This window comes from Cyprinus carpio, chromosome B15 (genome assembly GCF_018340385.1).
Source record: "Cyprinus carpio isolate SPL01 chromosome B15, ASM1834038v1, whole genome shotgun sequence".
Taxonomy (NCBI): Eukaryota; Metazoa; Chordata; class Actinopteri; order Cypriniformes; family Cyprinidae; genus Cyprinus; species Cyprinus carpio.
This window is the reverse complement of record NC_056611.1, coordinates 7,291,121-7,363,209: the sequence shown is the minus strand read 5'-3', so window position 1 is coordinate 7,363,209 and position 72,089 is coordinate 7,291,121. Positions and strand designations below refer to the sequence as shown.

At 36.3% G+C, this 72,089-nt stretch overlaps 2 protein-coding genes, 1 long non-coding RNA gene and 1 pseudogene across 3 annotated transcripts; 2 read left to right on the top strand and 2 right to left on the bottom strand.

Annotated features, from left to right (window-relative positions):
- Positions 1 to 30,775: 30,775 nt before the first annotated feature.
- Positions 30,776 to 33,533, bottom strand: LOC109078475. Its single transcript, XM_042739038.1, has 9 exons — positions 33,491 to 33,533; positions 32,762 to 32,822; positions 32,606 to 32,656; positions 32,354 to 32,398; positions 32,214 to 32,275; positions 31,792 to 31,865; positions 31,637 to 31,677; positions 31,375 to 31,528; positions 30,776 to 31,249 (listed from the first exon to the last, which is right to left on the bottom strand). The coding sequence occupies exons 3-9, from the start codon at positions 32,606 to 32,608 to the stop codon at positions 31,008 to 31,010; spliced, it is 621 nt and encodes a 206-aa protein (XP_042594972.1). The 5' UTR covers positions 32,609 to 32,656; positions 32,762 to 32,822; positions 33,491 to 33,533; the 3' UTR covers positions 30,776 to 31,007.
- A 1,159-nt stretch (positions 33,534 to 34,692) lies between these two features.
- On the bottom strand, positions 34,693 to 36,126 carry LOC122139858 (annotated as a pseudogene).
- Positions 36,127 to 38,630: 2,504 nt separating this feature from the next.
- LOC109071645 (P2Y purinoceptor 14-like) lies at positions 38,631 to 43,261 on the top strand. The gene is made up of 3 exons (XM_019088078.2): positions 38,631 to 40,453; positions 41,330 to 41,736; positions 42,203 to 43,261. The coding sequence occupies exons 2-3, from the start codon at positions 41,330 to 41,332 to the stop codon at positions 42,783 to 42,785; spliced, it is 990 nt and encodes a 329-aa protein (XP_018943623.1). The 5' UTR covers positions 38,631 to 40,453; the 3' UTR covers positions 42,786 to 43,261.
- A 10,030-nt stretch (positions 43,262 to 53,291) lies between these two features.
- Positions 53,292 to 56,119, top strand: LOC122139719. Its single transcript, XR_006156493.1, has 4 exons — positions 53,292 to 54,076; positions 54,176 to 54,240; positions 55,361 to 55,428; positions 55,858 to 56,119. It is a non-coding gene; the product is annotated as an uncharacterized LOC122139719 (long non-coding RNA).
- Positions 56,120 to 72,089: the final 15,970 nt, after the last annotated feature.

Below are 72,089 nucleotides of genomic sequence, written 5' to 3'. Positions count from 1 at the left end.
ACGAAAATATCAGTTTTGTTATTAATTTAATTTTTTCCTAAACAACTTTCACATTCACAAATGCAAATTCTCCAACTGTAAACCTGTCTTCTCTGTTTTCCTAAAAGAAATGGAAAACTATTTGAATGTAATCTCAGTATCTACTAATAAGAAAGATATAAGGACTGTTAGAATTTGCTCTGCCTTTGATCTCCTTGTGTAATTTTGTTCAGATTTTGGCCCTGTTTTTCTTTAGTTCTATTTTATTCTTTATTGGTTTTTTTTTTTTTTTTTGTTTTTTTTTGGTTGATATTATGTGATGTATGTTTATACTTTTGTATGTTTTTGTTCTCTGCATTAATAAAAAAAGAAAAAAAAAAGCTCTCGCGGTGATTTGTATGCAATACGTCGTGCCTTGTATTACTAAATATGTAAATAATATTTGACCTTTGATCATCTCAGCCTGTAAAGATGAGCTCTCAGGAGAGACACGGAGCGGCATCATCTTCCTCCTCCACTTGTCCTTCAAGGCAGCTTGAAGTAAGCTTGTGTTACTGAAGTAACCAATAACATTGATACAAGTTTTTCATGTTACAGTGTGCAGCAGTTCGTTGCGGGTTATTATTGTCATTCAGTAACACAAGCTTACTTTAAGGTGCCTTGAAGGACAAGAGCTCATCTTTACAGACTGAGACGATCGAAGGCCAAATATTATTTAAATATTTAGTAATACAAATCACCTCGAGAGCTTTCCAATATGCGCGCCACTGAGTGGCATCTGTTCTTCCCGGTCAGAGAGCACCTGTCCATCAAAAGCTCACTATCCAATCAGAGTAGATCACTGTTAAGCCCGCCCCCACGAGAAGTTTGTGTCAAAACACCAAACGAAAAGCTGCGAAACGTAAGCAAAATCTTTGGCAATGCATTCAGAATCCACGGTTACCGAAAACGAATCTTTGAAAAACATTAACAAAGAATGAAGCATATTTGAAGAGCCTGTTAAATTTGTGCGACTGAGTTCATTTTTTTTTATTTTCATTGTGTTTTTCTTCTTTTGTAATGGCATATTTTTGATAGTTTCTGAAAAAGTTACGTTCAGTTTTATAAAGTTTCGTTCATTTTTATAGAAACAAATGTAATTCCACATGCCTCTGGCTTGCTTAGTTGGGGACACTTCATTTACAGGGATATCGTTGACTTGATTGCAAATTATTGCACAGATACTACTTAAACTGAACTGAGCTGCATGATGACATCACTGAATTCAATGATGAACTGCCTTTAACTGTCATTTTGAATTATTGACACACTGTTTTCCTAATTAATGTTGTTCAGTTGCTTTGACGCAATCTTTTTTTGTTTAAAGGGCTATATAAATAAAGGTGACTTGACTTGACTGCATCATCAAAAAATTACCCATATAATTTGATCACATTTTTTCAACATAACAAATGTGTTTCACAAACACAATTACAGTGAAAAACTAATGTTAAAAAGTCAGGGGTCAAGAAGTAAACTGAAATAAAGCTTATCGCCACAATGGTGACTTTAAATTTTATTCTTTTAAAGAAACATTAACATTTAAATTTCAGTTAATTCTTCATAAGAATTTTTTAGATGCATGACAAAAAAGTCAAACTGGTTAGTAATGAGTGAAGCTGGTGATGCTGCTTGATCTTCTGCTGAGATCTTGAGAGATTTAATTTCTTTTATTTCAGTTGATTTTAATTTAAGGCTGTGGCTGAAGTCAGTTGTAGTTCTTGCGTTTCTCATTTCTTCAGTGATTTCTGCTTGTTAACAACAGGTGTTCATCACTAATGCTCAATAAGCACTTAATTAATCACTTAATTATCTCATTAACTTTAACACTGTTTCAGTATTACTTTAACTCTCTTTTAGAATGGGACCATATATAGTCCAAGCAGTGTTAATTTAACACTCAGGATTTTACTGTGTGGAAGAATTATTGAAAAATGTTCCGAATGACATGATCAAATTACTATCAATCAGATAGCATCAGTTTTATGATATTGGAGCGAGGGGATAGTTCCATTACCTTGGACTTTTAAGAGAAGTAAACTGACTAATAAATATGAAATGAGTTATGGAGCCAGAGGAGTGATAAGAATTATAGATAGAAATCTTAAAATGGAAAATGTTTCATGGACCGGTTTATATTGCAATGAATAGTTTATTAAGGTACAGGGTTCCAAAAGGAGGAAAAAATGGACCATTAACGAGATTAGGTGCTATAGTGATTGATGATTTATCACTAACGACTGAAAGAAAGAATTGGAAAGAAAACTGGTGTAAAGCAAATGATAAGAATTATTATTTTGGTTTAAACTGGTTGAAAAATGATATTTGCAATACCAGTACAGAAATTAAAGGTCAAAAAATAAAAGGAGGACCACGATGGTTCAAAGCTCCTGAGGAATTTGTGAAACAAGGAGTAGAAGGTATGCGGAAAGCAGCTAAAGCTGTGTTTAACTTTGTTACAAGAGACATATGGCTTGGATTAATTATCTCATTAGGATTGGTTGGTATATTTTATATGGAGGATTAATTCTATTAGGATTGACAATTATAATGATTATTATAAAATGTTGTTGTATGTCTTTAGGTCAACTAATTTTTTCAAAAAAGCCAAAGAATGGAAATGAATTAACTGTACTAGAAAAATAAAATAGATCTTCAAGCTAAAGGATACAAACATATTGAAAAGAAAAATAGAAATGCCTTAGAAAAACCGTTATTGTATAATGACTAGAATAAAAGGAACAGTAAAGATAAAGGTTAAGATATGTTAAAAAGGGAAGTAGGAGGACTAAGGAACGTATATATGGTATAGAAATTGAATATGACAGTTAAACTGTTGACAGTTTTACTTGTAACTGAACAAGACTAAATGGGTATCTGGGAAATATCTATTGAAAATAGAATATTCACTGAAGCCTACTGAAACCAATTACTCTATGTAAGTCCAACAGAAGATACAAATTGATAACGATAAAAATGGCATCCAACGGGACAAACAATGGAACTGCAAAAAAAAAAAACCAACGCAGAAGCTGGAGGATTTCTAAATGGTGAAATCTCCAGTACGGTAATCCAGGTTGGTGAAATAATAATCTATTTACAATGGATGCTTTTACAAGGAATTAACAAAAACCTCTGGTGACTTTTTATCCATTTTACAAATTGGAAGAATAATATTAATAGGAAAACTTAAGTAAGATGGTATTTGTCTGTGCCCTGGAACCCATTCTAACTCCCAAGGCGTCAAAAACTGAAGCATGGTCAACCGCCTCTACCGTCACTATGAAGACGCCAAAGGTGCCCCTCGGCGTCGCTATATCGATGCACTACGACCTTCATTACTTTCAGTGGGAAACTTCTGGCGTCAGTGCTCAGACGCAAAAGACATGAGATGTTTCTCGCTATGAAATCACGCTCAAGAAGTCTCATTCAGCACACATCGCGATACTTGCCATCAGTTTACAAGTGCCACAGGTTGGGTGAGTAGTCGCAAATACGCTCTTTTAATGCTTGTTATAAAATGTATTCTGTCATCTTTATTAATCAGATTAGCGCCGTATGTTTACTCGCTGTATTATATCGGTCATCCGAGGCTGTCTTTGAGTTTCATTGCGTTTAACTAAATGAACACACCTGCTAACTGGGGTGATTAATAGCTATCGGTCACGTGACATGCCATAGACCTTGGATCAGTTTTATATTCATATCAGGTTCAAAGATGTAAGCTGTATTTGTAGTAAAATCATGGTAACCACAACACTTAAGTCAAGTCAAGTGAAGTCATCTTTATTTATATAGCGCTTTAAACAAAAAAAGATTGCGCCAAAGCAACTGAACAACATTAATTAGGAAAACAGTGTGTCAATAATGCAAAATGACAGTTAAAGGCAGTTCATCATTGAATTCAGTGATGTCATCATGCAGCTCAGTTCAGTTTAAATAGTATCTGTGCAATAATTTGCAATCAAGTCAACGATATCGCTATAAATGAAGTGTCCCCAACTAAGCAAGCCAGAGGCGACAGCGGCAAGGAACCAAAACTCCATCAGTGACAGAATGGAGAAAAAAACCTTGGTAGAAACCAGGCTCAGTCATGGGGGGCCAGTTCTCCTCTGACCAGACGAAACCAGCAGTTCAATTCCAGGCTGCAGCAAAGTCAGACTGTGCAGAAGAATCATCTGTTTTCTGTGGTCTTGTCCCGGTGGTTGTCTGAGACAAGGTCTTTACAGGGGATCTGTCTCTGAAAGGTATCCTGTCCTGGTCTCCGCTGTCTTTCAGGGCTGTAGAGGTCCTCTCTAGGGGCTGATCCACCATGTGGGCTGGATACATACTGGATCCGGGTGACTGCAGTGTCCCTCTGACTTGGGTACAGACTGGATCTGGTGGCTACGGTGACCTCGGAATAAGAGAGAAACAGACTAATATGAGCGTAGATGCCATTCTTCTAACGATGTAGCAAGTACATCGGGTGTTATGGGAAGTGTTCCCGGTTCCGGTTTACCTAATTAATGCAGCCTAAAAATCCTTTAACGGGTTTGGATATTAGAAGTGTATTAGTATGTTATGTGTAAGCCAGGTTAAAAAATTGGGTCTTTAATCTAGATTTAAACTGCAAGAGTGTGTCTGCCTCCCAAACAACGTTAGGTAGGTTATTCCAGAGTTTGGCCGATAAATAGTAGAAGGATCTGCCACTGGCAGTTGACTTTGATATTCTAGGCATTATCAAATTGCCAGAGTTTTGAGAACGCAGCGGACGTGGAGGACTATAATGTAACAAGAGCTTGTTCAAATACTGAGGTGCTAAACCATTCAGGGCTTTATAAGTAATAAGCAAGATCTATACAATGTTTGATAGGGAGCCAGTGCAGTGTTGACAGGACCGGGCTAATATGATCATACTTCCTGGTTCTAGTAAGAACTCTAGCTGCTGCATTTAACTGGAGTTTGTTTACTAAGCATGCAGAACAACCTCCCAATAGAGCATTACACTCTAAAAAATGCTGGGTTAAATATAACCCAGTGCTGGGTTAAAAAGGGACCAACCCAGCGGTTGGGTTGTTTTGACCCAGCGGTTGGGTTATTTTGACCAGAGGTGGGTAGTCCAGGGGTCAGAAAGTAAAAGTCCTGCCATATTTTTGCTCCATCCATGAACTCAGCAGCTGATTTCACCAGAGGAGGAACCAAGTCATTCCTTTCAAGTCACAAACAAGTCTCAAGTCAAATCCCAAGTCCTCAAAGAGTTAAAGTTAATGAGATAAATAAGAGATTCATTAAATGATGACTGTGCATTAATGATGAACACATGCTGTTATTGGAAATTACAGAGGATCAGATGTTGATGTTTTATTGGTTAAAATGATGCCACCATCATGGAGATCAGTGTTTGATTTAGTTGTGCTCTTGACCCTTGACTTGTTGCGTTAGACCTCTCTCTCTGTAGAAATGCATGTGGTGTTTTACAATGATGAGATATCTGCTGTTTATATGTGATGAAACAAGCCTCATGAAATGGCCTGGTTTCATTTAAAATAACTTGCTTCCATTTACATGTTCAGGTTTTGCATTAAGAACTATGTGAAACTACAGAACACTGTTGTTCTAAAATATATAGTGAATTAATAAAAATAAAAAAGCATGTGTATATATATATAATACACCAAAAAAAAAACTACTATACTATTTAGACACAGAGAGACATCAAGAACCAGTATACCAATCTCAACAATGGTGACAATCAACAAAATGCTTCATGATGCAATGAATGCTGGGTAACACCATAGTAAAAACTCCCATCATGCACTGCAGTATGAAAAATTATTGTCACCACTGTTGAGGATAGTATGATAAATGTTCATGGCTAAATTCCTGAGCTGATATAGCTTTTTTTTTTATTCAATATTGACATATTAAGGTGGCATTTGTTTAATAGTTTTTTTTTTTTTTTTTTTTTGTAGCTATACAGTACCTGAACAATAAACCAAAGAGAGAGACCGCTTTACGATGTTTATTTACCATGAGTTATTAGCAGAAATCATAAGTTACTCTGCTACTTCAAGCTTTTGATTCAGCAATGCACAAATGTTTGCTGTGAAACAATATTGCAATTGCTTAGAAACCAACTACTTTGAGTTATTAAAAGGGTCAAGAGACTAATTAAAGCAAACCTTGACCACAGTTATGGTGGCATCTTGTGTGCTTTAAAAAAAAAGAAATAAATCAGTATATTTCATCCAAGGCTGTGCCTGGAGTCAGTTGTAGTTCTTGTGTTTCTCTTTTCTTCTGTTAAGTTGATTGTTAACAGCAGGTGTTCATCACTAATGGACAATCTTCATTTAATTAGTCACTTAATTATCTCATTAACTTTAACTCTTTGAGGACTTGGGATCTGACTCGAGACTCGTTTGTGATGTGAAAGGAATGACTTGGTTCTCCTCTGGTTAAAACAGCTTGCTGAGTTCATGGGTGGAATAAACATATGGCAGGACTTTTACTTTCTGACCCCTGGACTTTATACCTCTGCCAACTGCTGGGTCAAAACAACCCAACTGTTGGATTGGTCCCTTTTTAACCCAGCGTTGGGTTATATTTAACCCAGCATTTTTTAGAGTGTACCATAGTCTAACCTTGAGGTCATAAACGCATGGATTAACATTTCTGCATTTGACATTGAGAGCATAGGCCGTCATTTAGATATATTTTTGAGATGGAAAAATGCAGTTTTACAAATGCTAGAAACGTGGCTTTCTAAGGAAAGGTTGCTATCAAATGGCACACCTAGGTTCCTAACTGATGACGAAGAATTGACAGAGCAGCCATCAAGTCTTAGACAGCGTTCTAGGTTATTACATGCAGAGCTTTTAGGCCCTCTAATTAACACCTCTGTTTTTTCAGAATTTAACAGTAAGAAATTATCATGTCATCCAGTTTTTTATATCGACTATGCATTCCGTTAGTTTTTCAAATTGGTATGTTTCGCCGAGGCACGAAGAAATATAGAGCTGAGTATCATCAGCATAACAGTGAAAGCTAACACCGTGTTTCCTGATGATATTTCCCAAGGGTAACATGTAAAGCATGAAGAGTAATGGCCCTAGTACTGAGCCTTGCGGTACTCCATACTGCACTTGTGAACGATATGATACCTCTACATTCACTGTTACGAATTGATGGCGATCATATAAGTACGATTTAAACGATGCTAATGCACTTCCATTAATGCCAACAAAGTGTTCTAGTCTATGCAAAAGAATTGTTGAACGCAGCACTAAGATCCAATAGCACTAATAGAGAGATACAACCACGATCAGATGATAAGACCAGGTCATTTGTAACTCTAAGGAGAGCAGTCTCAGTACTATGATACTGTCTAAATCCTGACTGGAAATCCTCACAGATGCCATTTTTCTCTAAGAAGGAATATAATTGTGAGGATACTACCTTTTCTAGTATCTTGGACATAAGAGGGAGATTCGAGATCGGTCTATAATTAACTAGTTCTTTGGGGTCAAGTTGTGTTTTTTTGATGAGAGGCTTAATAACAGCCAGTTTGAAGGTTTTGGGGACATACCCTAATAACAATGAGGATTTAATAATAGTCAGAAGAGGATCTATGACTTCTGGAAGCACCTCTTTCAGGAGCTTAGATGGAATAGGGTCTAACATACATGTTGCTTTAGATGATTTAACAAGTTTATACAATTCTTCCTCTCCTATAGTAGAGAATGAGTGGAACTGTTTCTCAGGGGATCTATAGTGCACTGTCTGATGTGATACTGTAGCTGATGGCTGCATGGTTGCAATTTTATCTCTAACAGTATTGACTTTAGAAGTAAAGTAGTTCATAAAGTCATTACTGCTGTGATGTTGAGAAATGTCAACATTTGTTGATGCTTTATTTTTCATTAATTTAGCCACTGTATTGAATAAATACTGGGGTTTGTTTTTGTTTTCTTCTAAAAGAGATGAAAAGTAATCAGATTTAGCAGTTTTTAATGCTTTTCTGTAAGATAGGTTACTTTCCCTCCAAGCAATACGAAATACCTATAGTTTTGTTTTCCTCCAGCTGCGCTCCATTTTCCGGGCTGCTCTCTTTAGGGTGCGAGTGTGCTCATTAAACCACGGTGTCAGACTGTTTTCCTTAACCTTCCTTTAGCGTAAAGGAGCAAGTGTATTTAAAATGCTAGAAAAGAGAGAGTCCATAGCTTCTGTTACATCATCAAGTTGTTCTGAGGTTTTGGATATGCTAATGAATTGGGATACATCAGGAAGATTACTTACAAAGCAGTCTTTTGTGGTAGAAGTGATGGTTCTACCATACTTGTAACAAGAAGTAGAATTTACAGTTTTAGCTATATGAAGTTGGCACAAAACTAAATGATCTGAGATATCATCGCTTGGCTGCATAATTTCAACACCATCAACATCTATCCATGTGACAGTATTAAATCTAGAGTATGATTTCGACAATGAGTAGGTCCTGAGACGTGTTGTCTAACCCCAATAGAGTTCAGAATGTCTATAAATGCTGATCCCAATGCATCTTTTTCATTATCAACATGGTGTTACGGTTCCTCGGCAAGGAACACAACAAAATCAGGGAGACGCCACACAACCGCTTAATTTGCAAAAAAAAAAAACATTTATTAAACTATAGAAAATAAACATGAAATGTTTATTAGTCAGTATAAGTGTATAGTCAGTGTGTCAGCATGCATGTAAGTGATACAAATGTAACAAATTCAAACTAACAAAACCAACAAAAGATAATGTTTGTTCTTTTGGTAAGTATTAAACTTACGAGAAAAGAAACTTACTGGATGATCAAGTCCAGTCTCACCTGTTTGCAACAATACAGCCCCAGCACCAATCTGGCTTGCATCTACTTGTATTGTAAATGGCCTATCCAGCCTAGGGGCAGCTAGAACAGGAGCTGTGGTTAACAACAACTTAACATTGTCAAAAGCTTTCTGACAATTTACACTCCAAACAAACTTGACGGAATTCTTGAGCAAATCAGTGAGAGGGGCAACAACAGTTGAAAAGTTTTGGCAAAACCTTGATAATACCCCACCATACCCAGAAAACGCATCAGCTCTTTCTTGGTTAATGGGGGAGGGAAATGTTGAATAGCCACAATTTTGGCTTGAATAGGACGCACCTCACCTTGGCCAACTTCTTTGCCCAAATATCTTACCATCCCCTTGGCAAACTCACACACTGTAAAAAGTGATACTCTATATTTACTCAATAAAATTGTGGCAACAGATTACAAGCAATATTATTAATTAAATTTAACACATTAGAATTAATAAGAATTAACCAAATGAGATGCTTACAAGCAATCATTCAAAATGAGTAAAATAACATGAAAAAATAAGTAAAATGTATACAAAAATATTGGTTTTGTTGGACAAAAAACGAGAAGCACCTGGCTGCAGCCTGCATATAGAGGCGGGGTTGCACATGTTAACCCGCCCTATACCTACTCTGATTGGTTCGATCGTCTTTCATAGGCATACATGATAGGAAATGTGTGCGTAGTTGGTGTACACTGTTAAAAATAATACACTATATTTACTTAATAAAATTGTGGCAACAGATTACAAGCAATATTATTAATTAAATTTAACACATAAGAATTCATTAGAATTAATCAAATGTGATGCTTAGAAATTAACCATTCAAAATGGAAGACAGAAGATTTTATTAATATAATGTATAGCATGGGTTTGTATCCAACAATCAGTAGACCCAGTAGAATCACATCTCATAGTGCCACATTAATTGATAATATATTTACAAATAGTATGGATGACAATATAGAGAGTGGACTATTATATAATGACATTAGTGATCATTTACCTGTTTTTATTGTTTATCATTGTAAGTATAGAAAACCTAATGATATTAGTTATATCACATCATACAAAAGAGCAAGAACGGTAGAAAACATAAATGCGTTCAAGAGTGAATTAATGGAACACAATTGGAATATAGTATATGAAGAGGATGACATTGATAAAGCGTATAATGAATTTCTAAATATTTTTACATCATTGTATGATAAAAACTGTCCTGTAAAACAATATAGAAACAAGCATAGTAGTCAAACAAATAGTCCATGGATCACAAAAGGTTTATTAAATGCCTGTAAGAAGAAAAACACACTTTATAGACATTTTATTAAATATCGTACCCAAGAAGCTGAAAATAAATATAAAAAGTATAAGAATAAATTAATTAGTATTATGAGGAGGTATAAAAAAGAATATTTTAAAAAAATATTAGAGATTAATTAAAATAATATGAAAGGTTTATGGAACATTCTAAATGGTATAATTAGAAATGATACAAAAAATATAAATATAAGTTATCCGGATTATTTTGTTGATAATGATAAGATAATAATAAACAAAGAAGATGTGGTTAATGGTTTCAATAATTTTTTTGTAAATGTGGGACCAAATTTTGCAAAAATAATAAATGATTCAGAAACTACAGCAGGGGTGGTGGAGGATCTTTGGGATAGAAACCCAAGCTCTATTTTTCTAAGAGAAGTGGAAAGGAACGAGATAGTAGACATTGTAAGAAAGTGCAAAAATAAATCTTCTGTGGACTGGAATAATATTGATATGAGTTTAGTAAAAAAAAGTGATTGAAGAAATTTCAGAACCATTAACTCATATTGCTAATTTGTCTTTTCAACTTGGTAAATTTCCAGCCAAAATGAAAGTAGCGAAAGTAATACCATTATATAAATCAGGAGATAAACACCTTTTTCACAAATTACAGGCCCGTTTCTATACTTCCACAGTTTCTCCAAAATCCTAGAAAAACTGTTTACAGAAAGATTAGATAATTTTATTGAAACACACAAATTGCTTGACGAGAGTCAATACGGATTCCGGACAAACAGATCAACATCTTTAGCTTTGATACCATAAATCATGATATTTTAATACATAAATTAGAGAGGTATGGAATCAGAGAAGTTGGATTGAACTGGGTGAGTAGCTATTTGAGAAGCAGGAAACAATTTGTGGAAATCGGTGATCAAAAATCTGTATGTATGAATATAATTTGTGGATTACCTCAGGGATCGGTCCTTGGCCCAAAACTCTTCATAATGTATATTAATGATATTTGTCTCTTCATAATGTATATTTTACAAATTTATCTTGTTTGCTGATGATACAAATATTTTTTGTTCAGGGGATAACTTACAGCAGCTTTCAAAATGCAATAGCAAATGAAATGATTAAATTAAAACGCTGGTTTGATGTGGAAATAAATTATCACTAAAATATATAGCTAAAACCAAAGATTATGTTTATTTGGAATTTATATTAAACCTGAAATAGAATTGAAAATTAATAATATTAGTATAGACAGAGTTTACGAAAATAAATTTCTTGGTGTTATTTTAGACCACAAAATTAGCTGGAAACCACATATAAAACACATTGAAGCAAAACTGGCAAATTGCTGCAGATCACAAGCTTTGAACGGTTGCAGTAGTGAACTTGTGACTATACCAATATGTTTAATAAAACAAGATATATTTTGAATAATAAATCACTCTATATTCTGTATTAATAGCATACTCATAGTGATTGGGCCTACTACTTAAAAGTTATTGTCACCATTGTGAGATTGGTATTAATCTAAATAGTATAGTGGGGATAATACCACATATACTTTTTTTTTTATTGAATTCACTATATGTTTTTTAGAAAACACCAGTGTTCTGTTGTTTCACATATAGTTCTGAAGGCAAAACCTACAGTTGTTATGCACACATTACAAAAGAGAGCAATCAGAATTATAAATAATGTAGGCATAATCTTGAACATCACAAATTCACTATTCTTGAAATCATATATACTTAAGTTTATTGATTTGGTTACTTGAATTTAAGACGGTACAAGTCATGTTTAAAGCAAGAAATAATTTACTCCGGGAAATATACAAAAAAATGTTTATGGAGAGGCAGGGTGGGTATAATTTTTTTGAGAGATGAATTAAACTTACAAAAAAGCTCAATATAAGAACTACTCTGAAAAGTATGTGCATCACTATATGTGGGGTGAGGTTGTGGAATAAGTTGGAACCGGTGTTAAAATACTGTACAAACTTTAAACAGTTTAAAAAGTTGTATAAAATTGAGTACAAGTGTAATATACAGATTATGAGGTGGAACAAGAATAATGAGGGTGGGTTAAAAGATTGATTATAAGATATTTTTTGTATTTTTTTATTTATTTAATGTATTTGTTTAATGGTTGTTGTGCAATAAGGATATGTTGTATGTGGTGGGATAATTCATAGATGATGGAATTTTGTATGGTTATATAAGGGGTGGGAATATAACAAGCTTTTTGCTTCAGCCCGCTCCTTTTCGAACACATGTAATTTTATTTTTGATATTGCATTTATGTGGTAACACAATGGTTGTATGTTCATATTTTACTTTATTTTATTTTATTTTTTTATTTTATTGGTTGTTGTTCGAAATAAAAAAATAAAGAAAGAAAGAAAGAAAGAAAGAAAGAAAGAAAATGAGTCAAATAGCACAAAAAATAAGTAAAGTTTAAACAAAACAAAACAAAAAACATTTCTTTGTTTATTTGAGAAAAAAACTATGCTAATGAATACTATGTTATGCATACCAGGCCAGTAGTTGGCGATTAAGAAACACAGCGCAAAAATGTAATTTCACAAATTCATGTTTTTGTTGCTTACATGGAGATGATACAGGCATAGTGTTCAAAAGCTTGTGTTTTCAAGCCCCCAAAACAGAGTTATTGAAGACACCTGATGTTAACAAACAGAATCACTGAAGGAGCATAATCTACATTTTGGTTACCATTACAGTGGTCAGTGTTTGCTTTAGTTGGGCTCTTGACCCTTAAACTTTTAAAAAATTTTTTTGATTGCTGTAATTGTGATACAGCGGTTAGACAAGCCAATAAACAATAAGATCATCTGGTGTTGTTTGTTTTGACATCATTTGATCTGGATTTCTGAGTTGGTTGTGTCTTATCAACAACAGGCATCCTTTGTCTGTACAGTATAAGGTCTGGTATTTACAGCATAATCAGAGAGATTCTAAGAAGCATTTCTGATCAAAAAATAAAAATTATTTCATTTAGGCAACAGACATCAAGAATCAGGCTGAGAACCTCAACAATGGTGACCATCAAAAAGCATGTTGCACTGCATTCTGGGTGCCACCAATCAAAACTCATTTATGGCTCCCATCATGCTTTGTGGCATGAATAAATTATGAGATTAATTGTTTTAAGATTTATTCTTAATATTTTCTTTTATTTTTACTTTTTTATGCAATTTTTAGTAGCTTGTTTTGTGATGCTTACAGATCATCTGTTAATCTGAATATGCTGTTCGTCACCATTCTTGAGATTCATACGCTGGTTCTTGATGTCACTGTGTGTCTAAAAAAAGGTTTCCCTTCCCCACTACAATTTTTTTTCTTAATCAGAATTCTTAAACTCTGGATTTTACAGGAAATTTCAGGTCTTCTATTGTTGAATTACAGGGGCTGCTATATTGAATGTTAATTTAACTCAGAGAACAGGCTCTATTTATAACACTCAGGCCAAACAATGATTATGTAAAATCATACCCAACACCACCTGAACAGCTTTACTCTTGGCATACCTAGCTGTTATAATTCAGTTACAACAACCATACAAAATGTAATATTAAAAAGTCAAGGGTCAAGAGCGCAACTAAAGCAAACACTGACCACTATAATGGTAACCCTATAAATTTACCCTTTTCTCCTTCAGTGATTCTGTTTGTGAACTTTAGGTGTCTTCAATAACTCTGTTTTGGGGGACTGAAGACTATGTAAGCAACAAAAATGTGAATTTGTAAAAAATTTGACGTCATGTGCATGCATATAATGTTTTCACAGGGTGTTTCATGATCGCCAACTACTGGCCTGGCATGTATAACATAGTATTCTTTTGTGTAAATTTTACTTAATTTTTTCATGTTCTTCTAATCATTTTAAATGGTTGCTTGTAAGCATCTAATTTGATTATTTCTAATTAATTCTAATGTGTTAAATTTAATTAATAATATTGGATGTAAAAAATTTTAAACAATTTTATTGAGTAAATAAAGTGAATCATTTTTTACCGTGCACTTCGCCAAGTTAACTGTAAGACATGCCTCTGCCAAACAGGTCAAAAGAGCACGAAGATGTACCAAATGTTGTTCCCATGTGTCACTGAAAACAATAACATCATCCAAATACACCGCACAACCTTCCAGGCCAAATACCACTTTATTCATCAATCTCTGGAAGGTTGCGGGTGCATTTCGCAGGCCGAAACTCATAACAGAGTACGAATATAATCCAGATGGTGTAATGAATGAAGTTATGTCTTGAGCTCTAGAAGTTAAAGGCACTTGCCAATATCCTTTTAAAAGATCCAGTTTGCTTACAAAACTTGCAGTACCCACCTGATCCACACAATCCTCCATTCGAGGAAGTGGAAACGCGTCAGGTTTAGTAATAGCGTTCAACTTACGGTAATCAGTACAAAATCTGTAAGTAAGATCTGGCTTCTTCACCAACAAACATGGTGAAGCCCAACTGGAGCAAGAAGGAAAAGCGATCTCATTCTCCAGCATATACTGAACTTCAGATTCCAACACTTTCCGCTTGCTGATACGAACCCTGTAAAAACGCTGACGAATAGGACGCGCATCTCCCACATCCACATCATGCTGGATCAGATGCGTACGGGTTGGCACATCTGCAAACAAACTAGGAAAATCAAGCACCAACTTTGTCATTTCTGACCTCTGCACATCAGATAGATGCAAAAACAAAGCATCCAGATTTTTTAAGGGTCTCTGAACTCTTTAATCGGGGAAGCAAAACACAGTCTTCAGGGACAATCACATCCTCCCCTCCCTCTACAGAAAAAGGCTGATCATCATCAAGAGAGGCACTAGAAACTGTGACAACTGGACTAACTGGTTGAATTTCAGAATTACAAGAATAAGGCTTAAGTAAATTCACATGAAAACACTGCTTTGCTTTTCGTCGATCTGGAGTTGCAATTTGATAGTTTTGGTCAGTCATTTTACGAAGAACTGTGTACGGACCAGTAAATCGTGCGCAAAAAGGAGATCCAGATGAAGGCAACAAAACTAACACCTGATCACCTGGTGAAAACACGACATTCTGCACGTTTGTCAAAGTGCTTTTTCATCTTACTCTGCGCTCCGACAAGATTTTTCTGAGCACTTAAACCTGCCAAAAATAAACGTCTACGAAAACCATTCACATATTCTAACAAGTTTTGTGGAGGATCATCTTCACCCAGTCCTTCCCTCAAAACAGACAGATGACCACGTACACTGTGACCAAAAACCAGATCATTTGGGCTAAAACCCAAGCTCTCTTGTTGTACTTCTCTAGCTGAAAGTAATAACCAGGGTAACCCTTCCTCCCAATCACGGTTCAACTCCACACAGTAAGCACGCAACAATGCTTTCAATGTTTGGAGAAACCGTTCAAGCGCACCTTGGCTTTGAGCGTGATATGCACTTGATTGATTATGTTTCACATTGAGCACTCTCAAAATCTCAGCAAACATACGTGAAGTGAAATTGGTCCCTTTATCGCTTTGAATAATCTTGGGTATCCCAAAAATCGAGATGAATTGGGTTAGAGCTTTCACAACTGCTTTAGTAGTAATTCTCCTGATAGGGTAAGCTGCCGGATACCGAGTTGCCTGACACATCACAGTCAGCAAATATATGTTACCTGATTTAGAAGTAGGTAACGGACCCACGCAGTCAATTATTAAATGTTCGAAAGGCTTACTTGTGACAGCTATAGACATAGAGGCACTGGTTTCAAAGTTTGATTCGGTTTGCCTGTTAACTGACACGTATGGCATGTTTTAATGAAGGCAGAGATATCCTTCTTCAAGCATGGCCAGTAGAATTGTCGCAAAACTTGGTCATAAGTTTTTTATTTACTCCTAAATGACCTGCTAATCCCCCATGAGCAACCTTAAGTCATTAACTTTTGTAGTCTCCGTCATTAACACAGGACTAACATTAGCATTTGACTTCTTTTGACTAGACTTCAATTTTGTGGCCAACACCGGACACTTATTTTTCCAATGTCCAATGTTGAAACAGTAATTGCATACTAAATCTCGGTCAGGTTTCCCACGACCATTTTTCTCAAATTGAAAAAGTTGGTTCAAATTTCCTTGATGCAACTCTATTTTCAGCGAAGTTACCATAGTGACGCCCTGATCGGTCCTCTCTATATGCAGGTTTATGAGTCAAAATGTAATCATCTGCTAAGACTGCAGCTTCAACCGCATCATGTGGCTTCTTTTCAATTATATATATATATAGCAATATAGTCAGGCACAATGTTCTTGAACTGTTCTAATAAGGTCACGTAACCTCTCAAAGTTATCAACGTTGGAAGCAATGCACCAACGATCAAAATGAGAAACAAGTTCTCATACCACCTCAGAATGCGTTTGGCGGTCACCTTTCCTCCAGTTCCTAAAACGCTGGCGATATGCCTCAGGAACTAACTCATAATCTTTTAGGATTGTCACCTTTACCTTATCATAATCCTTTCGGTCTTCCATTGGAAGTGCTGCATATGCTTCCTGTGCTTTGCCTGTAATCACAGTTTGGAGCATAACAATTCGGACAGCATTTGGCCAATTGCCTTCTTCAGCAATAGTCTCAAACAAAGAGAAAACACATCAGTATCATGTTCGTTAAATTTAGGTAGCAATCTTAAATTTACTGGCCAAGTCGAAACCACCATAATCATTTCTCTCACCACGCTCTAAGGATAGTTTACCTTCCTTTACTAATTTTAAACGCTCCGCTTGCAACTCAAACTCAGGTGTTGATTTTTCAGCCTCTAATTGTTTCTGTGCAAATTCAATTTCACGTTGTTTAAGTTATCTGTTCTTAATTTTTCAATCTCAAACTCAAATCGCTTAGTTTCCTTGACCAATTCTTTAACATGATTCTGTTGTATTTGCAAAATTTATTTTCTTTGTTCAAAAGATAACCCTGAAAAAATATCCATCGGATTTCTCTCAACATTGTGTTTTTTCTGTGCGGAAATTATTAAAAAATTGTTTTCAATCAACCAATTTCTTACAATAGAACGAAGTTCATTTTTCTTTATTCGTTTATCTACATCACCAATTTTAAAATGCTCTACAAGTTCCCACAACTGTTGTTTCACAAACAAATTCAACACGTCTTCTGATGGAGCTTTAACAAATTCTTCAACGGATGCCATATTTAAATCTTAAAATTGTTGGCTATTTTATCAAATGAAAAAGCCAGTGCATTTAAAACAACAGCTACAGATAAAACATCTATCCACTCTCCCCTTCTATACTGCCTATCCACACACTAAACTATTACTATGCCTAAGCTTCGTGCAGCTTTCGACAGTAAAGTGACATTAAACACCATATACCGATAGTTTCAAAACTGAGCAAAACAGCCCAATTTGTTACCACGGCGGTGTGCTTCACCCAAAAGCCTACACAAAAATAAAAAAGGCAAAATAACAAACCAACGCAAAGCGTTGCTAATACCTACTGGGGAAAATGAACAATGTTCAATCTATAACCATAATAAAAATGCACTTACCTTACATGAGGACTACGAACTCGCGGGACATTTTACATATAAACTCAAGTGTTTAAATTATGTGCATCTCCAAAATAATGTGAGTAGACAATGATTTGCTTGCCAATTTCACATTTTACCTCAAACGGAGCACAAACCAAATGAGCGAAACTATATCTACATTTAAATCAAACGAACACGCATTTATTTTCATCCAATTAACATACTCTTTAGGACAAGCCCCCATTTGTTAAAATATATTAAAATCACCAACAATTAAAACTTTATCTGCAGCCAGCACTAACTCGGATGTAAAATCAGCAAACTCTTTAATAAAGTCTGTATGGTGGCCTGTATACAGTAGCCAGTACCAACATCACAGGGGATTTATCATTAACATTTGTTTCTCTGGATAATGTTATATTAAGCACCAATACTTCAAACGAGTTATACTTGAAGCCTGCCCTCTGAGAAATCCTGAAAACATTATTATAAATTGAAGCAACACCTCCCCCTTTACCTTTTGGACATGGCTCATGTTTATAACAGTAATCTTGGGGTGTAGACTCATTTAAAATAATGTAATCATCAGGTTTTAGCCAGGTTTCTGTCAAACAGAGTGCATCAAGATTATGATCAGTGATCATATTATTTACAAAAAGTGCTTTCGTAGAAAGTGACCTGATATTTAATAAGCCAAGCTTTATCATATTTACAAAAAGTGCTTTCGTAGAAAGTGACCTGATAACCTCAATTAAATTGTTGCTCTTAAATTGGTTTGGACGTTTTTTTGTATTTTCTAGCCCGGGGAACAGACACAGTCTCTATAGTGTGATATCTAGGTGAAAGAGTCTCTATGTGCTGAGAATTAATTGACTTCTGTGACGTGAGGCAGCTAGCAGACGGTCGGTTTAGCCAGTCTGTCTGTTTCCTGACCTGGGCCCCAGTTAGTCAGGTACAAACTCTAAGACTATGTGCCATATTTCAAGAGAGAAGAGCGGCACCACCCCAGGAGGGATGAAGACCATCTCTTTTCAACAGGTCAGGTCTGCCCCAAAATCTCGTCCAATTGTCTATGAAACATATGTTATTCTGCGGGCACCACTTAGACATCCAGCCATTGAGTGATGACAATCAGCTATGTATCTCATCACCACGGTAAGCCGGGAGGGGACCAGAGCATATTACACTGTCTGACATCATGCTTGCAAGTTCACACACCTCTTTAATGTTATTTTTAGTGATCTCCAACTGGCGAAGTCGAACATCATTAGCACCGGCGTGAATAACAATCTTACTGTATTTACGTTTAACATTAGCCAGCACTTTTAAATTTGCTAAGATGTCAGGCGCTCTGGCTCCCGGTAAACATTGGACTATGGTGGCTGGTGTTTCTATTTTCACATTCCGTACAATAGAATCGCCAATAACTAGAGCACTTTCATCAGGTTTCTCAGTGGGTGCATCACTGAGTGGGGAGAACCTGTTTAATATTTTGATCGGAATAGAAGAGTGGTGTTTTGACCCGCGACTATGCTGCCTCACAGTCACCCAGTTGCCCTGCTGCAAAGGCCCTGTTACCGGAACCGAACAATGTACAGGACTCCCTGAGCTAGATGCATCCAAAGCTGTATCTAGAGCCCTCACATTCTTACTGTCCTCAATTAAAGTTTGGATGCGTGTCTCTAAGTCTGAAATCTTTTCTGTCAACCTAACTCAGGGGTAGGCAGGTTCAGTCCTAGAGAGCCACAGTCCTGCTGAGTTTAGCTTCAACCCTAATCAAACACACCTGAACAAGCTCATCAATGTCTTCAGGATTACTAAGGCTACAGGCAAGTGAGGGTTTTTTTCAGGGTTAGAGCTGCAGGACTGTGGCTCTCCAGGACCAAACTTGCCTACCCCTGGCCTAACTATTTCCCTGCATTTATCACATGTGAATCCCTCGTCACCAACAGAGATAGATAAACTATACATGTGGCAAGCAGTGCAAATAACAATAGCAGGAGAAGCCATTACTCACCGTGGTCGATGAAAGATTCTTACCACAGTTGTTTGAGGAACTTGTGAAAAACCGGAGAGAGAGAGTAGTGAGAGAGAGGAGAGGAGAAAAGAAAACAGCGATAGGCATGAATGGAAACGATAATGACAAGCTAACGAGTGCTAACGCGATGCAGGTGCACTGCACTCGCGGATTTATAATAAAAGTGAACGATCAAATTAATCAGATTAGATTGATAGATAATATCAGAAATATGGTGGGAATTAAGTTATATTTTATCACTTTAAACAACAGAGAGTGATAGTAATATAAAGATTCTACAGAAAAACAAAGCTACACGGAGCTATCACAAAACACCCTTTCATCTGAGACTGCATCTGGATGCTCATTCATATACAATAGTAGCAAATAAAATGTAAAGTTAAAGCACAGTAAACAGGACATTTACCATGTTTTTACCACAGTAACTGTAGTTTTTCTATGGTATATTAATGGTACAATAATCACCAAACTAACTATGTTTGTATCACTGTAATGGTAGTGTTTTTATGTGCTTTTATATGACAGATATCACAGTAATCATATGTACTCTACCATGCTTTTAATACCTTTTAATGTAAATCCAAAAAATTAAAACAAATTAAAAATAAATAAATATTTTTTCCATTCATATCAGTTTATATCTTAAATATTTTGCTCACAGATCCTTATTAACATTCTGTATATAATTCTATTTTATTTTCTCTCCCCTTTTTTATTATTTTTATTTTTAGCTGAAAAGACTTAAAGGAAGCAGTCAGCCCAGTTGTGTTTGTGGAGAGGTATTCCTTCAGAAATGGAGAAGACAGAAACCTGCGGAGGCACACATTTGCAGCGGTAGTTCTGTGTTAGTTTTACCCTTTTATCAAACATTCCTGCTGTTATAATTTGTACAGCATTTGTTGTTTCTTAAACTTTTGCACTGTCTAAATACCCACACTTGACATCTTTGCACTTGACCACTTGATTACTTGACATATTTCCTGTATTTGGCCAAGTGTTCGAGCGAGCATGAAGACCACAGGTGTGTGTTGAACTTTTCATTACCTGATGGTAGTGGTTCCCAATCCTGGTCCTGGAGAGCCCCCAACACTGCACGGTTTTGGTGTCTCTCTTATCTGACACACTTATGAAGTCTTGGAGTCTTCACTGATGAGCTGATGAGTTGAATCAGGTGTGTTTGAATAGGGAGACATCTCAAATGTGCAGTGTTGGGGGTTCTCCAGGACCAGGATTGGGAACCACTGCTTTATGGGACACACTTAAGTGTTTACAGAGATTTTTAATATCTAATTATTATTATCAATATTTTGTGTTATTTTAACGGTGCTAATACCGTTTTAAACGCCGTAAAAAAACGGCTTTTTGTATGTAAACGCGTTTAATCTAGGCGTAATTCTGAACCTTTTGGCTTGCCATAATGCCAAGGGGAACCTTTGGCGTCTTTATAGTGACACTAGAGGCGCTTGACCATGCTTCAGTTTTTGACGCCTTGGGAGTGAGAATGGGTTGTGCCCTGATGACTTTGTCAGAAGGATGGCAGAAATTGTTAAGAGCATCGGGGAACAGTGGCTTTAACTGTAACAAGTATATGTAATATTGGTATTGATATTACATCAGTTATGATAAAAGAAAATAAATTTGTGTTCTGGAGTGAAATAACTGTTATTATATTAAGTGCAATGTATTTAATTGGATTGTTAATTGTCAAATATGGTAAAGAGGCAATGTTATGGACAATTATAGGATTCCTAACTTTGAGTGTTTTTATGATGGGATTTAAAGAGCAGGTCATATGGGTTTTTGAAAAATCTCTCTTCTGCAGTTTATAACATAGATATCCTTAAATGAAAACAATCTGCAAAGTTGTTAATCAAAAAAGTGCATGATAAATAAAGATATTGTCTCTCAAAAGAGAGAGTCGGTTGTGAATCGCCGTAACAAGTCGTTATATTTTCGACTATTTTGCCTGTTACTGGTGTACGTCACTGGGTAACACATTTGCATAATCCCCGCCTGCCCGCGAAATATGAACAGAGTCTGATCTGCCCACAAACACTTTTGCTATTAGTGTGTTTACATCATGTTGAGAAGACGCGGTGTTCAAGGATACCACCAGAAATACAATTCGAGCCTTTTGTTGTGTGCTTGTCATTTTATCAAGAACTGCTTCTCTAATCTGGGCTTTTATCTTCGTTGGCTTCTAATCTTATTAATTTGGACTAACAAGCTCTCTGAACCACGACCTGTAAGTAGTACGATTGATACGTTAGGTGTACATTTTCAATTGAGTGCTCAAAATAAAAAAAATTTGTGCCAATATGTGATGTATACCTAGTGCAGCTTTAGGTTTCCAGGTAAAGCACGATATTACTGTCTTACTGAAGTAGTTCTAAAATTTCGCAGTGAACCTAAGAATATGTCGATTATTGTAGACTGACGTTGTTCTAATTACTTTGTTTAATAATAAAGAATGTAGTGTAGCACACAGACTTTATAATAATTGTGAAACTGCTGTTTATTGTGCTACACTGGCAGTTACAGGGTTAATGCGGGAGAGATGAGTGATTTCGGCTGGTGCTCCTGTGATACAACTGTTCTGCGTTCTGATTAAAAGTTAAAACTAAGCGTCTTTTTTTTCTGTCGTTCTTCAAACATTACAGTAGACATATTTTGGCTTACAAACTGTATTGTTTAATCAGTTAGTCACGTAAGCACTCGTCTAACGTATCCACCTAGTGTTCACAGTTTAGCAGCTAAACTTTAGCTGTGGGTACGATTCACTTGCATAAGTGTTTTTGTATTTTATGTCATTATAAGAACGGATTGATTATATTACTGTTTTATGTAAAGGTGCTTTGTCAATGGTAGCGCTGGCTAACTGGCTCAAGGACTCATCTCTGTGCCAATCACAACAGGTTTGGCCAGCTGACCAATCAGAGCAGAGTAGGCTTGAGGAAGGGAGGGGCTTGCTCCGAATTTGCTGAGAAGCACCCGGCTGCAGCCTGCAGATCGAGGCGTTTGATCGTCTTTCATAGACATACATGATAAAAAATGTGTGTGTAGTTGGTGTAGGACAGAGTATGTTGATTAAAAATGCTGTGCAGTTTTATAAAGCCTTCATTATGATGCACAGAAGAAAAAAAAAACATTAGTCTGAGTCTGTAACTCCATTTCTGTGAAATAATTGTTTTGTTAAATTAAAGGTGCCATGTGTAAAAATTGAGGTAAAAATATCCAAAAAATGACCTACACGCATCAAAAGAATGAAAAGAAATAAGGGCGATGATGTCATTAAAAAAATGTCAAGTTATAGTGCTGCAGAGATATCAACCTTAATTATCATTAGCATTACTAGCCACGGCCCGACAGGTGTCGTAATACCAGTTTCGGCCATGGGAGGCGGTATGCGGGCAACATAACCACCAGCCAACCTGCAATACACGAATAACTCGCACGGCTTGTGGGCGTACTTGAACCTGATGTCAATCGTGTGGAAAGTACAGACCACTACTTCATTTCAGTTCAGGGAAGAGAGCGGAAGGATGGCTGAAGCCCTTGGCAAGAGACACCTACCACCACCACCCGCTACAGGGAAACAACCGCGCTCGGAATCACAAATCAAATCCGATAAGAAAAGGAGCCGAACCAGAGTAAACATCGGCACTGCTTTCCATCGCTGGAGACAACTGATGGACTTGAAAGAAATGAGGTTCGACTCCGAACTTGCAACATTTCTTTTGGATTGGTAAGTAAGATGCTGTTAGTATTTCGCTAGAAGTTTGTTTTATATGTTTGCGTATTTTTTTCGGGAAGTTATAACATAGAAATGTATCGAAGGCTGTTCGATAAACGTGCTGTGGCTAACCGTAGCTGCGTTTGATAATTAGCTAGCTATAACTTACCCACAGATCCGATCCGGTTTTCACCTGTTATCTACCAAAGCCCGTCTCTACCAAGCTGATGCTAAAATGTAACATTACCTAAGAAGCTTGAAATGTCTTCGATGATAATGAACCCGAGAGAGAGAGAGAGAGCGCCCCGGCCGCGCGCGCACTCACTCACTATATTCAGAGCGGTTTTTCTGTGCGTGAGAAAATTGATGTGTGGCGTGAAAGCGTGTGAAAAGAGTCAATTGCGTGTGTCTCACGGTGAATGCTTGAGAGTTGGCAGCTCTGGTTACGTTGGTTGGCGCTAGCTTGGTCAACATCAGCTGTCTGATGTTGACCAATGATGCTGACAGAATGCTGTCTGTCAAATTAATTTAATTCAAATAATGTGTATATACAACTCAAAATGTAATATGAACAAAACGAATCTGAACATATTCACTGGTAAAGGTGAAGGGGAGTAGCTTGAAGATGTCATGTTTCAAAATCACTTGACATCACCCAACGTTCCTCTGGAGGCAAAACGTCCTCTTAGGCTTTGGCCGTTTCTCGTTTGTTACTCTAGAGTAGACCAATTCACTTTATTGAGGCATACTGCCCCCATCTGGTATGGAATGTGGAGTATGACTTGATTTTTTTTGCCAGACATGAGAGAAGCACCCGGCTGCAGCCTGCAGACTACTCTGATTGGTTTGATCGTCTTTCATAGACATACATGATAAGAAATGTGTGTGTAGTTGGTGTAGGACAGAGTATGTTGTTAAAAAGGTAAAAATGCTGTGCAGTTTTACAAAGCCTTCATTATAATGCACAGAAGAAAAAAAAAAAACATTAGTCTAACTCTCCATGTCTGTGAAATGATTGTTTTGTTATATTAAGCTGATTTTTAGGCTTACAGACGAACAACCCACTACATTTAGTTAATTAATTGGGTTTATTATCCACAGTGGGAGGATCAGGCTTTTAGATAGAAAAATGAATTATGAATTAAATAATTTTTGAAAATTTTAATATTTCATATCATCAGAGTATGAGAAAAGAAATGAAAAGAATGTATCATTATTGTTTTAATTTATATAACATGACATATTGTTACATATAATAATCTGTACTGCAGTTGATAAATGACACTGCAATAATGTGTCTGTGTGCCATTTCAATCTTTATGAAACTTGAATTTTCTTTACTATATTGCAATTTACCTCCCCTTTTTTCAGGAAAATATGCTGCTCCTCATTATTTTAAAGTGAAGAAATCAAGAAACTTTTATTTATACCGGTCGTGATGATTCTGAAAGGACATACCTGTAATCTGTTGCTATAGTAACGAACGCAATTTCATGATCATCATGCTCTTATTTTAGTGCAGTTGTGTCACAGCCATTGCAGTCAAATATTGAGATAAACTTTATAAAGTATCATCATCTATTTATATTAAATTAATATATTAAATTGGTATCTTCTCCGATACACATTTTACGACCATTATTGAGCCGATTCTTTTCAATCAGCTGGAATGATTCGGGACATTCTACAAACCCGATTCCAAAAAAGTTGGGACACTGTACAAATTGTGAATAAAAACAGAATGCAATGATGTGGAAGTTTCAAATTTCAATATTTTATTCAGAATACAACATAGATGACATATTAAACGTTAAACTGAGAAAGTGTATCATTTTAAGGGAAAAATAAGTTGATTTTAAATTTCATGGCATCAACACATCTCAAAAAAGTTGGGACAAGGCCATGTTTACCACTGTGTGGCATCCCCTCATCTTTTTATAACAGTCTGCAAAAGTCTGGGGACTGAGGAGACAAGTTGCTTGTTGTCCCATTCTTGTCTAATACAGGCTTCTAGTTGCTCAACTGTCTTAGGTCTTCTTTGTCGCATCTTCCTCTTTATGATGCGCCAAATGTTTTCTATGAGTGAAAGATCTGGACTGCAGGCTGGCCATTTCAGTACCCGGATCTTTCTTCTACGCAGCCATGATGTTGTAATTGATGCAGTATGTGGTCTGGCATTGTCATGTTGGGAAATGCAAGGTCTTCCCTGAAAGAGACGACGTCTGGATGGGAGCATATGTTGTTCTAGAACTTGGCTATACCTTTCAGCATTGAGGGTGCCTTTCCAGATGTGTAAGCTGCCCATGCCACACGCACTCATGCAACCCCATACCATCAGAGATGCAGGCTTCTGAACTGAGCGCTGATAACAACTTGGGTTGTCCTTGTCCTCTTTAGTCCGGATGACATGGCATCCCAGTTTTCCAAAAAAAACTTTGATTTGTCTGACCACAGAACAGTTTTCCACTTTGCCACAGTCCATTTTAAATGAGCCTTGGCCCAGAGAAAACGCCTGCACTTCTGGATCATGTTTAGATATGGCTTCTTTTTTGGCCTACAGACGGCGAATGGCACGGTGGATTGTGTTCACCGGCAATGTTTTCTGGAAGTATTCCTGAGCCCATATTGTGATTTCCATTACAGTAGCATTCCTGTATGTGATGCAGTGCCGTCTAAGGGCCTGAAGATCACGGGCATCCAGTATGGTTTTCCAGCCTTGACCCTTACACACAGAGATTGTTGCAGATTCTCTGAATCTTTGGATGATATTATGCACTCTAGATGATGATAACTTCAAGCTCTTTGCAATTTTTCTCTGAGAAACTCCTTTCTGATATTGCTCCACTATGGGGGGAATTGGTAATCCTTTGCCCATCTTGACTTCTGAGAGACACTGCCACTCTGAGAGGCTCTTTTTATACCTAATCATGTTGCCAATTGACCTAATAAGTTGCAAATTGGTCCTCCAGCTGTTCCATTATATGTACATTTAACTTTTCCGGCCTCTTATTGCTGCCTGTCCCAACTTTTTTAAAATGTGTAACTCGCATGAAATCCAAAATGAGCCATTCGGGTTTGTAAGTTTAACGTGGCTTAATGTATTAAAACTGTGTTTTTAAAAGACTAAACTCAGTAAACACATTATTAATAAAGTATTATATTCACAGACAAGCAGATGAGTCCAGAATAAGAATGCAATGCGTTTAATCACGCGTTAAGCGTTTTCCTCCCATAGAAAACCATTAGACTAAAAGGAAAATGCTTAACGTGGCGTATTGCATTAAAACGTGTTTTAAAAAGCTGACCTAACTCAGTAAACATTTTTTAACAAAGCATTCTATTTACAGACAAGCAGGTTATGGGAGGAAAATGCTTAACGCCTAATTAATCGCGTTCCGTTCGTATTCTGGGCTCATATCTGCTTGTCTGTGAATATAATGCTTTATTTATAATTTGTTTACTGAGTTTGGTCTTTTTAAAACACCGTTTTAATGCATAAGTCCACGTACTTTCATGTTAAATGCTTTTGAATGTCCCAATGATTAATTTGTGAATTTGACTGGTCCAGATTAAACTTGCAGTAAACATCTCTTGATTCAATTATAGTGAGTCAAGTTAACAATAAACAGCTGCATTATAGTAAAGGCTTTGTAAAACTGCACAGCATTTTTAGCTTTTTAATCAACATCCTCTGTCCTACACCAACTACACACACAATTTTTTATCATGTATGTCTATGAAAGACGATCAAACCAATCAGAGTAGTATGGGGCGGGGCTGCACGTGCAACCCCGCCCCAGGTGCAGCCCCGCCTCGATCTGCAGGCTGCAGCCGGGTGTACTTGAGACATGACACATGGCACCTTTAAGCTGATTTTTAGACTAACAGACGAACAACCCACTACATTTAGTAAATTAATTGGATTTATTATCCACAGTGGGAGGATCAGGCCTTTAGATAGAAAAATGAATTATGAATTAAATAATTTTTGAAAATTGTATTATTTCATATCATCAGAGTATGAGAAAGGAAATGAAAAGGATGTATCAGTATTGTTTTAATTTATATAACATGACATATTGTTACAATAATCTGTAATGCAGTTGATAAATGACACTTCAATAATGTGTCTGTGTGCCATTTCAATTTTTATGAAACTTGAATTTTCTTTGTTATATTGCAATTTTCCTCCCCTTTATTTCAGGAAAATATGCTGCTCCTCATTATTTTAAAGTGAAGAAATCGAGAAACTTATTTCTACCAGCCAGTGATGATTCTGAAATCATCTGACATACCTGTAATCTGTTGCTACAGTAACTAAAGCAATTTCATGATCATCATGCACTTATTTTAGTGCAGTTGTGTCACAGCCATTGCAGTCAAATATTGAGATAAACTTTATAAAGTATCATCTATTTATATTAAATTAATATATTAAATTGGTATCTTCTCCGATACCCATTTTACGACCATTATTGAGCCGATTCTTTTCCATCAGCTGGAATGATTCGGGACATTCTTCAAACCCGATTCCAAAAAAGTTGGGACACTGTACAAATTGTGAAACAGAAAGCAATGACATGGAAGTTTCAAATTTCAATATTTTATTCAGAATACAACATAGATGACATATTAAATGTTTAAACTGAAAAAAAAATGTATCATTTTAAGGGAAAAATAAGTTGATTTTAAATTTCATGGCATCAACACATCTCAAAAAAGTTGGGACAAGGCCATATTTACCACTGTGTGGCATCCCCTCTTCTTTTTATAACAGTCTGTAAACGTATGAGGACTGAGGAGACAAGTTGCTCAAGTTTAAGAATAGGAATGTTGTCCCATTCTTGTGTGATACAGGCTTCTAGTTGCTTAACTGTCTTAGGTCTTCTTTGTCGCATCTTCCTCTTTATGATGCGCCAAATGATTTCTATGGGTGAAAGATCTGGACTGCAGGCTGGCCATTTCAGTACCCGGATCCTTCTTCTACGCAGCCATGATGTTGTAATTGATGCAGTATGTGGTCTGGCATTGTCATGTTGGAAAATGCAAGGTCTACCCTGAAAGAGACGACATCTGGATGGGAGCATATGTTGTTCTAGAACTTGGATATACCTTTCAGCATTGATGGTGCCTTTCCAGATGTGTAAGATGCCCATGCTACACGCACTCATGCAACCCCATACCATCAGAGATGCAAGTTTCTGACCTGAGCGCTGATAACAACTTGGATTGTCCTTGTCCTCTTTAGTCCGGATGACATGGCGTCCCAGTTGTCCAAAAAGAACTTCAAATTTTGATTCGTCTGACCACAGAACAGTTTTGCACTTTGCCACAGTCCATTTTAAATGAGCCTTGGCCCAGAGACACACCTGCACTTCTGGATCATGTTTAGATATGGCTTCTTTTTTGGCCTATAGGCGTTTTAGCTGGCAACGGCGAATGGCACGGTGGATTGTGTTCACTGACAATGTTTTCTGGAAGTATACCTGAGCCCATGTTGTGATTTCCATTACAGTAGCATTCCTGTATGTGAGGCAGTGACGTCTAAGGGCACGAAGATCACGGGCATAAAGTATGGTTTTCCGGCCTTGACCCTTACGCACAGTGATTGTTCCAGATTCTCTGAATCTTTGGATGATATTATGCACTGTAGATGATGATAACTTCAAGCTCTTTGCAATTTTTTATCTGAGAAACTCCTTTCTGATATTGCTCCACTATTTTTCACCACAGCATTGGGGGAATTGGTGATCCTTTGCCCATCTTGACTTCTGAGAGACATTGCCACTCTGAGAGGCTCTTTTTATACCCAATCATGTTACCAATTGACCTAATAAGTTGCAAATTGGTCCTCCAGCTGTTCCTTATATGTACATTTAACTTTTCCGGCCTCTTATTTCTACCTGTCCCAACTTTTTTAGAATGTGTAGCTCTCATGAAATCCAAAATGAGCCAATATTTGGCATGACATTTCAAAATGTCTCACTTTCAACATTTGATATGTTATCTATATTCTATTGTGAATAAAATATAAGTTTATGAAATTTTGTAAATTATTCCATTCCATTTTTACTCACAATTTGTACAGTGTGCCAACTTTTTTGGAATCGGGTTTGTAAGTTTAACGTGGCATAATGCATTAAAACGGTGTTTTTAAAAGACTAAACTCAATAAACACATTATTAATAAAGTATTATATTCACAGACAAGCAGATGAGTCCAGAATAAGAATGCAATGCGTTTTCCTCCCATAGAAAACTATTAGACTAAAAGGAAAATGCTTAACGTGACATAATGCATTAAAACGTGATTTAAAAAGCTGACCTATCTCAGTAAACATTTTTAATAAAGCATTCTATTTACAGACAAGCAGGTTATGGGAGGAAAATGCTTAACGCCTAATTAATCGCGTTGCGTTCGTATTCTGGGCTCATATCTGCTTGTCTGTGAATATAATGCTTTATTGATAATTTGTTTACTGAGTTTGGTCTTTTTAAAACACCGTTTTAATGCATAAGTCCACATACTTTCACATTAAATGCTTTTGAATGTCCCAATGATTAATTTGTGAATTTGACTGGTCCAGATTAAACTTGCAGTAAACATCTCTTGATTCAATTATAGTGAGTCAAGTTAACAATAAACAACTGCATTATAGTAAAGGCTTTGTAAAACTGCACAGCATTTTTCAAGAAGTCCTCACTGCAGCCTGTAGCACGATGACGTAGCTGGATCAGATCCAATACGTGCTGGACGTTGTGACGCGCATGCGCGGTGGTGTGTTTTGGTGACGTCATAGACGCATGCGCACTACCGATTTATGATTATAATGCACATGCGCTGGTCTTGAGTGACACGCATGCTCAATATTGTATTAAGATGATGTTCTAACCTCTATAGTAGTAGTATAGATGAATAGTAATAAGTAATTATTTACATATATTTAAAGATCTGTATTATTTACAGTTTATCTACACACGCAAAATAGTTGTCTGGACAACATTTTAAATCACATGATTTTAAAGTTTTTAAACCTAAATTTGATGGAATAATAGCATAATGTCACCGCAAGTATTTTTTTTTAAATGTGTGTATATAGAACATTTTAAAATAAAACCATTTTATTTTATTCAGGTCATAATTGCTGTTGAGTGGAAGCAAAAATGAGTCAAGTAATTGTCTCTGTAATTTTAATCCTAAAAGTAACAATACAATAAAGGCTGTATACGACTTAAAATACCAGTACACACTCATGGGGAAAACGCAAAAATATTAACAGCAACAAGAAAAAATAAAAACTTGTCAGATGTCAAAATAAACAAAAGTGCTATATATATATAAAAAATGATATTTTGTCTGGTTTTCAACCGTGATCTGTACATAAGATTCCTCTTAATTTGCTGTTAAGTGTCTGCAAGACATGCAAGTACATTTATTAAAAAAATAATAATAAAAGAAAACAAACCCTGAATTTAAGTTCAATATACAAACACAGCAGTCAGATCAAGCAATAGTCACTCAAGTGACAATTCATATTTAACTTTATAAATTGTTGTCCTTGGGGCTATAGTGATTGCCGTCACAGATGAAGCAGTCTGCTGAGCAGTAACCTTCAAACTCTTTGGTCGAGTAAAATGCACGAAGGATTCCTTTCCTTCCATCTCCAATATAGCCTGGCGGGAAGTCTTTAAATAAGTCCCCACAGCAAAGGCAACTGGTCACTTTATATGGCACTCGGTACATCTCCTTGTAGTCACTGGAGTATGCACTCCAGTTGACAACACCTATTGTAAGAAAGAGATTTAAAACAATAAAAAGTTCTGAGCAAAGTTTAAAATGCATTTGCAGCTTAAACTTTATGTGTGGAACTATCTACTGGTATAAATAAAAAAATAAAATGAAAACTTACTGTCAAGCCAGGCTAAATGAGCGTCTTTTCTGAATGATGCGTCACAAACAACATCATGGAAAAGCCAGCATGTCAGAGACAGTCTGAAGAAGGCCACATCTTCATCTTCTTTGACCGCATTCAAGAGGATATGTCTCAGGATCTCAGGTGGCATCTGCTGAAAAAAAAAATTGGTTAATATTATTCAATATAAAATACTAGTCGAATAATAGCATACATTTAAAATGTTAAAAATAACATTTGGAATAGGAAAAACTCCCACCTTACTTATGTAATCAGCTTCTGCTTCCTTTTCCAATTCTCCAAGAAAGAACGAAAAGAAAGAAGAGAAAGAAAGTTCACACCAATACATCAATCATGAAATATTTATGGAAAAAGGAACTTTTATCTTCAGTTGTCAGATTAGTTGTTACAAACCTATTTTAGTTAAAGTTATACCTGTTTTCATTTCTTTGCGCCTTTTTCTGAGTAGCTTTCTTTCAGCATCTGGTCTTAAATTACATATAAAAAAAACAAACAAACAAACAAGTGAACTAGTTTCCCTAGAAAGTATTTACTCCACACAGGAGAAAAAAAAAATCACCATAAAACACCAAATACATTACATTTACATTTAGTCATTTAGCAGACGCTTTTATCCAAAGCGACTTACAAATGAGGACAATGGAAGCAATCAAAAACAACAAAAGAGCAATGATATATAAATATCAAAATATCAAATACTGTGCAAATTAATATTATTAAAGAGAGGATAAAAAACTGCTACTTCTACTCCTCCATCACCCACTACTACTAATAAATATGTTTTATTTATTGGAAGAACTTGGAAATAGGCTTACTTCACAGGATAATTTGTTAGCAGGAGCAAGCACCACCATCTCCTTACTGCAGCCATGTCAGACTGGAAAATATGCATAATGTAAATCAATCACCCTTTGAGAATAAACTTTTTGCCAAATTATTAATTTTGATAGCTCACCTCAGAAAAATCAAAGACGCCTCCCATTACAACATAGAGTGTGTACTGTAACATTAATAGTAAGTTACATCAAAACAGACATAAACAATAGTAATGAACTTTAAATGGTTTTGTTTGACTGTATCAAATATCTTAAGTTTGTTGGATATTGATTTTGCTCAAACTAAAAAATAAATTAACAATGAAAGACAGCAATCTGACAAAGCTCTCAAGGAAAATAAACATTACTTATTGTTAAACAATTCTTCCTACCATCAACACAAACACTCCACAGTTATTTGACCAATTCTGACTTGGAGCACCCTGTTGAGTTAAATTGAAATAAACATTTTGTAATTATTCAAAAACTAACAATGTGGTTGAATATCTAAAATGGAATTTAGTGATGGCAACAAGAAAACTGCTTACGTTGAGATCATCACGTCCATACTCTTTCCACAGCCCAGGATGTAGTTGCTGTGCAAGTACTCTACAAAGCATTGAAACAACAACAACAACTAAAACAAAAACTGAACAAAAATAATAATAAAATACTAATAATAAACAAACTGGGGTGGAACAAATCCCCAAACAAATTATTGGCTCATTTATCATCGTTTAAACAATTTTTTCTTTGAACTATAAAATATAATTCCAGCGATAAGGTAGATTTAAATAGTTTAAGCATCAATGAAAAATGAGCCATAAAACAAAAAACAAAATGCATGCAAAAGGATGTATGGTACAAAACAGAACTACCATAATCCTGAACTTCTTTTGAACTCTTAATATTTGTTCTGAAAAAACCTGTAGGGATCAATGTAACAACAATCGCTGAAGTCAGTGCCGTGCAGTGAATCAAGCAAATACATCTCTCTGCTTTTTGGTTTCATGATCTGTAAAACTAGTTCTATTAAATGATTCTTGGAAGATACAACTGTTAGTTATGTCAAAATATCTCAGTGTTACTTGCATTAAGGAGAACTGATAATTTAAACACAATAGACTTACACATATCATCCAATGGTTTGATGCCCAGGAAGGGAGTAAGATGAAGTCACATTCTGCTATATGGTCCTTATACAGACAACAAACATTTTTAAATGCCACCTAAAATGACCCTAGTTAACTTCTATTAAAAATTTCAGTCATACTTACACGTAAGTTAGCTCAAGGGTCTGCACACAATGGTGGCAACCATGTCACTGTCACATACGAGCTAAAACAATGGACCTTTATGTTCTGTTAGATACCATTTAAAATTACAGTTAATAAAGGATCACTTGTGTACACTTTCTCACTCCAAAAAAAACAGTTCTACACAGAAGATATAAAATATTACCTTTAAATCAGCAATATCTCTGACCATTGAAAGGCAGGCATTCAAAATCTGTAATAATTTGAGAGAAACCAAATTTAATATTCACTTATCACAAAACAAAAGCATGATATTGAATGTGATAATACTCACAGTCCCTTCAACATCATTTGGATGTCCCAAGGTAATAAAATCTGATCTGTTCAGAATTGTTGCTCCTACTTGAGCCAAAAATTGTTGTCGTGATTCCTTTTCATTTAAAGCATTTTCTATCTAGAAAAACGAAAAAAAAAAAAAAAAAAAAAAGTGTAAGTATGATTATACACTTTGCATAAAAATGCAAAAAATTCAACATACCATCTTTATTTGGTCACTGCTTTGTGGATGCATCCAGCATGCCCTGTTTGGCTGCACATTTCGTAGGGCTGTCATGTCAATCACTGAACCTTGGCTGGGGCCTGAAAAGAGAGAAAATATTATGATCCAACTGTATTTATTAAGTGAAGTGAGATTTTGCAAGTGCGGTGTTTATAATGACATTACTTACAGTGTACTTGGTCTATTTGTGTAATATCACAGGTGTGTCTTTCACTATCATTTAGGGACTGTGGAGGTGTACCTTCACATAAAGTACAAGACAAAGTGATTTTTACAATACATGAAAAAATGAATGGTCATTGTAAGTTTAAAAAAAAAAAAAGTTACCCAGTACTATCTGACCATAACCATTGAAGGTTAACTGATCACTTGGTGATACAATTTTTCTTATGTTGTCATACATGTTCTTATTCTGTGCTGTGTTATAATGGTGAATGATGTTGCGCATCAAAAATGTGTGTCCAGATGGCGTGAGCATGTTCAAGAAATAATTGTTCTTGCGCATTGCAGCAAAAAGTTGCTCTGCGGTTTGAGTATTTACCCATCCACAGAGTTCTGGGACTACTTGGATTCTCCTAAGAGCATCTCTTGGGTCTTTGGTGTTAAATTCATGAAATCTGTCATACAGAGCATAATGCTCTGATGATCCTGTCAAAGGATCCTGTCAAAGGAAATCTGATGGTGGTGTGGCTATTTCACTGACTGCAAAACACAAACTCAGAAATCAGGAACATGCCGTTTTTAGAAAGCATTTGTAATACAATGTACACAACACATACTTACAAGGAATACTGAAGACACCTTTCTTGTGGAGATCCATAATCACCACTTTGGGGTAATATCCACAATTGATGCAGGTGTAAGAATAAACATGGCTGCTCAAGGCTTCAAAGTGGAGGTAAGCATGGAGCACTGTGTCTTTGCTGGGCAATTTTGCTTTAGCAGTGGCTTCAAGTATGCTCATTACTCTGCTAACAGCAGTGTGATTCTAGGCATATTCACAGAGTATAAAGAAGAAAGATTATGTTACACGGCATAATACTTATTACACAAAACCATATCAACATCAATAGTTACACATATTACCTGAAGAGCATTGCGAAGAATTACACACAAGTGAAGAGAAAGCAGAAGGTGGTCATTGAAGTTATGGATACCATCAGTGAATTCCTGGTACCTGTACATCATGCTGCAGTTGCTACATACTTTGTAGTAAGTTGAAATTCCTTAACAGAGAGCATAAAAGTTAAATACAAAATAACAGTAACAGTAAAATAACACTCTTTAAACAATTTGAATGTTCCATTTAACAATATTTACCTTCAACTACCCCAGTAAAGGTCAGAATCTTTGCTCGTGAGGTTATAATAATTGGCTCGCTTAGAACATGATTACCCTCACATTCGGAGCAGAATGTTTCTTCAGGAATTAGTTGGTGTCTAAATTCACTTCCATGTTGTAGACCACTAACCAAATTTTGAGGAAGGTCCACAGGCAGAGATTTATTTTTCATCAAATAGCGCACTATCCTCTCTATTCCATCATCATTAGGTGGGTACTGATGATCACTACAGTCACCCACATTCTCAGACTGCTGCTGAGGTATCTGCATGGAATCAATCCTTTCGGTGGTCTTCACCTTCTGGAAGAGAGCTCTCTGACATTGAAACAAATGCCATTTAGCTATTGCTTTGTGAATTCATGACTGTTTTGTTTTATTACATGGACAGGCCAATGTGATCTTCTTACTGTCATATACAACAGTCACTCTTCCAAGTCTGCAGTAATAAGACATTTTTGGCTCATACACTGATATGTATTTTTTTGTTGAGGGCCCAGCAAATGTGATCGCTACAGAAAGTGGCACATCATCTTTGTTTGCCAAGCACTGCCTTTCGATGCATGCATCTCTCCTACTTTCTCCAAACCATTTTTCTTTCACAATCTCATTTAGGGTTTCCTCTTTGAGATTAACAGCATTGCCATCATCTTTGGGACAGAAAGCTAAGGACATGAGATGGCAGCACTCAAATGGTTTCAGGCCACTCCTTTGTGCAAAATCCGCACTAGCATTACATTGGTCTAGTTCACACATAACTTTGTCATTCACACACTGTAAAAAATAAGTGTCATTTTAACTGTACAATTTTGTAAAAACGCTACAAAAAAAAAGTGTTAATAGGTTAACAGTAAGTTCCTGTACTATATACAGGGAAAAACTGTAAAAGATCTAACCAGACATTTCATGTAATTTTACAGTAAAATGCTGTTAATTTTACAGTTTTTAGAAATAAAAAAAGAACAAATCAATGTATATTTTACAGTCAAAAACTGTAAACTGATATTCCCAGAATTCCCTGTGTGACGCTCCACATTTGAAAGTATTTTGTTTAAATAATCATGTTTTTTAATAGTTTTTTGTTATCAGTTGTACATTTGGGCTTTATGTTACATCTTCTGCTGTTTAATGAAAGTTTATTGAATTGTTTAAGTATCGTGTGTCACCATGATGGTGTTTTGTGTTTGCATGAATGACTTTGTGCACCTTCTATATATTAATATAAACTTCTGCTTGTGGCGAAGCTACTTGTGATGAACTTCGATTCTTCATGTGGCTTTCTCTTTTACCACCTGCATTATTATGGTGGTTGTCAGTATGTTAAAGGTACAAAACAGATTTTAATAGCAGTGTGCGTTGTTGAATTTACTGGTTTACATTAAAATTTTCTTGTTTGTAAATAACAGTTTTATACTGTAAAATTTACAGTTTTTGGCCGTAATTGTGTTTACAGTTTTTCTGTATTTTTTACAAAAGTATTCTGGCAACCACAGCTGCCAAAATTATTTTGTAAAAACTACAGACTTTTTTTTACAGTGCACCCCAGATCTTTTTTTGAACATGGATGGGTATTGACGGTGCACTGAAAGATTTTGCTACTGCAAAAATTCCATGCTTACTGTCAATGACCTGACAAAATAAATGTCGTTGTAATGTGATGGCCTCTTTAACTGTGGTGTGCTTTCTTCTAATGTGAACTCGCAAGTTCTTTTTATTCAATTCCATATCACAATGATCACATCTGATTCTGTTCTTCTTTGGTTGAGGACGCTTTGCTGTTGGTTGCTCTGGTGGAACAAGGACAGAGGAAATAGTCAGAGACGGAAGTACTTGAGTGGATGCAGAAAGAGGGAATGGAGCTTCAGAAAGAGGGCACGTTGTCACAGGTTGCAAAGGTTGACATAAGGGACTTGTCCAAGACTGTGTCATTGCTGGAGACTGAAACACTGATGTAACTGGAGATGAAGATGTTTGGATAGCCATGGGGCAAGACAGGGGAGGCGCCTGTATAATGACATGAGAAGTCTGTGCTGAAATAGTAGAAAGTGGAGCAGTGGCTGCTGGGCTATGCAGGAATGGAGATTGAGCTTCCTGCCCAGGAATAGCCAACTTTTGTTTACATTTTTTAAGATGAGTAATTAACTGCACTTTTCTTATTACTGTAGCAGGACAGTAACAGCAATGAAAATGTGCATTTTCTCTACAGTGTGAATTGCACTTAACAATCACAAAATCTGGGGGGGGGGAAACAGACATATGACATTACTCTGATCAAATTTTATAAAGCAAAATAAAATTAGTAGAGGTGAAATTATACTCACCATCATGATTTACTGCCAATTTTAGATGATTCTCTACATGATTATCAATGGATAGTTGTGATGTGGTTTTGTACGTCTCACAAAAAGGGCAGTGGTACTGGTTACAGCACCTTGTGCACCTTGAAATTACTGGACAACTGCCCTTTTTAAAGACATTCATCTAGAACAATGCAATAACAAATAAGTATTCATTAGCCGAGCAAAATCAGGTTAATTTTACATTAGCCCTGCAGTCTATCCATATAGTACTGAAGTATAAGATTAAAATAAGAATCGCTGTGAGCATTATGCAAGTCATGTCAGCTAAACACGTTTACAACGCTTCGGATACATAACACTTCACAAGACTATACATGTTGAAACAACAAAACATTAAATGAAGATTAGAAAGATTAATTACCTACCGATAAACAATCACTGTTAATTAATCCGCCGTTTTCTGTAGACTCTTCTCGGAAGACCAAAGCACGTGCGATCGTTTACCAACTCTCTACTGCGCATGCATCTATGACGTCACCGAAACACACCACCGCGCATGCTCGTAACAACGTCCAGTACGTATTGGATCTGATCCAGCTACGTCATCGTGCTACAGGCTGCAGCGAGGACAGTCTCGCATTTTTTGCTTTTTAATCAACATACTCTTTCCTACACCAACTACACACAACTCTTATCATGTATGTCTATGAAAGACGATCAAACCAATCAGAGTAGGTATGGGGCGGGGCTGCACGTGCAACCCCACCCCAGGTGCAGCCCCGCCTCGATCTGCAGGCTGCAGCCGGGTGTACTTGAACTTGCTTGAAACGAATCATTTCCTAATCATTGGCAAATGACTCTAATATTAAATGTATATTCTGAGAAAATTACAATGTTTTCTGACCTTAGATGCATTTAAACCTGATGTAGGGGACTCCAATACAATATTGGGACACTTTAAAATACCATATGACCTGCTCTTTAAAGGATGATGATATAGTACTATTGGGAATTATAATTTTAATGAATAGATGGGATAAAATGAAAAGGGCTTTGAAATGGTGTAGAACATGTTTCAAACAAACCATCATAGTAAACTCGGAATAGCTAATTATCTGTTGCAAAATGTTTATTTAAAAATAATAAACATGAAAAAAAGGGTTTATGAGTATATAAAGACTATTGAGAGTACAGAGAGTTTATTTATTGGCATTTTTGATGAGCCATGAATCTCTTCCAGGACTCGGCAGTGATGATTCGGGAAATCGTTGGCCCATTGATTGGGATGAGTTTTGGATGGTTTCTTGAGCTGGCGAATAGCTGGCCGCAAACCGTAGAAAGACTCTGGATGAACCGAAAAATCCTACGAGCTTTCGTGGAGAGAGATGGAGTTGAGAAATGCCTAATGCATGAGCTTCCTAGAAATCAAGATCCTCTTTCTAAATGGGAAATGAGAAAATTGTTAAAAGTAACACTGATCAGAAATAGAAAAATGTATTTGATGTGTATATTAAGAAAATGTATAAAAGTGAGAAGATAGGGACTCTCCTAATGAGATGTGTTGAAAATAGAGTTCCAAAGGAAGAATTTAGAATGAGAGGAATTATTGGAAATGTGGAAACTTCAAAAGGGTGATGTCGCATCTGGTGATTCTTCTTTAGGAATAAAGTTTCCCATTTGCAATATTCACAATCGATTCTCACTCGGTAACTGTGATAATGAACCAGGTATAAATTTAATTTGACGATCTTCTTGTAGAAGGTATTCAGAGGAACTGGGACAAAGAAGTCAAAAGACAAAATAAGAAGGAGAAACAGAGGAAAACGACAGGACCTCAACTGATGGAACAACAGGAGATTGTTTTTAGAATAAGAAGAACAATTCAACTTATGCGAAAACAGGAGGATTTGAATAAGAAAATTATGAGAATGCTGAAAGAAATGATTGAGTTGGTAAACTTTTATTTGGAGTTGCAATCTCTCGCAAATGATATCAGAGCTTTAAGACTGCAAACAGATACCACAAAACCTGTAAAGCCTTAAAAGGTAGAAATGAGATATACATTCTGTTAGAGTTTGCTCATCAGTTAAAACTGCCACGTATGTATGCTTTTTGCTAACTGTATTTTGAGTGTACAAGAAAGTGCATTTTGCAACAGCGTTGCAGGATGGACCTTCTTTCTTAAAAGCTTAGTATGGTAATTTGTTTTATCTTATCTTAAAAGAAATGATGCTATGCAGTTTAGAAATAGTTATTTGCCAAAGCCTACACCTTAAGAGGTTGTAATTGTTTTAAAACTAGAGATAGATTAACTTGCTTTAATGAAAAAGATGCTGCAATTACTTCATCTGAACCTGTGCCACTGAGAGTTTGCTACTAGGTGTAGGGTCATGCTTCCTGTAACTATGGCAACCTAGATACGTGTGTGTGGGTGAGTGTGTTCACCAAAAGAGAAACCCAGAAGAGAGAGGTGTTGGGTTGTGTGACTATGAAACTTTAGGGTTGGAACACATTCACCACCGCAATTCGGGGTGAAGACTTTACGCTATTTACTTTTACTGTTATTTGCTTGAGTTATTGTTTTTAATAAAGCGAAACCATTTCCTATGGTGATGCGGTAAACTTCTTTTAAACAAATCTCTGAGTAATTTATTAAAAGTAAAGTTATTATTTTATTCCTGAACCTGCATTACGAAGTTCCACAGCGGCAAGGACTAAACTGAGCTGATCTGGACTCTGGTGGGAAGAAGTATTGAAGCCTCTATTTCATCTGATACATAACAGAGGTAAGAAGCGATGTTTATATACTGCATTTGCTTGTGGGAAACAAAAATGTGAATAGAGGGTTTATATATATTCTTAGTCAGAATAATTATACAACACTATTCAAGACATTCTTTGTGGCAAGCTCCAAAATGACAAAGAAGCTACATAAATTCAGTCCATATGACTATATTCGGAGTCTTCTGAAGTCACACAATAGCATATATATATATATATATATATATATAGAGAGAGAGAGAGAGAGAGAGAGAGAGAGAGAGAGAGAGAGAGAGAGAAAGAGAGAGCACAAAGTCACTTTTACAGACTTTTAAATTAAATCTTCCCTCCTGGTGGAATGACCTGCCCAACTCAATCCGAGCAGCTGAGTCCTTAGCCATCTTCAAGAATCGGCTTAAAACACATCTCTTCCATCTTTATTTGACCCTCTAACTTTTGCACTCACTATTCTAATTCTATTTAAAAAAAAAAAAAATCTAACTACCTTTCTAATCTTTTTGTATTCTATCCATTTTCTTTTCATTTATTATACAATTATAAAAAAGACCTCTAACACTAGCTTGCTCTATTCTTTTTCTATTCTATCTGTTTTCTTTTTTATTTATTATATTATTTAAAAGCCCTTGCTACATGTACTGCATTTAAGCTAACTGAGACTTGTTATAGCGCTCTTATATCATTGCTATTTTGTTGATTTTGATTGCTTCCATTGTCCTCATTTGTAAGTCGCTTTGGATAAAAGCGTCTGCTAAATGACTAAATGTAAATGTATATATATATATATATATATATATATATATATATATATATATATATATATATATATATATATATATATATATAATCTGGATAAATAATATGTATTTCTCTTGGTTATCTAGATGGAGTCTACAGTGTCTGCAACCATCTTCATCACTTTCCCAAGGGATAAATTTAAACCAAACATGACCAACATAACTCAAGATCCCTGTGGACCTACAGAGGTCTCAGCCCACCCTGCTTTCATATTTGCATACTCACTAGTGTTTCTCGTCAGTCTGGTGCTTAACTGCATCACAATGCGGGTTTATTTCTGTTCCAATCAGCGTGTCCAGTCCAGCGTCACGGTCTACATGAAGAACCTGGTGGTATCTGACTTCTTCCTTTGTCTTTGTTTACCTTTGCGCATTGCTCACAATGTTACCTATTCCATAACAATGCGCAAGATTTACTGCAGCATTGGAGCAACAGCATTCTATGTAAACATGTATGCAAGCATTCTCTTCATGGACATTATTGCTGCGAACAGGTATGCTACTCAAGCTAACACTTACATTTACAGAGTTCAAAATAATGTTATCATTTTCAAATGGTTTATTAGATATGATAATATCATTATAATGATAATATGATAATATCGTGTTGAAGTTAATAAGATAATTAGGTGATTAATTGAGTGATGATTGACCATTATTGAAGACACCTGATGTTAACAAGCAGAATCACCAAAGAAGAAAATCATAATTTGCTTGTCACCATTATAGTGGTCAGTGTTTGCTTTAGTTGGGATCTTGACCCTTGACTTTTTAACATTAAATTTTGTTTGGCTGATTACTGAGTTATAACAGGCAGATAAACCAGAGGAAATGTGATCATGTGGTATCACATTTCAACACAGCTGTCAACACAGACTGTATCCAGCCAACATGAGTTTAATTTCACAGTGCAATGCAAATTGATTTTGTCAGCATTCTGAATACCTTCCATCATCTCAGGTACCTGAAGATTGTCCGGCCACTGGAGACTCATGCTCTACAGACGGTTCGTACTGCGCGCCACATTTCCATAGGAACTTGGATTTCCTTGTTAGCCGTGTCTTCCGTCTACCTGATCTCCTTCCTTCAGACATCCTGGGTTCAGGATCAAAAGCTTAGCTGTGAGTCCATGCACAGTCACAAGCTCAGTGTGGTCTACAAAATCATCCACTGCGTGTCCTTTGCAGTCTTTGCGTTTGTGCTTGTGTCTCTGGTTTTTCTTTATTGGAAAACTCTGCAAAAGATCAAAAAAGCCCAGCTGTCAACACAGACTGTATCCAGCCGACATAAGTTTAACAGGTCTAAGTGCAACATGCTTATTCTAGTGGTAGTTTTCTGTGTATGCTTTGTGCCCTATCACCTGGTGAGACTGCTTTACATGTTCAGCAGCGACTGTTCATTTAACATCCTGAAGGAGCTGACTATACTGCTTTCAGTGCTAAATGTTTGTTTTGATCCTCTAATATACTTTATCTTCTGCAAGGCCTTTAGAGACCAGCTCAGGAAGAAAGATTTGCAAAGATCCAGTGAAATTAAAACATGAAACGCGTAATGTCGTAGTTATGTTCGGTTTTGAATTTTCTCTCACTGCTGAAGTCTTGCTTGTCTGAGTTAGTCGTTTGTCACCATAGTCACTGATTTGATTTTTTTTTATTCTATCGAGCTCTGTGTCATTATCCCACCTAGAAAATTTTCATGTTCTGGGAATGTTTTCAGCGGCAAGTTTTATTTTAGTTCCTAGAATGTTCTGCTAAAAGGTAGGATAACATTCTTTAAAAACATTCTAAACATGTCTATTGATAACATTGTTAGAACATTATCCTCTAACATTCTAATAAAGCTTCCCATTACACCAGATGTGGACTTACATTGCTCAGAAGTCAAATGTTTGAAAGTGAAAATCCAACCTTTGTTTGATGTCAAACTCCAGCGTAAATAACTCCAAAAACAGTATTACCAACTTCACTTATTATAAACAAGATTGACTTTATTTCTGTCATAAATTTAAAAAAGTTCTTAATGAGATTAACATAGGTGTTGATGGTTTATTGAAAATAATAGCTTAGTTTGATGTCACCATTATGGTGATCAGTACTTAGGCAGTATGAGTCTTTTCAATGTTACTTTTTGTTTAACTGCTGTAACTATATTTGTTATGGCAAAAAACAGTAAGAGAAAAATGTCATCAGGTGACTTTTTTTTAACTTGCTGGTGTTAAAAGTTTCGTCATGTAATGATCTGATCAGCTGGTTTTATCTGGAGTCTAGTCTATGCTATTATTTAACCCTCTGGAGTTTAAGGGTATTTTTGGGGCCTGGAGAAGTTTTGTCATGCCTTGACATTTGTGCTTTTTTCAGTTTCTTATAAATATCTAAATGGCTAAAGTTTAATCTCACTGTAATCAGCACAAATTGGGCTATAATAATATGTGAGCAGCATGTATGTACATGATTGTGTTTTTGAGAAAATAAATGTTATGCGTGGTTAGTGAAAAACTAAAAATGTTAAATCACTTGAATAAGGCAATAAAACACATATATAAAATTGGTTCCCGGGACTTTTGAGAACTGGAGCTTGTAGCTTAGAATTTTTTTTTTCTAAATGATGTTAAAATCATCTTGTTTACTCACTTACAGAAAACAATATATTGATTTAAATGATCTAAGACACTTTTTGTTGGTAAAAGTCATATGCGAGTAGGCGTCAACTATCATGAATTCACACCTGAGAAGACAAAGGCCTGCATAATGAGCTGCATAATGACCCATTCAGTCAGCTGTGTCACTGAGAGGGATGAGTTACAAGAAAGAATGTGAGGACAAAATAAATGTATATAATTTTATGTTTGTAGTTTATTTAGAATATATTTAATTATCCCACAACAGAATTTAATATTCACTTGTGAGTGCAGTTAAACAGTTTATTAGGAACAATCAAAGCTGACTTTCAAACTGAATTTTTTTTTGCATCATTACTCCAGTCACACAATCCTTCAGAAATCCTTTTAACAATCTTATTTTCTACAAATAAATAAAAAAAAACATTTATTGTTATTATTATTATTATTATTATTATTAATGTTGAGCTGAGAATATTTTTTTCATGGTTTTTTAGGGGGGATAAATTGAAAGAACAGCATTGTTTATTACATTTGTTACAGTTACATTTATTGGTACATTTATATTATTTACCATCAAGCTTTTGAATGGTATAGTAGTGTATATTGTTTTTGAAACTTCATAATATTTCGCTTGATTATACATTTAGTCAGGAATTATAGTTTGGAAAAAGTCTTTGGAAAAAGTCTAACTAGTAAAATGTTTACACGTTATGTGAAAACTAGTACAAGTATATAAATAAATAAAAAGAGACTTACTCATGTTTATGATCTCTGCTGAATAAAGTGCTTCATTCTTTTTTCTGAGGAAATCCAAATCTCAAATCCTCAACCACATCACATCTTTTTGGGTTGAATTATGTCTTATTCCTCTCATCGCGAAGCAAACAGTAAAATAAAAAAAAACTTGAAGAACAATCTCGCTGCGTTGTCTTCTGTTGTGTGGGCGTATTCAAGCCGCGCGCTTTAGTGAAACATTATAATTTGAATAGCGCGCTCGGCGCGTGGGCGTGGTCGCATTAGAAGATAATGAAGGGAGACGTGAAAAACGGACATCGCGTTGTTTTCATATGGATTACTTTATCACAGAATATTTGTTTTCGGCGGCACTTGTTTAGTTTAAAAGTAGACATTTCAGGCTTTCTATAGATATCTCTCTCATGTCTCTGTGTTGAGTATTCACTGAGTTACAGTTCATTTTAATGACACGTTTGTAACTGAAGATCAGCGCAGACAAAGGCTGCAGACAGCACTCCTTGTTTGTTATCTTTATTTTTATAAATGCACAAAGTTTTGTGGTTATTATGTCTGTATACAAAAAAAGTAGACCCTTTACAGATTCGATTGATGTATTGCTCTTATCTGTACGATCAAAACTGAAAGTGTAATTTAAGTTTTTGTCTGGGTTATCAGGAGAAAATACCCCAAAACGCTTATACGCGTTAATCGACTTCAGAGGGTTAAATTCAGATGTGTCTCAGGCTGTGGACCCATTGAGTCACTTGAACAAATGATATGCAACTAACACCATACATTAGATTGGGTGAAACCAGGTAATCAGAACACATATTTGGTGACATCTTAATCATCAGCAAGCAACCAGCATCACCTAACCACATGTTCTCTTGCTATTTTTGCCATAATAAAGATTACAGCAGCTAAAGAACAACACTGACAAGTCAAGTGTCAAATTGCACAACTAAAGCCAACACTGACCACCATTATGGTGACATCAAACCAAATTATTACTTTTAAACAGACATCAACATCAACATCTAAACCTCTGCTTAAATCTTTATTAGAATGTTAGAGGATAATGTTCTAATAATGTTATTAATAAACATTTTTAGAATGTTTTTAGAGAACGTTCTGGGAACAAAAATAAAACTACCCGCTAAAAACATTGTTAGAACAATGCATGGTAATGTTCTTAGAACATTTTTAGAACAAAAAAATTCTAGCTGGGTAGTTACCCTCATTTGCCTTAGTATTTAAGTTGCTGTGTTTTCACTTCACTTTGGTCCAGTTAAGTCAGTGTAGACATCAGCGTCTATATGTTAAGGTTCTGTTTTGTTAACTGGCCTTCTTTGGATCAACCTTTATGTGGATTATTAAAGACTTTTGAACCTGATCTTTTTCTTCATTGTGTGCTCTCTGCAACCATGCGTGACCGATGACGAGACCAAGGTGTAAATTCGTGGACATTTTGTCCATCATCATTGCTCCAATGAGGAGCAATAGACGTTTGGAGGGAACAAGGTTTTTTTTCTTTTTGTCCCCCAAGGGGGTAGCCGTGCAGACAAGCTTGCACTGGCCCTTTACCCAAGTAGGGGTAACTGCAGCCTGGAGCAATGGGCGTGCCAAAAGGTGGGGGCATGCCGAAAGGTGTGGGGTGTGCCAAAAGGTTTCTCATTGGTGAAACGAAAGGTAGGGGGCGTTTCAAAAGGTAATGCGAAAGATGGCTGTTAAAAAAATAAAAAATAAAAACCTGGAGAGCCATATACTCTTAATCGCAGATTAAAAGGAAACCATAAATTCAACATAATCCTATAAAACCAAATTTAATTCTTCCAAGGTAAAAACGGTGTTAATGATATTAAGAATATTATTTTAAATTACTTTTGAAAGTACCTTCAAAACTTCTGCATGGCGCGGGTTACTGACGTCATCACCACCGCAAGTTTAGGTCTTGATTTATCAATTATCAAAAACAAATTACAATTATTTTTCGAGAATACAAACATCTCTTAACACATCTCTTAGCTGTTCTTAAGTTAAAGTCAAAAGTTATATTTGTGAACATTAGTTAATGCACTGTGAAGTGAACTAACAAGAACAAACAACAAACAGATGTATTTTTATTAACTAACAAAGTTTAATAAATACTGTATCAAAGGTATTGCTCATAGTTAATGTTAGTTAATACATCAGTGTCAACAAATGAAATCTTTTTTTAACGTGTTACCCTCGAAAAATATGTTTTGCCTGAGAAAAATACATAGTTGACAAAACCACTAAATTATAAAATTAAAAAATTAGTCAGAAGAGTTTAGTAACCTTATGTTAAGTGACATAAGCAAACAGACACAGCTTTATCCACTAAAACATTTATTTAGCTTTCAGTCGCCAATTCAAGTAAAAAAAATAGATAGATAGATAGATAGATAGATAGATAGATAGATAGATAGATAGATAAACCACTCATTCATTCATTCATTCTGTAGTAGCAGTCCATAGAACAGAATCCAGCAAACTCTTTGTCTGAATAGAAAGCTGTGAAGACCCCCTTCTTTCCATGGCTACAGTATCCAGTGGTGTTTTTGTAGATGCATCCACAGCCATCACACCTGCTGAGCTCAAACTCACTCTGTATGTCTTCCTCACATCTGGACTGACAGACTTCCAGTCAATGATACCTAAACAAGAAAAAAACAAATGTTGAGAGATTCAAACAAAAAGTAACCAATAATTATAACTAAATATAAAATAAAAAAGACTGCAAGTGTTGTCACTAGCAGAAGCGCAAGTGTCTGAGAGTGCAAGTGCAAGTCTGCAGCCAGACCCTTCTCCATTATATTATAATATAATTGTACTGCTGACTCTTCACTGAGACAGTCATTTTTGTTACCAAAAGTACATATGATTCCTGTGCATGTTTTCTAAAAGAATGGAAGCACAAAAAAGGTGACTGGCACTTATCTATACCATAGGTTATACTAATTTTTGGTTCAACATGTTGGATTAGATGGAGTATGTGTGAAACAGGCGTTAGTGCAGTTTTATTGAAATTAATAAAGTTTGAATTCACTGTTACGGAGGTAAGCGCTTGCTTTAGTTGGGTTCCTGACCCTTGACTTTTTAGCTAAAGATTTTCTCTGGTAGCTGTAACTGTGTTTCTGAAATACATTTGTTATAGCAAAAGTTGCAAGATAAAAAATTAATCTGATGGCTCAGTTGTAATGTAGTAGTAATTAATCTATATTTAATATATATAATATAAAGCAAGGCACAAGTTTATGCAGTGGTATTCTAGGGCTAGTATAAAGTAAAAATATTAAACCTAAATAATGTTCTCAGAGATCAGCCTCTGGATGAGATTAGTGAATCAGGAAACTACATGATGACTGAATTATTAATGAATAGCTGTCACCATCTGATCAGTTTGTCTTCTCATATCTTTTGCTGTGACAAATGTGCTTTAGAAACACAGCTACAGCATCCAGAGAAACAACAACATATTCTTGATAAAGGGATTTAATTGTGAACTGGGCAAAGATATCCATTTCATCATGCCCTGAGGTGATCCCTGGACCCTGGAAAAGTACATCAGCCTTAGGGATGGGCAAAATGGCCAAAATGTCATATAGCGTTTTTATTAATTTATTTTTCAGAAAAATCACGATTCTGTGTTTTGTTGGTTATGTTGTCTGGCCAGTACAGCCAAACTAATTTCCCTATTAACAGAGGTGTAAAGTCCAGGGGTCAGAAAGTAAAAGTCCTGCCATATGTTTATTCCACCCATGAACTCAGCCAGCTGATTTCACCAAAGGAGGAACCAAGTCATTCCTTTCGAGTCACAAGCAAGTCTCAAGTCAAATCCCAAGTCATCAAAGAGATAAAGTTAATGAGATAATTAAGTGACTAGTTAAATGATAATTGTGCATTAGTGATGAACACCTGCTGTTATTGAGAATTACAGAGGATCAGCTGTTGATGTTTAATTGGTTGAAATGATGCTGTAAGGGAAACAGGTCAATTTAGCTCAAAGGGAATCATTTAAGATTTTAAAGGGAATTTGAACAGAATCACTGTTTCACGGCTGATCACTGAAACGGCCAGCGATTCAACATCAAATCTGCGCTGGATATTAATATCCAAAGTATAGTGAAAACACTATTAATTAGCACAGTAACAAGATCGGCAGTTTAAGACATTAACTTGTGAGCACAAAACACAAGATACTTCTCTTTTCAATATGAATGAGCCTTTATTAGATAATCTAAGACATATAAACTAATCTAACATATAAGCACACGCACTCACACATTCACACAAGTTGCAGGAGGATAGAAAGTTAGGAAAGGATGAGTTTAAAAGAATGAAAATGTGGAATCCCAAGTTTACAGCAATATGTGAAATTGCATAGACATGAACAACCATCAATCACTTAATTAACCCTCGCATTGAGTTCATCAATTAGGTTAAAATTATATTAGATAACACCAGTACAGATGTGAGTCTGGAGGTACGTTACTTGTGTTGCCTGTGTAACGGGGTTCCCTTTGTTGTCGCTGAAAGGGGGGTTTCCCGAGGTTGCTGATTGGCTGGAAGTTCAGTAGTCGTTGAAGTGACGTCTTGGGAAGCCCGTGGTTGGGCGTTGGCTGAAGATGCGGAGTTGTGGGCTGGTTGAAGTTTCAGACGGGCACGCGAGGTCAGACTCGGAGACACGGCGTTACAAAACTTAACTCAGAACACGAAACTCTCAAACGGAAAAGAAAAGAAACTAAAGTAAAAGAATAGAAGTAAAGTTTGACGAGACTAGGTGGTGTTTCTTCTCATCGTGGCTAAGTAGCAGCAGGCGTGCAGGCCGAAGCACGCTGGAACCGCGCTCGAAGAACGCTAAAAGTGATGACAAAGCATGACTAAAAGCAGGCTAAAAGCCGGCATGACTGATAGCAAAAGCTAAACGCAAGCTCAAAGCTAAAAGCAAAATTTGATGGTGTCCTGAGTATTTAAACTGGCCTTTTGGCCACACCTCAAATGTTGTCTTGACCAATTAGATATTGTCTTTTCTCGGGGCGTTGCATTGTTTGTCCCACCCATTCATAAATCATATGTTATCTTATCAAGCACATGGTCCGAATTTTCCCGCTCTTGCAGGGTATAATTTGGACATGATTCCTATAACAAGAATATGATACATTTGACAAATAACTGATGGTCAGAAACGTTTCAAGCAAGAAGATTCGAACACACACATACTAAACATGAATATGATCCCTTAAACTATTCAAGAGTTATTTAAAAAGACATAAACAATAAGTGATTAGAAACAGTATAATCAAATGTGTGGGTTCATGTATGATATGGAGTTAAGCAATGGACTGATATCCATTTAGAAGTCTTTTTTGAGTTCATTTTGGTGCATATATGCATTGGAAGGCATTCTCTGCTCCATTCTGGGGAGTAAGGATATGTCCTGTGAAGACCAGAGGGGTTAACAGGTCTCCTTAGGAATTTCAGTCTGGTTCTGCTAGGTGGGGGGAAGTCAATCCAACGATCTTGTTTACTCTCATGGCTTTACATGTGAGGGTCAGACTGTCCATCTCTTCGTTTACTTGCCCCAAATTAGACAATCTCTTCTTCGAATTGAAATTGTCAATAATTTTTCTAATGGTGTTAATGTTGAAAGCTGTTCTGTGAAAGAGTTGGTTAGTTATCTTGCTTCAGACTGTGGTGCTAGGAATTGATTTACAACATCCTGCCTTTCTGTGGAATTCGGCTCATGTTTCAACCAGGCTCCCGATCGAATCTTTAATTTGTCTGGTTCAGGCCTCATACGCTACAATGCCACCATCACGGAGATCAGTGTTTGCTTTAGTTGAGATCTTGGCCCTTGACTTCCTGTGTGAGATCTCTATATATAGTAATGCGTGTAGTATTGTAAAGCAGAGTGGTCAGGGCTGTACAGTGAGCAGCTGTTGTCTCTTTTTAGATGATGAGGTAGTCATAAAAAAGCAATTGTTTCTTTGTATGTTTAGATTTTTAATAATCAACCTAGTGAAACTACAACATGCAAGGAAAGTGTTGCTCTAAAAGTTAAATATACAATGCATTTAAATATTTGATCTCTTGTACTATTTAGACACACACAGACATCAAGAACAATGCATGCTGGGCAACACCATAGTAAAAACTCCCATCATGCACTGCAGCATTTGCATTAGCAGTTGCTTTAACACTAGAAGTCCCAGAGATTTGTAACTCTCCTTTAGCCAAGTGGATGCTAACTGGCTAGTCTTTTGGCTATCATTAGCATCAATTCATGTGTAAATATGGTCATTACCTGAGCAATCTGCAGGGGGGTTGGGGGTGTGTGTGTGAATGGTTGCTGGTGGCTTGTTTGTATGTGTGGGGGAGGGAGGGAGGGCTGCTAAAAGCAGAGAACTTGATTGACCTCCTCTCCAAAAAAAGAAAATGCAGAGAAGACTCACCACTCGGCAGGCCTTGGAAATGATCCTGAGTGAAGTAAACCCTTGTGACTCAGATGGAGAAGACATAGAACTTCAGCCGGATTCGGACTCAGATCTGTCTGATCTGTCTTCAGGTTAAGTTTCATTTCATATTATTTCCTATTTCATTTCAAACCAGTAAGTGGAAAACACCAAAAAAGCAGAGTGGAGTGACATAAATATTTACTCTGCCTTTTTTTGTATTGTCCACTTTTTTGTTTGTACTACTTAGCAGACATTCACTGCCATCTGAAGTGCAAAAACATTATTAGTTGTTTTCTTTGCTTTAGTTGTATCTTTTTATTTAGGAAGATATTTCAGACATTATTCCGATACAGAGAAGGAGATACTGGAATTATCATTAGTATCTATGCATGCATTTGTGATATCATTTGACTTTTCCATTGCTCACAATTTGAATTTGTTCACACTGCAGATGAGGAGACTGCTCCTCAACCAAAAAAGAGAGCCCGTTTGGGGACTGACCTGACAGAGACAGCGAAAGATGGCGCAGTGTGGCGTGAAGAACAGGTTGATGAACAGCTTTTCCCGTCAAAGACTCGCTGCTGTTTCCTGCAGTATATTGCAACTAAACCTGACAAGTTTGGGATCAAGTTTTGGGTGGCTTGCGACCTGACCAAATCCAAGTACATTTGTAATGTCCTCCCATATCTTGGCAAGGACCCTAGTCGTCCCAGTGGAGAGAGACTGTCTGAAAATGTAGTGATGAGGCTGATGGAACCATTCCTAGACAAGGGCAGAAATGTTACCACGAACAATTTCTTCACATCGCTGTCACTTGCGCATAAACTTCTTAGCCGGAAAACCACCATCCTCGGCACAGTCAACAAGATTCGCCGGGAAATCCCTCAATCCGCTAGACACACAGATCGCAATGAATTCACCACTCAGGTATGTTGCAGGTCTTTTGTGGTTCTATGTTTATGTGTTTTTTAATTTTTAGAATCAACACCGCCAAGTGTGTCATTGTGTCATGTGTCATTGTGTGTAAAAGTGCTATGAAAATAACAATTTATCTTATTTATTAGGTTTGTTTTCAACCACTGCTGCTACGCTGACGGCGTATGCGCCCAAACGGAAGAAGACCATCTACATTCTTAGCAGCATGCACAGCGTGATTCAGACTGATAATACCACCAAAAGGAAGCCAAACACTGTCACCCTTTACAACACCACAAAGTGCGGCGTGGATGTGATGGACCAGATGGTGCGGGAGTACACTGTCCGCACAGGGACACGGCACTGGCCAATTGCCGTATTCTATTACGTGATTGACATGGCAGCACTGAATGCACATGTGCTGTATCAAGCATGCACCGGAAGGCAGGAAAGACGGGTGGACTTCCTGGTGGAGCTTGCAAGAGAGTTGGCTAACTCTCATATGTGTGCGAAGAAGGCAAGAAAAGAACAATTGCTTCGGACACAACCCTCCACACCTAGCCCTGGAAAAAGAGCCATGTGTCAGGTCAAACACCAGTGCAAGAACAATCGTGCCACTGTGCGATGTGTTCACTGCTACAGATACACATGTGGTAAATGCAGACGGGAGATACCATGGCAGTGCCAGGATTGTGAGTGATTGCTGGAATGTACTCACTCACTTTTTAATATTATTTGTAAATATGTGTACAAATGGTTGGTTTCTTTATTTTATTTTGTACTATTTTTTATCAATAAATCTCAGCAACAAAGGAAAAAAAAAACATTTGTGTTGATTTCTCCCTAAGATGGCAAAGTGAAACACAAGTTTCCTTGAAGTGGCTCAGCATGGCCCCACATTGTTTACATAACAAAAGCAACTGTTCACAGCTGATTAAGGATATTAGCCTAAAGCCTTCCAGCCCATCGGCTGTCCTGCGGGTTTTATAGGTAGAAAAGCCAAATGGCTGCTCTCTGGGACTTCTAGTGTTAAGTTAATAAAAGGGTCAAGAGCCCAACTAAAGCAAACACTGATCTTCATGATGGTGGCATCATTTAAACTAATAAAACATCAACATCTGATCTTCTATAATTCTCAGTAACAGCAGGCGTTCACACTAATGCTCAATCATCATTTAATTAGTCACTTAATTATCTCATTAACTTTAACTTTTTGAGGACTTGGGATTTGACTTGAGACTTACTTGTGACTTGAAAGGAATGACTTGGTTCCTCCTCTGGTGAAATCAGTTGACTGAGTTCATGGGTGGAATAAACATATGGCAGGACCTTTACTTTACTGACCCCTGGGAAGAAGCAAGTATAGGTCTCTGCAGGAAAGTAATGGGAGTTACCAGATCAGGGTGTTTTTAGACCATGATACCTGATTGGCTGACATCATAGTGATGGTAGGTTTAGGTAAGGGGGATCATTTTGGCTGCATGATTTAGAAACACCCAGCAGTTTGAAAACACCCACAAGGTCATAAACGCCTGCTTTTGCTCTGCAGAGACCTAAGTCTCGGGAGAAGGGTCTGTCTGCAGACTGCAAGAGAGGGGCGTAACTTGAAGAGGGCGTAACTTGAACAAGGGGGCGTAACTTGAAGTTGTCCAAATCACACAGAACCACGCGAGATGTCAAAATGAGATGTTGTGTTGTGAGATGTTGGGCAGTGTTCGAAACTGCATACTCTCTAAGTAGGCACTAAATTTCAATTAGTACTAACTTAACGAGCGCTAAAAGAGTACAAACTCTACAGCCTGAATGCGTGAAGTATTGATGCGATTTGGATATCATCCACTATGTTGTCATTATCATGTGACCTACGATGTTAAAACAAGCACAACAACTTAAAAGATATGAGTGACAGGTTTAATTAATCTAACTGTAATCTTATGTAACCGGGTGGTATTAGCGTGTGGGATACGCAAGGAGTGCACTTCCCCTTTAAGAGAGCGTCTGCAAATGATGACGCACTAAGAGTGCGATATAGAGACAGACCGTTTAAGCAGTGCAGGAGAGAAGGCAATAGTGTATCATCCTAGGGTAAATCCATCATTTATGTACATATGGTGATATTCATTTAATGTTATATGATGTGTTTGTTTCAATCCCATGCATGTACAATGTGTATCTTATGGTTAGGGATTTGGATGAACGGAGATTGTGTGATATTGCACGTGACAAGTGTTCCGGATTCTCAGAATTCGGTAAGTGTTAATTGTGATGTCTAAGTGCATAACGTATCTGAAGTGCGTGTACAATGTCCTTTGTACATTATATTTGATTTCCATGAAGCATTGTTTAATTCATGTGATGGAAATGCTGACAGTAGGTCTGTGTTTGTGTAGGGTGCCACTGCCGTGTTTGTGTGATCTTAACAAGTATTGTTTCACCCTTAAAGTGTGCCCTAACATTATAAATAATTGTACATTCGAAAGAATTGACACCTTATTTGAGTTTTGATTATTTACTTTTTGATTATTCTGTTGAAACCTCCGTTTGGAGATGAAACGCAGTTATAGTGACCCCGTGTGGTGAATCTGATTTTTGTCTTTGTAAATCGAGTGATATTGAAACATCACCTGTTATTTGTTGAACCATTGATTTAAAATTTCTCAAGATTACAACCAGACAAAAAATACTTTATACAACAATCAGATTGAATTAAATAATCTGAATTAAAATACAAAAAATAAATTAGTAAATCTAAAAACCTTGATTCTGTGTCAATTGATTTATTTTGTTAACTGGCAACACTTAAAACTGATGAAACTTGCCCATTTTGTGGTCTTGTTGAAGAAACAGCTGCCTTTTTATTTTGTGGTTGTTGTATAGCCAATACATTTTGGGTTGATTTAAGTTCTTATATTTTTTAACTCCACTAATGTGATCAAGTTTTAGCCTTAAAGCAGTTTTCCTTTTTTTATTATGAAAACCCAAAATCGTCATCTCTGGAATATTTTGTTAATAATTTTATGGGCAAAATGTTTCATCCACAAGCAAAAGTAGCTTGAATCTCCTTTGTTTTCTTCTTTTTCTTGTTGAATTTAATGCTAATTTCATCCCTCAGGCTTCTAAAAAAAGCATCTTGATAAATTATTCAAAGATATTTAACCTTGTCACTGTGTTTTTTTCTGTGTATATTATCCCATGAACACATTACATTTTTGTTTACTGTTTTATTATGATTGTTCATTGTTAGATACAACCATCTTACCCTGATCTTTTATGTAATTATAAGTTCCGTAATAATAATAAAAAAGAGGGACAGGTGCACTAACACCTCACAGCATCAGCATTTGCAATATTTGTAATATCTGCACAAAGGAAACGTTGATCAGCTGGCAAGAAGATCTTGCCTTTGGAGAAGACTGTTGATTTTATACTCTAAAAATGTAAGTATTACTACTTAAAAATTAAGATTACCCCAGAATGAATTGCATCGTTTGCTCACCCCAACACTTACATGCAATAATAATGATAAATGCCAACCAATAATTATATTACTTTTTTTTTAAACTACATTTTAGTAAAACAAGCAAAATTACATTTTTGTTGTGACATAGCTATACATGAATATACACTAGTTTAACAAATGCAGTCGATGTGAGTACATACATTTCAGTCAAGCAATTAATACATTAATTAATAAAATATTTATTTTTATTATTGACAACATTTTTTATTTACTGACAATAATAAGAAACATGAATAAATGAGTAAAGGAATGAATAAAAGTAAACATCAGAATAAATACATAAATATACAACAGATGAAACAAAGCTTCATTCAAACTTATTGTTCTAACAATTATGTATTTACAGATGGTGAACCCACATCCTACTGCCATCTCAACACAGCTGTGCCAATTCTGCAGCTGCGCTGTGCTTCACAATCTCACTATTCTCAATGGGGACATTGTTGAGCAAGAGGATGAGGAAGACCATGACGACCCCTCTCTGAACCACACAACCTTGAAGCAAGTGCAGGGAACACGTGCGGGACAATCTGGCTGCTGCTGTGTCTGCTCCAAACATTTGTGTGCCTGCTCTCCATGAGCATGACTACACTCTAAAAAATGCTGGGTTAAATATAACCCAACGCTGGGTTAAAAAGGGACCAACCCAACAGTTTGGGTTTTTTTGACCCAGCAGTTGGCAGAGGTATAAAGTCCAGGGGTCAGAAAGTAAAAGTCCTGCCATATGTTTATTCCACCCATGAACTCAGCAAGCTGTTTTATACCAGAGGAGAACCAAGTCATTCCTTTCATATCACAAACGAGTCTCGAGTCAGATCCCAAGTCCTCAAAGAGTTAAAGTTAATGAGATAATTAAGTGACTAATTAAATGAAGATATTGTTCAGGTACTGTATAACTACAAAAAAAAAAAAAAACTATTAAACAAATGCCACCTTAATGTGTCAATATTGAATAAAAAAAAAGCTATATCAGCTCAGGAATTTAGCCATGAACATTTATCATACTATCCTCAACAGTGGTGACAATAATTTTTCATACTGCAGTGCATGATGAGAGTTTTTACTATGGTGTTACCCAGCATTCATTGCATCATGAAGCATTTTGTTGATTGTCACCATTGTTGAGATTGGTATACTGGTTCTTGATGTCTCTCTGTGTCTAAATAGTATAGTAGGTTTTTTTTTTGGTGTATTATATGTATATATACACACATATATACACACATATACTTTTTTTTTTATTAATTCACTATATATTTTAGAACAACAGTGTTCTGTAGTTTCGCATAGTTCTTAATGCAAAACCTGAACATGTAAATGGAAGCAAGTTATTTTAAATGAAATCAGGCCATTTCATGATGGTTGTTTCATCACATATAAACAGCAAATATCTCATCATTGTAAAATACCACATGCATTTCTACAGAGAGAGAGATCTATCGCAACAAGTCAAGGGTCAAGAGCACAACTAAATCAAACACTGATCTCCATGATGGTGGCATCATTTTAACCAATAAAACATCAACATCTGATCCTCTGTAATTTCCAATAACAGCATGTGTTCATCATTAATGCACAATCATCATTTAATTAATCACTTATTTATCTCATTAACTTTAACTCTTTGAGGACTTGGGATTTGACTTGAGACTTGTTTGTGACTTGAAAGGAATGACTTTGGTTCCTCCTCTGGTGAAATCAGCTGCTGAGTTCATGGATGGAGCAAAAATATGGCAGGACTTTTACTTTCTGACCCCTGGACTGCCCACCTCTGGTCAAAATAACCCAACCGCTGGGTCAAAACAACCCAACCGCTGGGTTGGTCCCTTTTTAACCCAGCACTGGGTTATATTTAACCCAGCATTTTTTAGAGTGTACCTGCAAAACAAAATGGAGTTAAACATTTTACAATTCATGTTGTCAGCTTTCCATTTATTGCCAAATTTAATTTCATGCTTACAATTACATGCATTTTTTTTGTTGTAGCTTTATTACTTTTGTAGTGGGCTAAACCACTGAACTGGTAAGCAGAAGGTTGCTGGTTCTAAACCACCAGTATGTCCTTGAGCAAGGCTCTATTCTCCAGGTTGATCCAGGGGATTGTAGGTCCCTGTAATAAGAGCACTGTAAATCACTTAAGATAAAAGCTTCATGACATTTTGTGATGATGCTTTTGAAGCTTCTGAAAGTCACCCTTCATTGTATAAACAGAAACCAGCAGAACAAACTTTACTAAAATCACATCCTCAATGTCTTTTGGTCTTTCTCTAGATGTTCTCACTGGCTCTGGGGTCACTGAGAATGAAGAGACCACAGCAGCATCCGGTCAAGATGAGACAGTAAGGGCAGGTGGAGAGATGGAGTGTCACTGGACCATTTCCAGGATGCTGCTGTGGACTTCTCCATCCTCACTGCTCACACCAGTCTGCAGACATTTCAGATCCTACAAAAATACACAAACACAGTACAAGTCATTTTAACAGCATAATGTCATCTGATCTCTGTATTAGAAGTAACAAAATGATCTTAATTTATCCATTTGTTTCAGGTTTTCCCTTTTTTCCACAAATGTCACCTTTCCTTGCAGGTCCTGCTCCATTACAAAAGAACTGCAGCAAATGCACAGGAATCAAGAATAAGAGAAGAGCTGTATTAGTTGTTTAAAATTACAACAATAAAAATAAACTTAAGATTTAAAATGTTTTATTCATTTCTGTAGTGTACTCACTCAAATCATTTGATAGCAGCATTGCTTCATCAGTCTCTCTGCAGCAGATAAACACACGTGTGTCTCATCTTTCCCTGTAACATTCAGACAAGAGTCAAGTCTCCTCTGTGATTTATCTGCTCAATACTGCATTTACATGTTGAGTTAGTTGCTGATGTTACTTGTTTTTTATCCAACACAAATGTTCCTTAAATTATCAATATTACAAATGGACAAATAAAATGGATAACATATGTTTAGTTACTTTATGTAGATTTGTTTGTTTACATGACTTAAATTCATCTAAAGCAGTGTTGACAGTGAATTCTACAGAATAGCACACATACATCACTCAGATGCCTGTTTCATGTCTTTTGGATATGCTCATCTGCAATACTTATCAAAGACTATCCTGTCAGATGTTAAATAGACATTTAGTAATCGTCTTTAAGATGTATATATGGTTTATGTAAATCAACTTTTGATACTTCTTAATGGAGCTCCCCTGTTAGTTATGCACAAATGTGTTTTTACAGCAAAATTACAAATATGTTATATTATGTCGGTTACAGACAGGGTTTTGATTAAGCCAGGTTAGATTATAGTTCAATTAGGACATTTAAGTAACTTTTATAAATGTGCCTTGGATTGAAACAATACTGATGTGCATCTTGAGACAAAAAAAAATATTTTAAGACGAGTCCGTTCAAGCTCCTTTCAGTTAAAACTGCCCAGACATGCATTTTAGGTTGGGACTAGTCAAGACTAGCCTTGTCTGTGAAACCGGGGATAGCGTCTTTACACCTTTTGCTTATATATTGCTTAATTTACACCTTAGTTTTAATAGATTATTGACTCCATAAACAATACCACTTTATGAAAATGACTTACTATAATTTAAATGGTTATTTTGGGAAAAAAATATTCTCACAGTTGTTTCTCCGCACAAGCGGCCATCTTAACAACAACATCTCGTTTTGGCATGGCACGTGGTTCTGTGTGATTTGGACAACTTCAAGTTATGCCCCCTTCAAGTTATGCACCTCTCTTGCAGTCTGCAGACATATGCTCTTGGCCCCTGGGGCCCGTTTCAGAAAGGAGGTTAAGTGAAAACTCTGAGTATGTTAACCCTGAAATGAAGGGAAACTCTGGATTTTCCATTTCAGAATGGGAGGTTTGTCAAACCCGAGAAAACAGAGTAAGACAAACCCGTTTCTGAAAGAGAGGTAACATACTCAGAGTCAATTACCATGGTAACTTACTATATGAACCTAACCTGAGGTGCGTTTCCTGTAAAAAAAAATGCTGTTTTTGGAGTTATTTACTCTGGAGCTTGACATCAAACAAAAGTTGGGTTTTCACTTTCAATCAAAATTTGACTTCTGAGTAATGTCCACATATGGGGAAGTCGTGGCCTAATGGTTAGAGAGTTTGACTCCTAACCCTAAGGTTGTGTTCATGTGTGTGTGGGTGTGTGTGTTCACTGCTGTGTGTGAGCACTTTTGATGGGTTAAATGCAGAGCACGAATTATGAGTATGGGTCACCATACTTGGCTGTATGTCACGTCACTTTCACTTTTTTTTTTAGTTTCACATCTTGTGTGATGGGAAGCTTTATTAGAATGTTAAAGGATAATGTTCTAACAATGTTATCAATAAACATTTTTAGAATGTTTTTAGAGAATGTAATCTTAACTTTTAGCAGAACATTCTGGTAACTAAAATAAAACCTGCCGCAGAAAACATTCCCAGAACATAAAAAATTTCTAGATAGGAATGTTCTAAAAGTGGAAGTTAAGTGCCTAACGAGTGTTTAATAATGATAAAAGTATTTATAATTTTAATAAATATAATAATTTACACTCTGTTATTATTGGAGTTAATGTACAACAGTACTGAGGTGCAAACAGGCCTAGTATGTATCTGCCAGTATAAAGTATAAATAGCATCTAATTGCTATTTACACCTATTGCATAGAACTGGTACTTTTACATGGTAAATAGAATATATCACGATTTTCACTAAGTGTAAATAGCATCTAGAGAGAAAGTATGTTAATTCCACTTAGTGTAAATAGCCACTGCCCTGTTTTTCTTACCCTATTGGCAGATTATTTGTAAAATAAGAAAAATGCACTTAAATTATTATTATTATTATTATTATTATTATTTTTATTTATTTTTATTTTTTGCAAGTAAGATACCATGAATATGAATAGCCTATTAATTCAACAACCTACCGTTCTGCCAGTTTTCACCTGTGATATTATAACAGTGATAAGAATTAAACTTGTATTGAGTCATAGCTTTTCATAGTTGTGGTGTACGCGCTAAACTCAGCCTACTCAGAGTTGACTGAACTTACACAATTGGAAAACTCAGCGTTTCTCATCTCAGAGTAAGTCAACTCAGAGCTCAAGTTTTAACTCAGAGTTGGTTGAATCTCCTTACTGAAACAGGCCCCAGGACTACTCACCTCTGGCTACACGTTACATATACACATAATCCAGCAATCCCACCACTGGTTAGATAACTCTTGCACCTGGCATTGTAGTTAGGGTAATGATGAAGGTCATGTTGTGACTAAAATGTTTGTTGTTCCTCAGTTCCCCCTTTGTTTTTTTCTTCTTCTTTTTTTTTCTCTTTATCTTGCATTTGCTTTTTTGTTGTTATTTTCATCCCTATAGTATTATGCGGGCCCTCTTTTGCCTCTTTATGCCTTTTAGAATCCCGGCACTGAAACCAAACTAGACCGGACTGTTAGAATTCAGACACAAGCCCTGCACACTAGTGATGGGAGAAACAAACATATTCAAATAAAGCTTTAAAATAAATTAACCAATTGCTTCCCAAATGACTCACTGTTTCAAAGCGCTCTCGAAACCACACGCTGGTGGCACCTGCTGGTCAAAACAAAGTAAATGCAACAAAATCTTAGGCCAAAACATGAATCAAATCATTCTTTACAAGCCATTGCTAATGTTTTATTGTTATTGAAAGTACATTAAATGCAACTAACAAATCATCAAATAAATTAAATATACAGTGTCTATATAATGTGTTCTTTATTTGTTTAAAGTGTTAATTTGCAGGGGATCTAAGATCAGGAAAAAATCATAGACCATTGGTCTCACTCTCAACTCCTGAGGGGCCACAGTTCTGCACAGTTTTGCTCCAACCCTAATCAAACACGTTTGATCCAGCTAAACAAGGTCTTCAGGATCACTAGGAACTTCCAAGCAGGTGTTATTTGAGGCTGGTTGGAGCTAAACTCTGCAGAGCTGTGGCCCTCAGGAATTGAGTTTGAGACCACTAGCATACCCCCACAAGGACGAGACCAGGGGTCCTGTTTTTGGTTTTTTGTTTCAGTAAATGGACTGATGAGGGAGCTTTGTGCTGTGCATTAAAATTTGAGAATGTTGATCGCTGTCTTCAGACTCTCTAAAAAAAAAAAACGTATAGGCAAATGTGCATTGGAGCTGGTTGGAGCTAAAATCTGCAGGATGTTGGCACTCCAAAAACAGGTTTGGACACCCCTGGACAAGACAATACACATGAGTGTCAGGATTCTGACAACAACCCAAGAACAAGACCAACCAAAGTGAAACATGACACAAAAACACAATTTTTTTAAATATACATTAAGACAAAGTGTCATCATCCGTGGTAGATGTACACTGTAAAAAAAAGTCTGTAGTTTTTACAAAATAATTTTGGCAGCTGTGGTTGCCAGAATACTTTTGTAAAAAATACAGAAAAACTGTAAACACAATTACGGCCAAAAACTGTAAATTTTACAGTATAAAACTGTTATTTACAAACAAGAAAATTTTAATGTAAACCAGTAAATACAACAACGCACACTGCTATTAAAATCTGTTTTGTACCTTTAACATACTGACAACCACCATAATAATGCAGGTGGTAAAAGAGAAAGCCACATGAAGAATCGAAGTTCATCACAAGTAGCTTCGCCACAAGCAGAAGTTTATATTAATATACAGAAGGTGCACAAAGTCATTCATGCAAACACAAAAACACCATCATGGTGACACACGATACTTAAACAATTCAATAAACTTTCATTAAAAAGCAGAAGATGTAACATAAAGCCCAAATGTACAACTGATAACAAAAAACTATTAAAAAACATGATTATTTAAACAAAATACTTTCAAATGTGGAGCGTCACACAGGGAATTCTGGGAATATCAGTTTACAGTTTTTGACTGTAAATTATACATTGATTTGTTCTTTTTTTATTTCTAAAAACTGTAAAATTAACAGCATTTTACTGTAAAATTACATGAAATGTCTGGTTAGATCTTTTACAGTTTTTCCCTGTATATAGTACAGGAACTTACTGTTAACCTATTAACACTTTTTTTTTGTAGCGTTTTTACAAAATTGTACAGTTAAAATGACACTTATTTTTTACAGTGTATCAGCAATTTGCTTGAATACATTAAGCACATTTTCATGATTATTAGCAACTGTGGACACTCCTCATGAATTAAAATCCAATGTAGTTGGAGCATTCTTGGCAACCAGGAGTAGGCAAGTCCCTCCAGCAGAGCAGCGTCATGCCCATTCAAAGATTTTTGAGGTAAATGGATATTAAGTGAATAAATGCACCTTTAATGGCAATTAATGGAGAAAGATGCTTGCTTTAGTTAAGATATCTAGCAGCAGGGTCTCAGTGAATGAATGATGCTCCATCAAAAATGGCATACTTCGCTAGCATATAGTAGGCAAAAACAGTATGTGAAAAGAGCATTTTGTGCTAATTCACAGTATTCAAAAAGCAGTAAGCAAAAAATACCGAGGTGTCCTACTATTTTCGCTGAGATTCTGAAGAGTGCATCCAATGGTAGGGGTGGGCGGATCGATCCTAATATTGATAATATTGATACCAACATTGGTATTGGTAATGGATCAATACTAGTCTGGGGTGTGTTTCCCAAAAGCATCGTTAGCCAACTATGGTCGCAAGTTCCGTCGTTACCAACATAGTTCAACGATTCGGTGTTTCCCGAAACCATAGTTCAAACAAACATTTGCAAACTGCATCGCAAACTTGTGTCGTTGGAACGACAGCTCTTCACCTGTGGTTAGAGTCATAGGTCGTCGTTAGTTTGCTGTGTTGACGTCGTTGATTGTGCTGCACTTGGGTTGTGTTCTATTCAGAGGTATCGACCCTATGCCCTATTCCTTTTGAAGATTTCACCATCCACTTTGAGTGATTTGGAAGAAAGTTGTGGTGCGTGGATCTTACATAATTCACCATATATATATATATATATATATATATATATATATATATATATATATATATATATATATAAAATCAAAAATTATGTTTGTATATATATAGCAGCATGGTCCTCGTAATTATTCTTCCTTCGAAGTGCCCTCTGAAAGCATTAATCATGCCGATTGTAACGCAGCCTTCGTTTCGTTAGTGCGAAGAAAAGGTGAGTTTGTCAAGTGAGTATTTTAAAACATACATAAACGCACATTTCTCATATAACAATATTGGTAAAACAGTATGTTAGAGGTTTCACTTATATTAAATGTTAACACTCAAATCACAGTATTTTAAATGGATGTACCCAAATAAAGTAACAAAAATGTACCTATAAATAAGTGAGTGATTTTGTTGTTTTTACAGAATTAGAATATACTCTACAAATGAGTGTGTGTGTATGTGCGTGTATGTATATATATATATATATATATATATATATATATATATATATAAATATATATATATATATATAAAACACACACACACACACACATATTTTTTATATACACTGTTTGCAAAAGTATTTTTTATTTTTGTTCATTTAAGTCTGCGGGGCAGGGGGCATATTGGCAAATAAACAAAATATTTAACAGATGTTATGTCAGATTAAACAAATGGTTTACACTGCAGTGGTGGCTGGATGCTCCACAGGTGACAGGAGGAATGGGCGAAGAAGATAGCCACTGTCTCCCAGCAGCCAGCTATCACCAAAGCCACCCTCTTCAGCCACCTGCAAACTGCAGAAGTGGCCCACACAAAAGAGTCATGTGTGCTTCCAAGCCATTTTGCTACAATGAAATGTCATTGAACATCCCCTTGTGATCACACACTATTTGAACATTTATGGCTGGATAGCCCTTCCTGTAAATGTACAAGGGCTCATTTACCACAGGATTTGACACTAGGATAAGGGTGTCATCAGTGATGCCAATAACTCTGGAGATATTGTCAATACTGCTGATTGGCCAACTGGATTTCTTCAGGAGTTTGGGGGAAAATCAGGATGTTCTTCATAAGCTGTAACAGCAAAGGTGTTACTGCAGTCACAGTTTTGCTGACTGAAGATTTGCTGAGCCCCAGGCCATCACCCACCACCTCCATAAAACATCCAACAACATATTAATACAGTGTAGCTAACAACTGAACTTAACCCTCTGGAGTCTAAGGGTATTTTTGGGGCCTGGAGAAGTTTTGTCATGCCCTGACATTTGTGCTTTTTTCAGTTTCTTATAAATATCTAAATGGCTGAAGTCTAATCTCACTGTAATCAGCACAAACTAGGCTATAATAATATGTGATCAGCATGTATGTACATGATTGTGTTTTTGAGAAAAAAAAATGTTATGCGTGGTTAGTGAAAAACTAAAAATGTTAAATCACTTGAATAAGGCAATAAAACACATACAGAAAATTGGTTCCCAGATATTTTGAGAACTGGAGCTTGTAGCCTAGAATTTTTTTTTTCTAAATGATGTGAAAATCATCTTGTTTACTCACTTACAGAAAACAATATATTGATTTAAATTTTCTAAGACACTTTTTGTTGGTAAAAGTCATATGCGAGTAGGCGTCAACTATCATGAATTCACACCTGAGAAGACAAAGGGCTGCATAATGAGCTGCATAATGAGCCATTCAGTCAGCTGTGTCACTGAGAGGGATGAGTTACAAGAAAGAATGTGAGGACAAAATAAATCTATATAATTTTATGTTTGTAGTTTATTTAGAATATATTTAATTATCCCACAACATAATTTAATATTCACTTGTGAGTGCAGTTAAACAGTTTATTAGGAAAAATCAAAGCTGACTTTCAAACTGAATTTTTTGCATCATTACTCCAGTCACACAATCCTTCAGAAATCCTTTTAACAATCTTATTTTCTACAAAAAAACATTTATTGTTATTATTATTTTATTATTATTATTATTATTATTATTATTATTATTATTATTAATGTTGAAAAGAGCTGAGAATATTTTTTTTTTAGGTTTTTTTAGGGGGGATAAATTGAAAGAACAGCAATGATTGTTACATTTGTTACAGTTACATTTATTGGTACATTTATATTATTTACATCAAGCTTTTGAATGGTATAGTAGTGTATATTGTTATTGAAACTTCATAATATTTCACTTGATTATACATTTAGTCAGGAATTATAGTTTGGAAAAAGTATTTGGAAAAAGTCTAACTAGTAAAATGTTTACACGTTATGTGAAAACTAGTACAAGTATATAAATCAATAAAAAGAGACTTACTAATGTTTATGATCTCTGCTGAATAAAGTGCTTCATTCTTTTTTCTGAGGAAATCCAAATCTCAAATCCTCAACCACATCACATCTTTTTGGGGTGAATTATGTCTTATTCCTCCCATCGCGAAGCAAACAGTAAAATAATAAGAAACTTGAAGAACAGTCTCGCTGCGTTGTCTTCTGTTGTGTGGGCGTATTCAAAAGCCGCGCGCTTCAGTGAAACATTTGAATCTCAAAAGCGCGCTTGGGCGCGGGGGCGTGGTCGCATTAGAAGATAATGAAGTGAGACGTGAAAAACGGACATCGCGTTGTTTTCATGTGGATTACTTTATCACAGAATATTTGTTTTTCAGCAGCACTTGTTTAGTTTAAAAGTAGACATGTCAGGCTTTCTATAGATATCTCTCTCATGTCTCTTCGTTGAGTATTCACTGAGTTACAGTTCATTTTAATGACGCATTTGTATCTGAAGATCAGCGCAGACAAAGGCTGCAGACAGCACTCCTTGTTTGTTATCTTTATTTTTATAAGTGCACAAAGTTTTGTTGTTATTATGTCTGTATACAAAAAAAAGTAGACCCTTTACAGATTCAATTGATGTATTGCACTTATCTGTACGATCAAAACTGAAAGTGTAATTTAAGTTCTTTTCGGGGTTATCAGGAGAAAATACCCCAAAACGCGTATACGCGTTAATCGACTCCAGAGGGTTAATGCGTTGTTTCTTCTTATTGCCCTCTGATGATGTGAAGCCTGATGTTAGAGGCCCTGGGAGGAGAGGGCCTGATGTTGAAGGGCCAGACTGGAAAGGGCCTAATGTTGAAGGGCCAAACTGGAGAGGGCCTGATGTTGGAGGCCTAAACTTTGAAGGCAGAGGCCTGGTTGACGCATATGTATCTATACCTCCAAGGATCCTTCCAATGCAACAGGCTCCAGGTTGGCCAAAACTTTCTCTTCCTCTGTAGGGAGAGGAGGAACTGAATTGATGCCCCATCAGTCTTGTTTGCTTCCCTCTTACATGCCGCAGCCCTCCGTTTTGTCACCCTTGTGATGTCCCTCTACTTTTTCCTGACTTCTTTTGGGCTTTGTTCGTATCCATAGCCAGCATCATTTGTTTTTTGAGTGATTTCTGCCCATATTTTATTTTTGTCTGTATTTGTAATGCAGTATTTTTTCAGCTTTGAAAATAGCTGGACTTTATTATTTTCCACCTCCCCTAAAAGAACTGCAATTTCATGCTTTGAAAATTGTGGTTTTCGTGTCATTTTCATTATTTCATGGCTGAATGGCAAGGAGACTTAATTTGGAAAATAGTTGAGATTGATAAGAATAAGGTGTCAACAACACTACATCACTGTTTTTTAAAAACCCATATTTTTTTTTCAGCTGTGCTTATGTAGGCCTATCAGTATTAAATAAGAAATGGTATTTATATGAAATTGTGAAATTATAGACATTGGGATCAGAAAAGAGCACACTTTTAACTCCGTGTGTGTATATGTATATAATGTATTGCAGAACAAATGAATGATTCGTTATTACTCAACTCCTACGTAACATCATTTCAAAAGCGTAGGAATTCGAGTCGAAGAAAAGAGAAAATAAAACCAAATTAATGTAGGTGGCGGTATGTGCTCATGGCTCCAGTCAGCCATTAGATCTAAGAAGAAGAAGACGACAGCTCAAACCAACGTAGTTTGAACGATGGATCTGCGACGCAGGTACCATGGTTTCGGGAAACAGTCGTGACTAGCTAGTTTGTTTCCATTAATCAGCGGGTTACGTAATTGTACGGGAAACGCACCCCTGTATAGTTTGTGGGGGTTGATATAAATGTGTGAATCTCTTGGTCTTTCATATGGACAGTGTCTTATGAGGGTTTCAAACTTGCTGAGCAGGTTTAGATAGGACTCGTCATTTTGGTTTTAGGACAACTTTAAATAAATGTTTGATCCACTTCAAATGTTGACTACTGTATAGCGCAATATAGTTTATTAGTTATTCTAACTTAATTTCAGAGGAAGATGCCTTAACTAAAAAAAAAAAAAAAAAATGATGCAAACTGTTCTGTTAATTTTATTTTGTTTCATCTAAACAATATTTTTTAGACTATGAAATATTAATTCTCACAGAATGTAGCTTATTCATAACCAATATATTGAACCATCTCTTTATGTTTTTCAAAATCCCAAACAGAGTCCAGACATCAGTAAAGTATCCGCCTATGAACATGTTTTATAGGCTGTTTTAGATTTGGGAAATACACATGCGTTACAAACTGACAAAAAAAAAAAAAACACCAGAGTTTTGGGAGACATATTTATTTATTTATTTTATTTTTTTTGTAGCCTATTTACAATGCACAAACCAGAAACAAGAATATCTGCAGAGAAGGGTTGGCCATTCTCAAAACATAAAATATCAATTTTATTTAAATTTTCGTTTTTGTGTTTCAGAGGAAAAATCATTGTTAAGACATCTCTCCATTACAGACCATTCTGAAAGAAGAATTTATGCAAACGCGTATAAAATGCTTTAAAAACTTTAATAGAGATGTCTAGAGGGTATTTAATAGGTCTGCCCCCACGTAAGATTTTTCTAGTTACTAGTCATTCATTTGTCATTATTCAACTAATTGCAGGTTTATATTAAATTTACATCTACAATCCATAATGAGCCTTAATATATTCCGCGCTGAAGCACATGCATTAAGTTTGCCACAAAGCACAGGCAGAAGTAGCCTAATAATTGTGAAAAAGGAGACATTTTAATTATTTATTAATAAACTAATGTTTTCTTGTTGGCTGCAAGATGAAATTCAAAGTGCTAGCTGTCTCCACAAGGACGCGCCTTTAGAGAGAAATGCAACCTTCACAGATTACATAATGCTTTCGTTCTGAATTGATTAGTTTAAAAGACATTTCAAGCTTTCTGTAGATATATTTCTCATGTATGTGAGACACCCCAATTTTAAGTTAATTCATTATCAGGAAAAAAGTTCAAGTGATCAAGAGGGCACCTCCCTGTCATGAATGCGCATTAATAATTTTCGCACAAACACTTGAATATGAATATTAATTCACATTTTGCATACAGTATGTATTACAACATAAATTATTTTTTACATGCAATTATCCAAAATAAAACCAAACAAGATTTGTAATTAAGATAAAACAAATAAGAATAAATGCTGCACGTAGCACTCAGCATGACTCGCGCCGCGCAAATCTTGCACTCTGACATTTTACACACCTGCATTTAAATGCGGCTGCAATTTTTTTAATTAATTTGGCAATTAATTAAGCTCTTTTTTACATCGTGTGCACTTTGTTGATTATAATGAGAGAACTTGAGTTTAAACGGGAGGACGTTTTATTAATCCATTAGTCCATATTAGTCCATTCTTTAGAGTTTCAATGATTTAGCTAAATCGTGCAGGTTTGATTTATTTGTTTCTTGTTTTAGGCTAATTAGGCCTAAATAATGGGAACGAAATTATACAGCACCTCACGTTTGACTAAAATAAAGGAAACAATTCATAAAACATGCAACAATTTCTTAATCAGTGTAAATATTTTTCCCAAAAAGATATCTGTCAAAATAAAGGACAGGTAATGAATAACAAAAATGCAAAACTGACATCTATTTGCAAAAACGTGCTTTGATGCGCTTGCTTGATAACTTGTGGTTAAAGCGCCACTCAGCGGTCAAAAGCTGCAAATGCACTTTGCAGACGCGGCGGTAGAACCACCATTTTGGTTGGCCACCTACTGCATGTTGTTTAAAAAGCTAAAAACGCTGTGCAGTTTTACAAAGCCTTCATTATAATGCACAGTTGTTTATTGTTAACTTGATTCACTGTCTGATTTATTGAATCACGAGATGTTAGATGCTGCAAGTTTAATCTTCGCCCAGACAGCAAGCAGTTTCGGCCCAGCCCAGATCCGGCCCACATCTGGCCTGCGTGAAATCTATGCGGGCCGTATCTGCTTGCTGTCTGGGGCCGTTCATATGGGACACGTCCTGGCCAGGATTTTAATATTACCTACAATATCTAGGTTTTGGCTGTTTGCACATTGCAGGTCAATCGTTGTGTGACATTCATGAGAGCTATAGAGAGCAGAGCAGACGGCTCCTTATGCTTTCGTATCACTCTCACACCTACTTTGGTGTCTTTTTTGATCAGTGCGCAGCGACGCTTCAAGTCAACTGAACGAACAAACACATGCGCATATTTGCATCGCTTTGATCGTTCCTTATAGATCTCACCTTCTCACGCACAGCCCCACAATTGGTCTATTATGTCCAATACTTGCATGTTATTGGTCAAACTTCTTTGGATATTTTAGGCAATATTAAAATCCTGGCCAGGAAGTAAATTTCTCTCACACCACTCCATTAATCTATCTGTACAATACTGATGCATACTGAAATCATCTTCACTCCCAAATAAAGACAATAGTACTGTGTCATCCGAGAACTTCAACATGTATTTACACTGTCAGATTTACAATCATCTGTATAAAAAGTAAAATCAAAAGGTGAATTCACACACCCCTGAATAAGTAACTATGGAATTCGAATATGTCTAATTAACTGTAACTATCCTTGTTCTACCTATCAAAAATAAATAATACCAATTAATCAAATAAGGATTTACTTTCATTTGAATAATTTTTGTCAATAGAAGCTCTGGCTGTATTGTATTGAATGCAAAAGTGAAATCCAAAAAGAGAGCCCAAGCTATAGTTTTGGGCTTATCCAGATGATTCACGATCAAATGTAACAAAATTACTACTGCATCTTTAGTACTATGATTTTGCCTATATGCAAACGCTCTACTGACTTTTGTTTTACCACAATTTTCTCTAAAGTTATCATAATAATAGAAGGTAGGGCTTTAGGCCGAAAATCACCTAATTCCTCTGCCCCAAATTTCTTTGGAAGAGGTTCTACATGTGAAGTCTTCCACATATCAGGGATAACGTGAGTATCTAGGGGCCTCTGAAAAATAGGCTCCCATACAGGTTCAAGCTCATCTGTAAAAAAATTCAAAATGAATGCACTAAGATTATCTGGTCCTGTAGCCTTCCTCTGGTTTATTTGTTTTAAAATACTCCTCACCTGTTCAATTGTAAGATCAATTCTGTCTGACCGAATTAATAATACTTATACTCTGATCTAAAATATTCCCGTTATCAAAGCTGGAGAAAAAAATTATTCCGTTGATTTGCTAACTCAATCTTATTATTTACTACTAATGACTTCTGTATAGTTCATAATCCAGTCATTCCCTTCATGGTATCCCATATCTGCCTTTTCCAGTTTTGCAGTTTTCCAGTTTCCATTATCCTTCGGGTAATGGAATTAAAAATTATATGTGTTGTAAATCTACGAGGCACTAGATGCCGCTCGTTAGACACACCTGGATTGTATATCAGGTGAGTAGTTGCCTAAAGAAGTAGTTCAGTTTGGATAGAGGGAAGGCATGTTTCTTTGTGCTACCTTTTGGTTTACACCTTTTGGACAGTTGGTTTACAAAGTCCTAGTTGAGAAACCTTTGGTTTTAAGCTCAACATGTGAGTACAGTGGTAGGGATGAATACTTTGTAGGGGCTCCTTTTGCTTTAATTACTGCCTCAGTTCGGCGTGGCATGGAGGTGATCAATTTGTGGCACTGCTGAGGTGGTATGGAAGCCCAGGTTTCTTTAACAGTGGCCTTCAGCTCATCTGCATTTTCGGTCTCTTGTTTCTCATTTTCCTCTTGACAATAGTTCAGGACTGATGAGTTTGGTGGCCACTAGCCAGTCAAGCACACCAACACCATGGTCATTTAACCAACTTTTGGTGCTTTTGGCAGTGTGGGAAGGTGCCAAATCCTGCTGGAAAATGAAATCAGCATCTTCAAAAAGCTGGTCAGCAGAAGGAAGCATGAAGTGCTCCAAAATTTCTTGGTAAATGGCTGCAGTGACAAAAAACACGATGGATCAACACCAGCAGATGACATTGCAACCTAAATCATGACAGACTGTGGAAACTTAACACTGGACTTCAAGCAACTTGGGCTTCCCCACCCTTCCTCCAGACTCTAGGACCTTGGTTTCCAAATGAAATACAAAACTTGCTCTCATCTGAAAAGAGGACTTTGGACTACTGGGTAACAGTCCAGTTATTCTTCTCCTTAGCCCAGGTAAGACACCTCTGACGTTGTCTGTGGTTCAGGAGTGGCTTAACAAGAGGAATACGACAACTATAGTCAAATTCCCTGAAACATCTGTGTGTGGTGGCTCTTGATGCCTTGACCCCA

Excerpts from the sequence above, each read along its gene's own strand:
- LOC109071645 (XM_019088078.2), top strand. The coding sequence starts at position 41,330 with ATGGAGTCTACAGTGTCTGCAACCATCTTCATCACTTTCCCAAGGGAT. Across the intron at positions 41,737-42,202 it reads GACATTATTGCTGCGAACAG|GTACCTGAAGATTGTCCGGC; the intron begins GTATGCTACTCA and ends CCATCATCTCAG.
- LOC109078475 (XM_042739038.1), bottom strand. Across the intron at positions 31,866-32,213 it reads CTAACAAATTATCCTGTGAA|ACCAGATGCTGAAAGAAAGC; the intron begins GTAAGCCTATTT and ends ATGTAATTTAAG. Across the intron at positions 31,250-31,374 it reads TCATTTAGCCTGGCTTGACA|GTGTTGTCAACTGGAGTGCA; the intron begins GTAAGTTTTCAT and ends TTCTTACAATAG.